A 72,089-nucleotide genomic window follows, 5' to 3' on the forward strand; every position below is an offset into this window, starting at 1 on the left:
GCATGTGAGTATACGGCTGTCTTCCCTACATCTTGCTACAATGGCTATTTATGTTTTCCTTTGCATAAGCTATTGTTCATAATGTCGGCAGTGTATGTGAGTCAGTGCCCATTCTGCCTTTAGGGTGAAGAGAGAGCTAGGATTGTGTTTGGCTATTATAATCTCTCTCATAAGGCCTGATGTTCCTGTATTGTAACTAATAACTGTAATGTGGTTTGTTTAACACAGATTTGTTTATTGTGTCTCACAGATTCTTGTATAAGGTTATTCCTAGCCACCCACAATATCTTTGGGGGAAGATACTGAAACTACATTAGGAAGTATGGGTCTGCCTACAATATTTGTTGTGTCCACCTTTCATTAGGGTGTTTATCGCTATAGGGGTTCATCAGCCACATTTTAGGAGGGGTATCAATTATGCCTGTGGAAATATTTGAGATCAGTGGAGTATTGTCTGAAATACTACTCTTCAAGATTCTGCTCTTTACAGAGAAGAACTGCTAATTCCGAGAGTAAAAATGAATCGATGTGTATGCTTATACGATGTACACATCACAGGAACATATATTCCCTATCCTCATTTTGTGTTGTGTTTTGCAAAAGCAATTAGCAAATACCCTCAAGACCTTGGTCCCTTGTATTACAGGCAGACATCACTTTGCCCACACAATCCATCTCCACTTTATTGGTCTCTGTGGAAGATAGAGGGGTCTCTTGTACCAAGGTGGTGTTGGGGTATTTTGAATCCAAATACGATAGCACCATCTATATTTTATGGAATTGGAAAAGACCATTGCATTATGTGACATAATGAATACTTAATCAGACGTCCAGATAGGACAATCTGTCAATCCATAGAAAGGTGTAAGGCAACAAGACCATGTAAGAATGAGCTCAAAACCCCCTGCTGCTTCCCAACTACTTACTTACAGCGGTGGTCCTTGCTGGTAACAGCAGAAGGGCTGTGGGGTTGTGTAAGGACGATGCAGAGGGAAAATTAAATGAATAATACATTTTCCCTCTGAATCTCCCCTTACACGGCTCCACTACCCCACAGCTGTTACCTCCACGGATCGCGGCTGCTTATATAACCAAGCGCAGAACGCCACAAGATACCTATGAGAGAGACATACCTGACTCAGGAGTTTAGTACTGTGTCCCTAACTAGTCATTCCATTGTAACATCCAATAAGTACGTAATGCATAGCTATTTTGAGAAGAGAAACATAACTAATTAACTAAATAATGAATGTGTGTATGAAGCTGAATAGGAGCATAGGATCTTGAAAATGTATAGCGCTATTTCCTGAGACTGTCACAACATTACTAACAAAAATACCTTATGGACCTTGTTACACTACTAAAAAGAATATAGTAAAAGACTACTTTTGTACAGTGAGGAGTATTTTTACTGCCAGCATACATCAAGGAAGTCACTCACAAATGAGTGGTGTCTAGTGAACTTTGAAAGTAGTGGGGCATAATATCTGCACTGGATAGATTAGAGAGACAACACTGACTTCTTCTAGGGGTTTGGAGAGGATTGAGGAAATTCCCAAAAGACAATATTGAAGAAAAAGGATTGAATGGTGCATTTGACAGCACAGCACAGTTTTCACAAAATAATGTATATGTTCACAGAAAATGCTCATTCTCCAAGTTCTATCCATGGGTAGAGTGGTAAGTATGTCAGCCTTTTACAGACCCAGGGTATCATAGTCCTTTTCACATAGTATGAATGAACTGATTTCTGCCACTCTGTATAGTACACTCATTTGAAATCATCTGAAATCACCTGAAGTCTTTCCACAACTGTAGACCATAGGAGTGGCACATTCCTATCTTGTGATCTGGCATTTGACATTCATGCCATTCCTGGGGTCCATCCCCAAAGAACAGAGAACAAAGGTATGTAGCCTTCCACTCATTGATTCCTATTATCTGCTCACTTTGACAAAGATAGCAACATGCCCTTATAGACAATGCATGTGGAACCCCTGGATTTTTGCTTTTGGTTCCTCTCTTTTAGGCACTACATAGTTTACGGATTCATGCCACATGTGAGTCTCTCTACCCGAGTCTCAGTAAGCCATGTTGAAATGAATTGAGAGTGCCAACCCATAATGCCTGCCTTTTAATATACGATTAGCTGCTATGCAGCTAGAGTAAGAGGTTGTGGGCTGCTTGCACATAAACACATGCACACACATTTGTATCCATCTGGTAAATGCACACAAGTCTATAGCAAAACGGTAACTTCATGCAGTGGTGGCTCGCCAAGGGAGTGCTGCGGGGCGGTGAGGTGGGGAAGGGGTGGGGGGGGCTTAGTGGAGTCCAACATATCACAGAGAGCAGTAAGGTAAGTAATGAAATAAATAAAACTATTTACCTTGCACTCGCTGCATTGCCAACTCGGCGATGCAGAGCGTGCAAGGTAAATTGTGTTATTTATTTAATTACTTACCTTACTCCTGTCCGTCGTATGTTGGACTCCACTACCCCCTACCCTGCCCCTCCCCACCCCGCCACACTGCCCCGCAGCCCTCCCTCAGCGAGCCGCCACTGCCTTCATGGTGTGTCTGTACAAGCCTTACAGTATAAGAGGGCAATAATAATGTGAATATGTACATTTGGAGTGCGTCTCTGAAGTATATGAAGAGCTCTTGTGTTGTGTGCACTATGGGTAAAACCTGCGCCAAACTACAGCTTTACTATTGTTAGGCCTGGAGACTAGTATGACACACTCATCCTATGCTGAAGTAGGATCGCTAAAGCAGATGTGACATACATTTCCACATATCTGAGCTCGTTGTAGCACTGCGAGATTCATAATTTTTCTCTGACTTGGGTCTAATTAGATTAATGGTTTTTCTTCCCCCTGATGGGCCAAGTTAATTCCTCTGCTGGTTCTGGAGGTTCAAAGGCCTCCCTATAGAATAGGGTTTTGCCTGTAACCTAGAACGAAAAAGGAAGGAGTCTGAATCTGCATGCGTTAATTACTTTTCATACTGAATCTGTCCTGGGAAGCCTCAGCCCCAGCGGAAACCTAGAAGGACAGTCAGACCTCTGAAGTGAGTCACAAAAAGGGCTGCCATCTTGCGTTTTGGAGGGGGGGGGCTAGGAATCTGTGGCAGTTGGGGGCAGGGTTTAGGCTCTCACAGAATGTCTTTCAGCAGACCTCCTGACAGCGCTGTTATGGAAATTCCCAAAATCCTGTGCACGATGGTTGGGGCAGCACAAGGAAGAGGCTTTTAGGAGCAGTGGAATAGGTGTAAACAATGCTGTAGGAGTGCCTAGGTGGGAGGGAATTGAGCCTTGAATCCTGTAGAGATGAACCCAAGGCTTTGTTGGACATTAACTGGCAGCCATGGGTTAGGATTTGTTTGTCCAGGACCAGTGGCACTGTCATCCCTACATCTTCTGAAGGAGAGTAAAGAATGAAACTTCTGGATAGGACCTTTTAGGGCATATTTAGATCTTCTATGGACAGGTCCTGGAGGAGTGTGACTCCTCACTACTGATAGAGCGAGGTACAGAAGATTTTGTGTGTACCACATTCAGATTAATCACCCCCATAACAAAGTAAATATATTAATTTTGAGTGCTGTGTATTAACTAAAACACACACATTACATGTGGGAAATGCTTTGCACTAACCGGTTTCATTAACATATTAATTAATGATGTAAAACGCATGTTTAATCTATTTTGTGCATTTAAGTGGTGTAATAGTGCATGTCTATGTTGTAATGTACATTGTGCATTACATGCTGCTTTTCTGCTTCATTTTCAATGGCTTGCAGCGTGATGCTTTTCTGCTAGGTTACAGTTTTAAAGGATAAATATTAGCACTGGTGAGTGGGGGGACAGAAAACACTTATATTCTGTGTATTTACATTTTCTTTTTGTATTTATCGTAGTTTTGGCTGGTTGCCAGTTCCAAAATGGATTCGCTTTTCCCCGTTCTGCGCAGTAGAAAAAGCTTACGTCATCTTGCTGAGAAAAATTCATCCATGCTCTGTGCTTTACTGAAAAACTTTTCAACCTAAGCTGACTATGTTCGAGGCCATTTGATATGAATGCTGGTGAGTGGCTGTGGGCCACAATGATAACCACGAGAACAGCTGAATGTCTGCCAAGGAGAGAAGTCAAATGCCTTCCAAAAAATGACCATGTGGAAACAGCTGAATCACTGCCAATGAACATTTAAATGCCTGATGATAAATGCCGACAGTCGAACTTGTAGTTATCAGTTTGTCAAACAAAGTTATTCACAGACATCCTGAAAGTTGAGAAATGCATGGACAGTCGAATTTGTATATGTCAGCTTTTTAATCAGGAAGCTATTCATGGACATCCTGAAAGTTAAAAAATACATTGTCAATTAATGGACATCCTGAGAGCTAAGAACCGCAATGTCATGACCAATCCGAGAAAGTTCAACGGCAAGAGTTGAAACATTTGAGGGTAGAGAGCCAGCAAATACAATATAAATATCAGACCAAAATTGGGGTCTGTCTGTCTGTCTGTCAGAGAAAAGATGAACGCAGAGATGCTGTTTTTACTGCAGCTGTTTGCAGAGATACTGGGAGCCTGAAACTATGCCAGAAGGCTCACTGATAACCCCTGTAGGTTGGAGATCGTCACGGGACACTACCCTGTGTAAGGGATTGCACCCGAGGAGGCCTGTGTTAGTAAGTATAGTTTGGGTTTTAGTGCTGGGTAGGAAGGTTTTAGTGTAGAAATCTTTAGAATTAAATGCATGTATTAACTATGTTTCTCTGATCTTTTTCATGAAGAATTTCTCTTTCAGTTAATGACCAAGGATGGATTGATCTTTTTACTTAGAGAATAATGGAATTGATGTGAACCTGAATTTTCTCTTCATGTCTTTTATTAAACAGTTTTCTTGATTTATTTCCAGAATAAATGGCAATGCTCAGTGAGAATTAACAATAACAGAATAAATGCAAATTTTCTTTTATGCAAATTAATTACATAAAATCTTTTAAATGATTTCAGGTGTTTGTGATTATTTTAGAGTCAATTAATTATGCAAATCAATGTATTGTTGTTAAGAGGTTAAGCTGGTCTTGACAATCACCATCAACTTACTCAACTAATTGGTCCATCGACCTAATTGGCGGGGTACATTGTTGCATAGGTTAGATTAGTAGAATTATTGAGGAAAGCAAATGTTGGTGTTAAAATCTGTGTTTAAAGGTATCCTGTCATAGGAGAGAGTACACTCAACCTATTATTTTTATAGATATATATATTTGCAAGGGTCTGGGGTAAAGTGTGTGTGACTAGGTGTGTTGTACGTCGGTGTTATGGGCCCCACCGGAGTGGTGACCTGGACCCTGGGTTGGTGATATTTCTGGGTAAGCGCTGCATCAGATTACTTGGTAGCAGAGCAGTGGTTATTATTGACTAGTTTGGTGATTAGTAATGGTTATTTTTACTAGCTTAGTGTATATAAAACCCCTATATTCAAAAGTTAATGTATATAGAGTTTGATGTACAGAATTTATGACTAACATCTGTTGAGTTTGTATTACGTTATATGTAGTCTGGAAAAAGCATCCGGACAGTGTGGGAAGCTGGTCACTCTGTCTGCAGACAGAGGAAGTGTGGCAAGTGAAGTCGCACATCACATAGTCTGTTTCAAAGTGGTGACATTGTCGTATGTTACAAGTTTAGGGACCATTACGTGTAAAAGTGGTGAATGTATAGCAAGGGCAACCTGTGAAATCTTGGGTCTGAGCATAGGGATCATTACGTATTCTGGCTAAAACTCTACCCGGAGAGAGTAATAAAGTTTAACCTAAGCTTGAGAGAAGGGTAAGGTAGAGGGAACTGCTACTTTATCGGCAAAAGCAAAAATTCTGTGGTAGAGAAGAGGTAAGCGCTGTCTACTGGAAATACAGAATACTTGTGTGATTGAGGAAACTATCACTTTGGTTTTAGCGAAACAGACAAATGGAGTTATTTTATGTAGTTACTATCTGATTTTGCTGTATAAAAGTGTAAATACAATGTGGCGATAAATTTTGTAAAGGAGGGGTCAGTCAAAGCTGCAGAAGCCAGAGCAGGCCGGAGGAAGTGTGGCAAGTGAAGTCGCACATCACATAGTCTGTTTCAAAGTGGAGACATTGTCGTATGTTACAAGTTTAGGGACCATTACGTGTAAAAGTGGTGAATGTATAGCAAGGGCAACCTGTGAAATCTTGGGTCTGAGCATAGGGATCATTACGTATTCTGGCTAAAACTCTACCCGGAGAGAGTAATAAAGTTTAACCTAAGCTTGAGAGAAGGGTAAGGTAGAGGGAACTGCTACTTTATCGGCGAAAGCAAAAATTCTGTGGTAGAGAAGAGGTAAGCGCTGTCTACTGGAAATACAGAATACTTGTGTGATTGAGGAAACTATCACTTTGGTTTTAGCTAAACAGACAAATGGAGTTATTTTATGTAGTTACTATCTGATTTTGCTGTATAAAAGTGTAAATACAATGTGGCGATAAATTTTGTAAAGGAGGGGTCAGTCGAAGCTGCAGAAGCCAGAGCAGGCTGACGTCAAAGGTGTCCCGCAGGGATTGGTCCCCGTGACCAACACAGAGTAAGGGCTGATTAGTGCATCAGCGAAAGCAGCGAAATAATTGGTTTAGCACTAATGAAACGTACCATGTTCTAATTGGTGCGTTAGTGTAAACCGCGCTGTGATAGGCTGGTGTTATGAAGCAGTTTGCTGTAGAGTGCACAATCATTTGAAAGGCAGAAAATTAACAGAAAAATGTATTAAATTAGTAAAGAGAAGAAGGTTTCACTGTTTGGAAAGGTAAAAAGACTGTTTGTGAAAGACAAGCCTGTAGTAAAACAGGAGTGGAGATTAGTCTTTTCCCTGGGAACACCTGTATCTCACATGCTAATGAGGTATGGCTATCACACTTACTTGTGGGGCGAGAATTGGGTGCAATACACGAAAGGTGACACGAAAGGTGATGGTGCGTTTGCATTTCCTCCAGAAGGTTCTTTTAACATAGAGGTTTTGCGGCATTTGAGAGAAACAAGGATGAAACTTAAGCCTAAACCTAGACCTACACAATTTGAAGCGTTAATGGATTGGGAAGATGAGGTGTATGAGAAAGAACAACACAGATCAGGGAGAGGTTATGTTTTTGGTTTGGATAAATATCAGAATGAGAATATTGAGGATGAAATATGTAGATAGCAACAGGTAGATGTACTAAATGATTTGTTTCCTGTCAGGAGGATGGGAGGATCTACAGGAGATAAAAAGAAAGAGGAAAAGAAGCATGTTCAAATTTTAGACTGTAGGGACAGTGACACAAAAGATGAATTGCTAGATGATATTCTGGATAACAGATCACCTCCATTTCAAGGGGAGTTTGCGACAGCGGTGCCAAAGGCACTGCCAGCAGAAATTACAAATGTTTTCCGAACTGTTCCAGTCCCTATAGAGAGAAATACAATAAATAGACAAGAACCTGTTCAAATTAATAGTACAGTAACAAAGTCAGAACTCCTTCCAATGAGTAATACGATTATTTGGCAAGAAACACAAGTGATAAATAGGTCAAATAATAAAGAAGAAGAAAGTGAATTAGCAGTCAGGACACGAGAATTGTCTGAAATTTTAAAAGAACTACCTATGAATATGGAAGCTTTAACAGTCCCAATGAATATAGATTCTGAAATTTCTGTTTGCAAAAGTGAGGTAGAGAAAGAGCATTCACTGACCATACCGTTAAATGAGGCAAAACCAGATCTTAGCAGAGAGTTATTATCTGAAAGTGTCATGAATAAACAGCCTAGTGTGTACCAATTAGCTACAACGACAGATCTGACAAAAACTCTGACTTACGCAAAAGGAACTGAGATACTAGCTGAAAAACAGACAAGATGGTTGCAGACAATGGAACCTAGAGAAAGATTAAACAAAGTCTCTTTGGGTCTGAAAAGTGAGGAATTGGGAGAGTGGGTACAAAGTGGCTATAAAAAAGATGCAGAATGCCAACAGATAGATATTGCAGAATTAAAGGTAGACATGGAGGAATTACATTCTGGAAAGTTAAGTATGAACAGATTAAAATGTTACCAGGATGAAGAGATACCCCTATTGAGTAGAAGCAATGCCTTGAAAAATAAGAATTTGCAGGAAAAACTGGAAGAAGTTGCCAGTGAGACAGGAGTGAATATCTCCAAATATAGGGATTTGCAAAAACCATATAGATCAGACTTCACAGAGAAAGGTATAGAAAATGTAAACAAAACTGGAAGAAGAGCTAAAAATAAAGAATTGCTGAGAAAAAGAAAGAAAGTTGAAAAATGGAAAAGCAGGTGGAGAAAGAAGTAAAAACGAACAGTTGATAGGGGATCGTTAGCAGTTCCTGCTGCTCACAAATGTGAAACTGACTACATTTGCAGAGGGAATTGGTTTGCGAATGAATAGGCAAAATATTGCACAAAACCAGATTGTTCTTTGAATCAGACATGGGCGAAGAAAGACACTTTTTCCCAATATCACATGCTAAATAACGCAGTAGAAACATGGGATGAAGTAAGGAAATTGCAGGATCAGGCAAGTGATGAGGAAAAGGAAACATGGGTAAGAGAAGGTTGCACAAAAAAAAAAAGAATGATGTTTGGGTCTACCAAGATGAAAGAGCTGTTATGCCCAATAGTATGTTTGCCCATTTTGCACACATGTATCATGGACAGGCACACATAGATAGGGAAACTCATTTTGCACAATGAAAATAAGATTAGCAAACATGTGTGATTCCACTGACTTGAAATGGCTGGCTGCTTTGCCCTTAGTTCTATTGACCATGAGAAATACAAATGATAGAAGGAGAGATTTTAATCTGTACAAGGTACTAATGGGACAAGCAATGAGAAAAACACATATACCTGATCAACAAGACAGGCCACTGAGAAATACACTGCAGATCTTGGATACATTTTCAGAATCAGGTGCTAAGCAACCAGAAGCTGTTAACACAAGAGAACCAGACGGTAAAACTGGTGATTTAAGACCAACAGACTGCGACAGTGTACAGCATGGTGTAAGAATTAATGATTTTTCACCTGACAACGATTTAACAGGACTAGGACAACAGATACAGAGACCAAATCTGAAGTACAAGTCACTGGAATGGACATACGTGGCACTTCCTGTTATACAAGAGGAAGCGGATAGCCAGGAAAGTCTGAGAGTGACTGTTCGAGAGGTGGTCAAGGAAGAAGAAAATTTGGGAAATACTGGGAGTTATCTTATCTGACACTAGCGGAGGAAAGGATGATCAGGAAAATCCAAACAAAGACTGTAAACCTGTAGATAGGGATGATTCACACATGAATGTAGGAATTACTTGAGGTCACCATAACAGTGTTACAGAAAACACTTCTGGGTTTTAGCACACAAGACAAAGACGATTTTTGATGAACAATTTCTAGGTAGTTAACATAAAAGAAGGGGCACAGGACTGAAAATCATTCAAGTGTGGAAACACCCTTTGTACATACAGTACATATTTAGTAGATTTTATTTATAGGATAACCTAGATACCATAGTAAATATACCATGTTTTGCTTTAGGTATAAGATGTGTTTATGTTGTATCATTTTTCTAATGAGACTAATAACAATGTACCAATAGTTGCCACCAGTAGATAGAATTGCACTTCATAAGGATAAGTAAGTTTCTAATTTAGAACCAAAGACAACATTTTTGTCGAGAATAAGGGAAATGAGAAAGAAATTGCTGAACTAACAAAAATTATTCAGAAGAAGTGTCTGATCAAATAAAATTTAGTGGAATGTATGGATGGTTTTGGGTTTTGGTGATGATTCACAAATCGTTTAAGGTATTCAGGATTTGTGATCATCAAAGGAGGGAATTGATAGAGCGAGGTACAGAAGATTTTGTGTGTACCCCATTCAGATCAATCACCCCCATAACAAAGTCAATATATTTATTTTCATTGCAGTGTATTAACTAAAGCACATAAATTGCATGTGGAAAATACTTTGCACTAACAGGTTTGATTAACATATTAATTAATGATGTAAAACGCATGTTTAATCTTTTTTGTACATTTAAGTAGTGTAATAGTGCTTGTCTATGTTGTAATGTGCATTTTGCATGGCATGATGCTTTTCTGCTTCATTTTTAATGGCTTGCAGCATCATGCTTTTCTGCTAGGTAACAGTTTTAAAGGATAAATATTAGCACTGGTGGGTGGGGGGACAGAAAACACTTATATTCTGTGTATTTATATTTTCTTTTTCTGTTTATCGTAGTTTTGGCTGGTTGCCAGTTCCAAAATGGCTTCGCCTTTCCCGGTTCTGCTCAGTAGAAAAAGCTTACATCATCCTGCTGAGAAAAACTCATCCATGCTCTGTGCTTTACTAAAAAACTTTGCAACCTAAGCTGACTATGTTCAAGGCCATTAGATATGAATGCTGGTGAGTGGCTGTGGGCCAAAATGATAACGACGAGAACAGCTGAATGTCTGCCAAGGAGAAAAGTCAAATGCCTTCCAAAAAATGACCACGTGGAAACAGCTAAATCACTGCCAATGAACATTTAAATGCCTGATGATCAATGCGGACAGTCAGACTTGTATTTATCAGTTTGTCAAACAAAGTTATTCATGGACATCCTGGAAGTTGAGAAATGCATGGACAGTCGAATTTGTATAAGTCAGCTTTTTAATCAGGAAGCTATTCATGGACATCTTGAAAGTTAAAAAATACATTGTCAATTAACGGACATCCTGAGAGCTAAGAACTGCAATGTCATGACTAATCAGACAAAAGTGAAATGGCAAGAGTTGAAACATTTGAAGGGAGAGCCAGTAAATACAGTATAAATATCAGACCAAAATTGGGGTCTGTCTGTCTGTCTGTCAGAGAAAAGCTGAACACAGAGATCCTGTTTGTACTGCAGCTGTTTGCAGAGATGCTGGGAGCCTGAAACTATGCCAGAAGGCTCACTGATAACCCCTGTAGGTTGGAGATCGTCACTGGACACTAGCCTGTGTAAGGGATTCCGCCTGAGGAGGCCTGGGTTAGTAAGTATAGTTTGGGTTTTAGTGCTGAGTAGGAAGGTTTTAGTGTAGAAATCTTTAGAAATAAATAGATGTTTAAACTATGGTTCTCTGATCTTTTTTCATGAAGAATTTCTCTTTCAGTTACATGACCAAGGATTGATTGATCTTTTTATTTAGAGAATAATGCAATTAATGTGAACCTGAATTTTCTCTTCATGTCTTTTATTAAACAGTTTTCTTGATTTATTTCCTGAATAAATAGCAATGCTCAGTGAGAATTAACCATAACAGAATAGATGCAAATTTATTTCATGCAAATTAATTACATAAAATCTTTTAAATGATTTCAGGTGTTTGTGATTATTTTAGAGTCAATTAATTATGCAAATCAATGTATTGTTGTAGTGAGGTTAAGCTGGTCTTGACAATCACCATCATCTTACTCAACTAATTGGTCCATCTACCTAATTGGTGGGGTACATTGATGCATAGATTAGTTTAGTAGAATTATTGAGGAAAACAAATGTTGGTGTTAAAATCTGTGCTTAAAGGCAACCTGTGATAGGAGAGAATTCACACTCAACCAATTATATATATATATATATAGATATATATATATTCGGACACAATCTGACTTTCCTTCGGCAGAAAAACGGCAAGCACGCTGGAAATCCGGTGTAAAGAATTTTATTCTGCAAACCCCCCTCACCCCAGACAAAAAACAAAAAAAAAGAAAAAATATATATATATATATATATATATATATATATATATATATATATATATATATATATATATATATATATATATATATATATATATATATATATATATACATATATATATATATATATATATATATATTTGCAAGGGTCTGGGGTAAAGTGTGTGTGACTAGGTGTGTTGTACTTCTGTGTTATGGGCCCCACCGGCGTGACCTGGTCCCTGGGTTGGTGATATTTTCTGGGTAAGCGCTGCATCACTACTGCTGCCCCGGGTCTTCTGCAAGTGACCAACAAGGAGGTCATGGGACCTGGAGGGTGCAGCATTGAGGACACTGCCTAGGAAACAGGTCCAGCGCCAAGAACAAGAGCAGGAAGAATCAGTTTTGGCAAAAATAGGAACATTTGTTGGGGCCAAGAAGCATGAAGTAAGGTTTCCTGATGGCTCGAGGTCCCCACCAGGATTGAAACACAATTTAGCCTTTGAAAATGGACCAAATGAGGCCAGAGACAACACATTTAGATCAGGCCATTTTTGGTGGGGCTGTTGAGAATTGCTTGCCAGTCTGGGGATATCTCTTTGGGATCAGCCGATCCTCCTGGAAGTTGCATGCATGGCCCCCGCAGCCTGTTAGTCCCAAGGACCCCAGGGTCATTGCATGAAAATAACTGCTTCTGGTATGAGATGTGTGTGGAGCCCCCTCTTCCCTGATTTGAATGTCCCCTGGGTACCCATTCTCCCTGTGAACCGACACCAGAGAACAAAGAGCAAAAAATGGGTGACACTGTTCCAAATTGTCCCTTGGGTTCACCATGGACCGAGGGAGCAAAGCCACAGTTAGCACTACTGCCCCTGGTGAAGTCTAGAGCCCCAAAAGAGGCAACAGATGCTTTCCCTGCCCCCTGTTCATGTGTGTACAGGGGACAGGTGCACCACACAAGAGATACCTCCCTTTACTGACCATAGATGACAGAGCACTCATCCAGCTCGCTCCATTGCAACTGCAAAACAGCTGAGCAATAAGCAGGGAGCTGAATGTGACCACAGGTGCTGTGGGGGTCATATACTGTCCCCAACTAAAAGGTAGTGAGTGTAGTGACTTCTTTTGGTAGGTCCTAAGGCTGCATGGTAGCAGGAATAACAATAGAAGGATTCGTGCACACAGTTTATGTAAAAGTGAAATGCTTTATTGCACTGAATTGATGATGATTTATTAGATGTTTTTGTTGCATGCCTGTGGATTGGAGTACTAGCCCACACCACCTCCCTTGAGTAGGCCTTGGCCTGCATGGTCTCACTATGCTGAGAGAGTCAAGTGTAACAACTTAGTTCCCAGTAGAAAGAAGGTTAAACTGCCATGTCAACCTGGTAAGTGTAAGGTGCCCCTATGGTAGGCCCAAGGAACCCCCATGGTCAGGGTGCAGTGTATGTGAAAGGTAGGACATGTACTGGTGTGTGTGAAAGGTCCTGATAGGGAAATCCTGCCAATTTTTTTTTTTCACGATTGAAAGGCTGTCTTATAGGATAGCATGGGGGACACTTTGTAACATTTTACAAGTATAACTTTCCATTGGGACAAGATAGAGAAATAAAGTGTAGGCTCTCTGAACTGAGAATTTAATAAAAAATCTTTTAGGAATGATGGTTTTTAAATTATGTGTTGGATAATGTCACTTTTAGAAAGTAGGCATTTTCTTGTTTAACCATTCTGTGTGCGTCTGTCAGTTTGTGGATTGACTGCTTTTGGAGTGACAAGGGCTGGGGATGAGCATTCACTTTAGATAGCCACTGAGGGGGTTGAGGTGTACCTGGCCCTTCCTTGATGACTCAAAGATGAGCTGAATGGGGCTCGTCTGGATTTAGAATAGTAGGAGGAGTTTTCCTTGTACCTGAAATGGGCCTGTCTCCGTTACACAATGCTATTTTCACCCCCTGTGGTCCTACTGCGCCACAGAGGACAGAACTGGTTTGGACTGGGCTCAGAGACACTTGCACAAAGGAGAACAAAGACAAAGGAGGTATAAGCAGTGGACCTTAACCCCAGAAGTTTAGATCCCTTCTGGACTCAAGAGAACCCTTTGCCAAGAAGATGAGCTGGAGAGCTCTGAGGAGGAGTACTGCCCCTTTGCTGTGTGCTGTGTGGGGTTTGCCTGCATTTGCTGCTTCTGCCAAGAAAAGAGAAAAAGACTGGAACTTTGCTAAGAAACCTGCCTGAAGAAGAATCTCCACATTGCCTTTGGGATCAGCCTGTCTGACTGCTTGTGCCAAGCTACCAAGGGGGTGAGCAGGGATTATCTAGATTGTGTATCCCCCTTACCCTGACTAGAAGCAAGGGTCCCGTTTTGGACAAAGGTGCATACCACTGCCAACTAGAGAGCCTCATTTATAACGGCCACATTGTCTCTTGTTTAGCATGAAGTATCATTCCATATTAATGTGGCAAGTGAAGGTTTTCTGTAAGGAAATTCTAGAAGGATAGGAGGGTGCTTCTTTGTGTAAAACTGGAAAGCTCAAGAACTTCAAAAAGGTATTGAGTACCCACAGAAGGGTAAACTGCAACACAGGGAGGGCGGATTAATGGTTGTTCTTTTAGCAAAGCAACCTACCAAGAGTTTAATATTTCGCTCTCATGTGCAGGATGTCAGTTTCAGGTGAACAGAATTAGATTAAATATGCCCTTCTGAAGCTTTCTGTAGGTTCTGCTTGGGTTCCCCGCCTTATCCACTTTTCTCCTTGCTCATGAGTGGTATTTGTACAGCAGGCAGTAGCCCTGCCCTTTAAAAAAAATGACTGGCTACTGCTCATTTGACCAACTTCTATTCTTGCCCTTTTACGAATACGTTACTCATTTAACTGCATGTCAGCCTTGAATGTTGCCATATGGCTGACTGGGTCTTCTCTAAGTATCCTCTGTTTTATAGACACTCACAGACCACTCCAGTGCCACTCTAGTTAGGTTGGTCATCTGCAGCTGTCTGTATGTCTCATATAGTTTATGTGGTACTGTTAGGAGGTATACCACAAGACAAGGTAAAAGCACCTCTTTGGGCATTCACGCACAACACCAAAATGTTTCCCACATAGGATCACTACAAAGACAACACTCTGCCAAACATCCACTCCCCCACGGATCAGCCTGGTGCCCATTAGAAAATGCACTGCACCACCCCACAGCAGTGCATGAAGCACTATCCCATTGTAAAAACAATGCAGTACTGAAGAACCGGGTTTTCTTAGAACTCAGTGGTGCCAGGGACACACCCAAAGTCTTTGGGTTCCACCTGTTTTGGCATACAGAGACACGGAATACTTCTAGGTGGCGTCAGAGATCAAATTTATTAGCTGCAGCTAGTAACAGTAAACCAAGCAATACAACACGGTGTACGACTCAGGAGACTGCTCAACTTTCGTAGAGCAAGACATCACCTTATATTCAGATTTTCAATTCATTACGAATGCACACCCACTGCGGCAAATTTTCACGAATCAAATACATTTTACATACATTATTACATTCCAAAAAGCTCACTTTACATTGTACCAACCCACAAGTTAATTATTAGGACTGTCCCAAATTCGATTACCACAAGCCGGACAAACCATAATTGAAAGGACTCCCCATGTAATGAAAAGTCGTAAAGAAAAGAGACAATTCAGATGTTGAGTAGGATAAGATATGTGCAAGAAACTAAAAGTTAACGTTATCCTGAACATTGATTGGGAATTCAGACAACGATCAGCTAGAGAAAACTGGCTTCGAAAATGGTCCGTTTCAGGTGACGGGGTCAGCATCTTTACAGTTCGCTCGCAAATCGAAAAGGGCCTGTTAATATGTACATGAACAACAAGGCCCATGCAACTTCGTTCATTCATTTATCACCTAGGCCTACATGAGGGCAACATAAAATGGCGTCTTCAGATGACGCAAACAAAATGGAGTCCGGTCCCGAAAACCACGGAACCTCAGTACAATTACTACACATATAGATGCATGCACTGTGTGGAGCCCTTCTTGCTCAACTTTAATCCCTGTAATGCATGTCCTGTGTGGGGCAACTGACTTTTGTAACTAGGGGCCAGATGTAGGTGTCAAAATACCGGTCGGAATCAGCCGAAAATACCGATTTTTGGACGTTTCCGACCGGTATTTTGACATTGAGATGTAGGGGCACTGAAAACATACAGATTCGGTAATTTTTCCGAATCGGTAATTTAACCAAATCGGTAAAATTAACGATTGGTAAAATTACCGAATCTGTATTTTCCTATGTAGGTAGCACTTCTAACAGTGCTACAGGGCTTTTAGAATTCGTTATTTACCATGTAATAAAATTACATGGTAAATAACGAATTCTTGTGTACATGCACATCTGTGCATGTACACCTGTGCCATGTGGCACACAGACATGCCCTAAGGGCACGTCTGTGTGCCACATGGCACACAAGCCAGTTACAGGGGTGCAACAGGGTGTCAAAGTGACACCCTGTCCCCTTTGTAAATTCTGTATTTTTACCGATTCGGTAATTACCGAATCGGTAACTGCCATTGAATCCTATGGGCTTCAAGGCCCATAGGAATCAATGGCAAATACCGATTCTGTAATTACAGAATCTGTAAATACCGAATCATACCGATTCGGTATTTGTTACCGAATTTCTACCTACATTTGAATTACCGATTCATGAATACCGAATCGGTAAAATTCGGTATTTATGAATCGGTAATTCACATTTACCTACATCTAGGCCTAGGTCCTGTGAAGTGTGATGTGGTCCGTCGGCTAGACTGTCGACTTTGGTGCTGGAAACCAGGGTTCGGGTTGCGTCCACATCATGTGATTCAGGGCAAATCACTTAATCTCCCCGTGCCTGAATGTGTAATGTAAATATGGAGCTTGTGTAAAGTGCTCCAATACCTTCGGGTCGAGTTTCGCTATATAAATATTCAAAAAAGAAAAGAAAAAAGAGCTACTCTGTAGGGCATTGTTTACTTGTAAACAAAGTACATAGTATTTTGTGTGTGTGTGCGCTTGTGCATGTGTGTGTGCGTAATAAAGCACTTTTACATTTTATAAGCAAGCACTGAATGGATAATGATTTATTAGATGTTTTTCTTGCAGGCCTACGGACTGGGGTATTATCCCACAACACCTCCCTTGAGTACGCCTTTGACTGCAGTGTCTCACTATGCTGGCAGAGTCAAGCATAACAACTTGGTTTCCAGAAGATGGGAGGTTGTGGGATTATTACATAAGAAGGACCCACATCCTTCTCTTCTAATACCTCACTTTCTTACAATGCACTGTGTAGGAGAGTGGAGTCTGCAATCCTATGGTCACCCCAGATTTTTGCTTTTTGCTTCACTGGTTTACGACTTTCCCTGGCTGTGGACCTGCTAATCAGACCCACAGCCTAGCTGTTCTCTCTCTAAATCGACAACCATGTACCTTAGGTGCATTTACCAATTGGTACTGGGCCACCTCATCAGTCTCTGTACAGTGTACCATAGGTACCCAGGGCATAGGTGTACCCAGGGCCTACCAGGGGCTGAAGCAAGTATTATGCCACCCCTGGCTCGCCATCTAAACAGACACAACTGGCTGCACGACAGCTGATGCAAGGTGGTGTAATCACCCTTTGCTTTAGATATAGAGACCTATATCTAAACCTAAAATGGACACATATATTCCTATCAGTCACTCCTATGGAAGGCCTTATCAATCCTGAAGGCAGAGTGCTTGGAATTATGTGAGATGGTGCTCTGGCATGAGCTGAGCCCATTTGCAGCTTGCGGAACCAAGTCCTAATAGCTGTTCCATGATAACGCTATACCATATACTCTAAAGTGCATTATCAACCTCGCGGTTAAATGCTAACTCTGGTATAACATTATCAAAACATGTCGAGTAAGGTGTCATACGAATTGGAATACTACCCCCTCGCCAATTCTGGCGACGGGGGTAGCATTCCTGCTGCTGGGAGTCCTTCAAGCGAGGGCGGCTTGGACAAAGGGTTTCCTGCCTTGGGAGGTGCTAGCACAACCCCAGACAGGACTTTGTGTATTGGGTAGGATAGGCTTGAAAGGAATGAGACATGCCTGGGGCACACAAGGTGCCCTGTGCATACACCGGTTCAAACCAGTTGCTGGGGCATCCCTGCCCCAGCTCTGGCGGGAAACCGGACAAAGGATAGGGGGTGTAACCACCCCACTTCCTGGTCCCACCCAGGGGAGGGACCTAGTCAGTAGTGCTGCCCCCTTTAGCAGGATAAAGGTAGGAGCTGGTCCCATTCCAAATTAGATTAATCCTGAACTACTCTACAAGAAGAAACTCTGGACTTCGACGTTCTGCTCCACAGAAGACTGAAGAAATCTCCCTTGTGGGCAAGGAGTGTCCACCCTGCATCCGCAGGCACCATCAAGCGTCAAGTGGCTACACTTTGTAATCTTCCCTCGAGGATCCAGACTTCAGAGCCCGACGAGACCCGGATTCCCTGACCTCTCCGACCTCAACTCACATCTACAGCAAATCTGAGACCCGTGGGTGCGACGAGACACGTGGGTCCGGCCATCTTGAACGAACCTGCACTTCGCTTCTAGCACGACTCCTGAGGTAAACTCGACCAAGTGCTTTGGGGACTGAGAAGCCCCATCCCCGAGCAGCCCCTGTACCGAAGATCAGCCCTCCAGCATACACGAGATCTGCGTGGGGCCCTTCTGCTTGTTTGCTGCTCGACGCGTTGTCTGGTCACTTGCCGGCTGGCTAGTGGCCTTCTAGATGATGAACCTTTGAATCTTTGCTGCTGGTCTGGTTGCTCCAGACTGGCCCTTGCTCCCTTCCAAAAGAGGGGCACCCCGGACTCTCCTAGTCCGCACCAGACGCTTTCTCCTCTCACCGCGTGGGTTGCCTTTGCCAAGGCCTGTTGACGCCGATTCCGGATCCAACACCGCCGACAGCGAGAGCCTGCATGGGACAGCTCGTGCCTCCATCCTGGTCATCGAAGACACCTCCTGGTCTACGTGGCTGCAGAGTCAAGCATCCACTCTTCACCTGATCGCGACGTCGACATCTGGTTCCTTCCTGGTTCCACTCCAGTCACTGGCTAGTGACTGTGAACATTGTCCCCTCTGCTTTCAGGTCTCCTTCTTCACCAATCCACCCTTGGATTGCACCGGACATCTTCCTTCTGGTCGCCTGCAGCATCTTTTCTTTCAGGCTCCATTGACTTCAACGCGAGAACCCGACGCACTTTGACACCTGTGTACCCGCCGTCCGTGGGTGAGGTAACAAGAGCATTTCGGTGCTCAAGGGTAGTTAACTGTCCTAGTGTCCAGTTCCACAGTCGTTTTAGTCCTATCTAGTCAGGATTGTCTGTACTCACCTTTAACTTGAACTGTACTGTCCATAGACGTTGTTACGCATCTCGCGTGTGAGTTCACACTCTGCACACGCGTCCCGTGGGCCTCCTATTACTTACCTAAGGTGAAGATAGCGTAGTCCTAGCGAACCTCCAGCCTCTGGACAGCTCCATTTCTTTTATCGACTCTCACATTCCACTTACTTAGTATATGGTTTGTCTTGCCTCTAAGGCACCATTGTAATTTTGTGCAACTTGTCGTATTTTTCGTAAGAGATTGTCATGTGCTTAGCCCTCTGACCTCATAAAGAGTTCAGAGGTGTTGTTATTACTAAATATACTGTTTATTTTCATAACAACCTGTGTGGTGTCCTTTCATCTGGTATTCAAGGGGTAATATTGTGGTAAAACAGCTGGCTTCACATGCCAAAAGAGTTTAGCCTAAGACTGTTTTGTCCATGCTACCATTAGGATAGCTGGTCTATAAGGTTGACTTACAACCAATCACCATAAGGGTTGTTTGGACCGATACAAGGTGATCACTAGAACTAGTGAGCATCATATATCAGGCCAACTTCTCACATTGGTGTGCAGCAGTTGGGATTTGAGCTTGCTGTTGTTTTTACCACGTATAATCTTGAAATATCATTTGAAAGATCACATAAGGTACTCTAGGTACATATAACAAGCTTAGAAATACTCTGAGTTCTACTGAACCAGCTGTTGTAGTAGAAAGGGCCTAGCACACCCTGACTACAACTCTTAGCAAGGGATCAGTAGGAAAACCCATAGTGTAGGTAGGTGCATCACTTACACCTCACTAGAAGCATGTCTACCCATGGAGAGTCTTCAGAGACTCCCCTAGTGGTTAGTGACCTTCCACAGTACCTTTCCAGATATGCAGCTCTCAGTTTCCAGGAGATGAGACAATTGTGTACCTCCAGGAAATTGAAACAGGGTTCTAACCCAACCTCTCCTTTTCTGTTAGGTCTCTTTGAGACATATGATGCAAGAAAGGCTGCTAACACAGACCTCTCTAATCCAGATAGGAGCATGCCCCCCTTAGAAGGTACTCTTGGTGATCCAGACCTCCCTGAAACAGAGAATGTAGAAGAGGAGGAGGAGGAGGAGGAGGAAATCTCTGGGGATGAGGCAGACAATAGGCAACCTTTAGTCAGCAGACTTACAAGGGCCAACTTAGACCTACATAGGGAAGGATCTGGGGGACCCCCAGTACTGACCCTAAGCAGGCCTAACTTTGGAGCTAGGAGAGATAGATCTCATTCTAAGGACTCCAATAGATCTGTGCACTCTCATGCCTCTGCTCAAAGGAGAATGACTTCCCCTCAGAGGAGAGAGCATGAAGCAAGGATGAAGCAGGCTAATCTGAGGATCCAGAGGGAAGAATTTGCCCTTGCTAAAGAGAAGCTTGCCTTTGCTAGAGAGCAACAGTTGAGTGGGGTAGTCCCCACTGGTGGCAGCAATATCCCTAAGGATAAAGACAGGAGTTTTGATAATAGACACCCGAGTAAAATAGTGCCCTCCTATAAGACAGGAGATGATATCCACAAGTGGATAACTGCTTTGGAGAGAGCCTGCAAAGTGCAGCAGGTACCCCAGAGTCAGTGGGCAGCTATTTTGTGACTCTCCTTTGAAGGTAAAGGTAGAGACAAGCTCCTCACTGTTAGAGATGAGGATGCTAATAATTACCAAGTCTTGAAAACTGCACTGATTGATGGGTTTGGCTTAACCACTGAACAGTACAGGTTAATGTTCAGGGATACCCAGAAAACTCAGGCTCAAGATTGGACTGACTTTGTTGATTGTGCCACTAAGGCTCTCGAGGGCTGGTTACTGGGAAGTAAAGTTATTGATTACACAGGATTGTATAATCTAATTATGAGAGAGCAAATCTTAAATAATTGTCAGAACCAGTTGTTGCATCAGCACTTGATTGACTCAGATCTGACCTCTCCCCAAGAATTGGGAAAGAAGGCAGACAGATGGGTCAGGACAAGGATCAAGCAGCAGACCCAGAACCAGGGTGGTGGCCAGAAGAAAGCAGACCAGAAGGGTAATGAGAATAAGCAAAATGACCAGAAGTCTTCAACAGGGCCCCAACAACCTAAGGAGGGTGGGTCCCAAACTTCCCAAAAGAAGAAGAATGATGGTCCTAAGAAACCATGGTGCCAATACTGTAAAAGTAAGACTCACTGGTTTAGTGAGTGCACCAAGAAAGGCCAAACTCCTACCACTACTGTCCCTAAGACATCTGCACCCCCTAGTACAGTTAGTAGTGGTAGTGTACCCCCCAAGGCTATAGTTGGGTTAACCCTGGGAACTGAGGTGGGTTCTGACTTAGTTAGAATCCCTACTCAGGCAGTTCTTGTTTGTACTGGGGACATGGATATGACCCCTACTGTAAGTCCTAGTACTCTGGGCAAATACAGACAAACGCCTTTGATAAATGGAAAGATGGCACAGGCCTACAGGGACACATGTGCCAGTGTCACTATGGTGACACCAACATTTGTGGACCCTGACCAGATCATGCTAGGTTCAGACTACCTAGTGACCAATGCTAGCAATGTCACTACCAATCACAGTATGGCAGTTGTTAATTTCTCCTGGGGAGGGGTAACTGGCCTCAAAGGGGTTGTAGTTAGTTAAGACCTCCCAGTAGATTGTCTTTTGGGCAATGATTTGGAATCCTCACTGTGGTCAGATGTGGAGTACGGGACGCATGTAGAAATAATAGGTCTCTCCACACATGTCCTTGCTGTGACTAGGTCACAGGCCAAGAAATGCCCAGCTGAACTAGTGCTGGATCCTGGAAGAATGGACCAGACACTAACCAAGAGAAAGAGCAGTATGGGTAAGGCTGAGCCTTCCCCCCTGCCTCAGGTTGAGGATCATCCCTCTCAGGAGGCTGACCCCAAGACCCCAGAAGGAACTGTCCTAGAAGAGCTTGAACCTGAACAGGTTGAGTTTCTTGGGACAGAGGGACCTTCCAGGGCAGACTTGAGGCAGGCCCAATTAGACTGTTCCTCTCTTGAACCCCTCAGACAGGAGGCTGCTGCTGAGGCTGCAGGGAATGCTACAGGTGCCCATAAGGTATATTGGGAAGATGGACTCCTATACTCTGAGGCAAGAGACCCCAAGCCTGGTGCTACCAGGAGGCTGGTCATCCCCTTGTCTCTTAGAGGTTTCCTTCTCACCTTAGCCCATGAGATTCCCCTTGCAGGTCACTTAGGCCAGAACAAGACTTGGGACAGGCTTGCCCCACACTTTCACTGGCCTCATATGTCTGAAGACACTAAAGAGTTTTGTCGCTCATGTGTCACCTGCCAAGCCAGTGGCAAATCAGGTGGCACCACAAAGGCCCCCCTTATACCACTACTTGTGGTGGGGGTTGACATTGTTGGACCAATGGACCCCCCAACAGCATCTGGGCACAGATTTATACTGGTGGTAGTGGATCATGCCACCAGGTATCCAGAAGCTATTCCCCTTAGGACCACGACAGCTCCTGTTGTGGCCAGGGCCCTGCTTGGAGTTTTCTCCAGAGTGGGGTTTCATAAGGAGGTTGTCTCTGACAGAGGTGCAAACTTCATGTCAGGATACTTGACTGCAATGTGGAAGGAGTGTGGTGTGAACACACCCTATCACCCACAGTGCAATGGGCTTGTTGAGAGATTCAACAAGACCCTAAAAGGGATGATAAAAGGGTTACCTGAAAAGCTTAGGCGAAGATGGGACATCCTTTTACCCTGCCTCCTGTTTGCTTACAGAGAGGTCCCACAGAAGGGGGTTGGCTACAGCCCTTTTGAGCTTCTGTTTGGGAATCCTGTGAGAGGACCCCTATGTCTGGTGAAGGAAGGATGGGAGTTATCTCTCAAAAAGCCTAAACTTGACATAGTGGACTATGTACTTGGTCTCCGCTCCAGGATGGCAGAGTACATGGAGAAGGCATCTAAAAACCTTAAGGCCAGCCAAGAACTTTAAAAAGCTTGGCATGACCAAAAGGCTGTCCTAACTGTGTATCATGCAGGACAGAAGGTGTGGGTGTTGGAGCCAGTGGCCCCAGCAGCTCTCCAAGACAAATGGTCTGGACCCCATACCATCATTGAGCAAAAGGGAGAGGTCACCTACTTGGTGGACATGGGAACTCCCAGGAGCCCCCACAGGGTGCTTCATGTAAACAGGCTCAAATCATTTGTCGACAGGGAGGACATGGGCTTGCTCATGGCCACAGATGAGGGGCAGGAGGAAGAGAGTGACCCTCTCCCAGACCTGCTCACTCAGAACCCTGATGATGGGTCAGTAGATGGTGTAGTCTTTTCTGACAGCCTCTCTGCTCATCAACAAGAGGATTGTAAACAGGTTCTTCAATCCTTCAGGAAAATGTTCTCACTGACCCCCAGTCAGACAAACTGGTGCACCCATAAGGTGGACACTGGTGACAGTCTGCCTGTCAAGAGTAAAATCTACAGGCAACCTGACCACGTCAGGGACTGCATTAAGAAAGAAGTCCAAAAGATGTTGGAATTGGGAGTCATTGAACCCTCAGAGAGCCCTTGGGCTAGTCCTGTAGTTCTAGTGCCTAAACCTCACACCCAGGATGGTAAGAGAGAGATGAGGTTTTGTGTAGACTACAGGGGTCACAATGCTGTCACTAAGACAGATGCCCATCCAATACCTAGGGCAGATGAACTGATGGACAAGTTGGCTTCTGCAACTTTCTTAAGTACATTTGACCTAACAGCTGGTTATTGGCAGATCAGGTTAGCTGAGGATGCCAAGGCCAATACAGCATTTTCTATCCCAGGAGGTCATTACCAATTTGTGGTGATGCCCTTTGGTTTGAAAAATGCACCTGCCACTTTTCAAAGGTTGGTGAACCAAGTTCTCACTGGGTTGGATGACTTCTGTGCAGCATATCTAGATGATATTGCTGTCTTTAGCTCCACCTGGGAGGATCACCTGCTCCACCTGAGGAAAGTTTTGGAGGCCCTGCAAAAGGCAGGCCTCACTATCAAGGCTGCCAAGTGCCAGATAGGGCAGAGTCAGGTTGTGTACCTGGGCCACCTTGTGGGTGGAGGCCAGGTTCAACCATTGGAGAGCAAGATACAGGCCATTAAGGACTGGGCTCCTCCAACCACCCAGACACAGGTCAGAGCTTTCTTGGGCCTGTCTGGTTACTATAGGAAGTTTGTCAAGAATTATGGGTCCATTGTGACACCACTTAATGACCTGACAAGCAAGAAAATGCCAAAGAAAGTTCAGTGGACAGTTAGCTGTCAGAAGGCATTTGATGACCTAAAGCAGGCCATGTGTACTGCACCTATTCGCAAGAGTCCTGACTACTCCAAAACCTTCATTGTCCAAACAGATGCATCTGAGTTGGGTGTGGGAGCTGTTCTTTCTCAACTGAATATTGATGGTCATGACCAGCCCATTGCTTTTATAAGCAGAAGGCTGACCCCTAGAGAGAAACGTTGGTCAGCTATAGAGAGGGAGGCCTTTGCTGTGGTTTGGGCCCTGAAGAAGTTGAGGCCCTACTTGTTTGGAACTCACTTCAAGATTCAGACCGACCATAAGTCCCTCTTATGGCTAAATCAGATGAAGGGTGAAAACCCCAAACTTCTTAGGTGGTCCATTTCCCTACAGGGGATTGACTTTACAGTGGAGCACAGACCAGGGACTGACCATGGCAATGCAGATGGTCTCTCCAGGTATTTCCACTTAGAACAGGAAGACTCACCTGGTCAAGGTTAGTTTAATGTCCCTAAATTTGGGGGGGGGTTATGTAGGAGAGTGGGGTCTGCAATACTATGGTCACCCCAGATTTTTGCTTTTTGCTTCACTGGTTTACGGCTTTCCCTGGCTGTGGGCCTCCTAATCAGACCCACAGCCTAGCTGTTCTCTCTCTAAATTGACAACCATGTACCTTAGGTGCATTTACCAATTGGTACTGGGCCACCTTATCAGTCGCTGTACAGTGTACCATAGGTACCCATGGCATAGGTGTACCCAGGGCCTACCAGGGGCTGAAGCATGTATTATGCCACCCCTGGCTGGCCATCTAAACAGACACAACTGGCTGCACGACAGCTGGGGCAAGGTGGTGTAATCACCCTTTGCTTTAGATATAGTTACCTATATCTAAACCTAAAATGGACACATATATTCCTATCAGTCACTCCTATGGAAGGCCTTATCAATCCTGAAGGCAGAGTGCTTGGAATTATGTGAGATGGTGCTCTGGCATGAGCTGAGCCCGTTTGCAGCTTGCGGAACCAAATCCTAATAGCTGTTCCATGATAACGCTATACCATATACTCTTAAGTGCATTATCAACCTCGCGGTTAAATGCTAACTCTGGTATAACATTATCAAAACATGTCGAGTAAGGTGTCATACGAATTGGAATACTACCCCCTCGCCAATTCTGGCGACGGGGGTAGCATTCCACCCTTCTAGAGGGACACGACATGTATGTAATTGTGAACCCCGGTTAAAGTTAACTCGAGCCTCAGCATCACAAAATGGATGCTGCCACCACAGACACAAGTCTGACCTCCTGCTGCTGGGAGTCCTTCCAGCGAGAGTGGCTTGGACAAAGGGTTTCCTGCCTTGGGAGGTGCTAGCACCACCCCAGACAGGACTTTGTGTATTGGGTAGGATAGGCTTGAAAGGAATGAGACATGCCTGGGGCACACAAGGTGCCCTGTGCATACACCGGTTCAAACCAGTTGCTGGGGCATCCCTGCCCCAGCTCTGGCAGGAAACCGGACAAAGGATAGGGGGTGTAACCACCCCCCTTCCTGGTCCCACCCAGGGGAGGAACCTAGTCAGTAGTGCAGCCCCCTTTAGCAGGATAAAGGTAGGAGCTCGTCCCATTCCAAATTAGATTAATCCTGAACTACTCTACAAGAAGAAACTCTGGACTTCGACGTTCTGCTCCACAGAAGACTGGAAAAATCTCCCTTGTGGGCAAGGAGTGTCCACCCTGCATCCACAGGCACCATCAAGCGTCCAGCGGTTTCAGTTTGTCGTCTTCCCTCGAGGATCTAGACTTCAGAGCCCGACGAGACCCGGATTCCCTGACCTCTCCGACCTCAACTCACATCTACAGCAAATCTGAGACCCGTGGGTGCGACGAGACACGTGGGTCCGGCCATCTTGAACGAACCTGCACTTCGCTTCTAGCACGACTCCTGAGGTAAACTCGACCAAGTGCTTTGGGGACTGAGAAGCCCCATCCCCTAGCAGCCCCTGTACCGAAGATCAGCCCTCCAGCATACACGAGATCTGCGTGGGGCCCTTCTGCTTGTTTGCTGCTCGACGCGTTGTCTGGTCACTTGCCGGCTGGCTAGTGGCCTTCTAGATGATGAACCTTTGAATCTTTGCTGCTGGTCTGGTTGCTCCAGACTGGCCCTTGCTCCCTTCCAAAAGAGGGGCACCCCGGACTCTCCTAGTCCGCACCAGACGCTTTCTCCTCTCACCGCGTGGGTTGCCTTTGCCAAGGCCTGTTGACGCCGATTCCGGATCCAACACCGCCGACAGCGAGAGCCTGCATGGGACAGCTCGTGCCTCCATCCTGGTCATCGAAGACACCTCCTGGTCTACGTGGCTGCAGAGTCAAGCGTCCACTCTTCACCTGATCGCGACGTCGACATCTGGTTCCTTCCTGGTTCCACTCCAGTCACTGGCTAGTGACTGTGAACATTGTCCCCTCTGCTTTCAGGTCTCCTTCTTCACCAATCCACCCTTGGATTGTACTGGACATTGACTTCTGGTCGCCTGCAGCATCTTTTCTTTCAGGCTCCATTGACTTCAACGCGAGAACCCGATGCACTTTGACACCTGTGCACCCGCCGTCTGTGGGTGAGGTAACAAGAGCATTTTGGTGCTCAAGGGTAGTTTAACTGTCCTAGTGTCCAGTTCCACAGTCGTTTTAGTCCTATCTAGTCAGGATTGTCCGTACTCACCTTTAACTTGAACTGTACTGTCCATAGACGTTGTTACGCATCTCGCGTGTGAGTTCACACTCTGCACACGCGTCCCGTGGGCCTCCTATTACTTACCTAAGGTGAAGATAGCGTAGTCCTAGCGAACCTCCAGCCTCTGGACAGCTCCATTTCTTTTATCGACTCTAACATTCCACTTACTTAGTATATGGTTTGTCGTGCCTCTAAGGCACCATTGTAATTTTGTGCAACTTGTCGTATTTTTCGGAAGAGATTGTCATGTGCTTAGCCCTCTGACCTCATAAAGAGTTCAGAGGTGTTGTTATTAATAAATATACTGTTTATTTTCATAACAACCTGTGTGGTGTCCTTTCATCTGGTATTCAAGGGGTTATATTGTGGTAAAACAGCTGGCTTCACATGTCAAAAGAGTTTAGCCTAAGACTGCTTTGTCCATGCTACCATTAGGATAGCTGGTCTATAAGTTTGACTTACAACCAATCACTATAAGGGTTGTTTGGACTGATACAAGGTGATCACTAGAACTAGTGAGCATCATATATCAGGCCAACTTCTCACACACTGTACAAAGCGCTTTACAACCTTTCAACAGCGTCACTTGCCAAACATCCAGACACCCATGGTACAGTATATAATCCCATTGTAAAGGGTTGCCAGAGTTAAGTGCTGCATATATTGACATTTGTTTATGCTAGCAACATTTTTCAGTGCTTTACGGTTCAAAGGAAGAGTAAAGAATGCAATGGTTGGTTTAGTGCAGTAGAAGCACAAAGCCTTTGCCTGCCACAAGGCAACTGCTATGAATTGTAAACCTTACTTTGTATTCAGGTATTGTGGGAATAAAAAAATAATTCTGTAATCCAAAATGTACTCCAAATCTGTCCTGCTTTTTCAAAATATGTTCCTGGTGGCAACAAGAACAGGTTGCGACGGTATCACGACTCTGGACGATTTTAAAGCTACAAGTCACCATTCCAAGCACTAACATTGTTATTCATGTCAACATGTTTCCGAAACAGTAAGTAGAAATATATATATTCTATTTTATGCATTTTGCCACACAGGCTTTTTGCTGCTGCTGTAGAGCCTGAATATGGACCGGAGTGTTTGTTATGCACCTTCAGGAGAGCAACATTGTTGTATAATTAATTTTCTTCATTCTGAAGTGTGATGCACATGCTAATAAATTACAATATCTAGGTCGACTGACTTTGTGAGGACACTGATTTTTGTTACCACACCCATTAATGCATGCACTTTGTGGGGACATAAAGACACTACTTGCACTGAAACACAAGTTCTTCAGTGTCCTAAGCGACCTTCACAGTGTCTGAAATCCCTAGCTCAATACCTGCACTTACACACAGTCGTTTATAGGTTGGGCCACAGGCAGCTTTATCTTTACTGATTATCTTGTACTAGTAATACAAAGATAGGGGCAACAGATCAGCTCACTTCAGTCATTCGTTAGTATATGTGTCATTACCATTCTAATGAGCCCACAGTACAGCCATTAATTGGTGTAACTTTCATTCATGACATCTAGGTCCATATTATATAAAGTGCCCTAAAGGCCAGCGGGCGTGTGCACCCACTTTCTGCACTACAAGAGCACTTTGGTATTAAAGAGGAAGCCATAAACGTTTGCACAGCCTCTTCTATATGACAGAGAGCGCCGGCATACACATAGCACAGATGCAATCCTAATAGTGTTTTTCCCTCATTTGTATGTGAGCGTAGCCCCATGCAAATGAGGAAAATATTTTGCCTCTGCGCACCCGCCATATAATGCCTGTGGGAGCAGAAGCATACAGGACATTAGGAGGTGCACTGACTGGGCGCCACAAACAGGTGGCACACAGTGTGCGCCCCTGAAGGCGATTCCTGCAGGGGCTAAACGGGGTTCAATGGACCCTCAAAATCCCCTTGTAGGTAGTACAATCACTCACTGCACTAGCTTAGATTTCTGCTCCCCTCTGAAGTGCAGGTCACAGGGCACCTGCACTGTGAAAGACAGAGTAGCTGCTTCAAACATCTGCTCTGTTTTTTACTAATGTTGCCCACATGGTACTCACAAGTTCGTGTTTGTCCTTGGGTCATCACATTATCTGTGATAGGGCACATTGTTTTTGTTTGTGCCCAGCACATCTGTTAAAGGGACATCCCAGAACAATCAGGAATAGTGCACGCTCTCTATAATACAACTCCTGGAGCCTTCCCTTTTTATGGGAATATTTTGATGCATTAGTTGCTTGAGCCTGTCTGGCATTGCTTCCACTTCAATGCATAAATAGTCAAGCTTCCAGACACTCAAAAGACAACTGACTGAAGCTTTGACATATGGCTTGTGAATACTTGTCAGCCATACAGTTGAACAACTTGTAAATTCTGCATTAGGTTGGGCGATTCCAAAATCTGATTTGCAGCACTTGCAACGAATCCAACCCACCCCGCAAAAAACATAGTAAGCAATACTATCTGAATTTACCAATGTTTGTTCATTTTAGTGGCATGCTACTTACTGTATATGTATTGTGTGTTTGTGTGTGAGTGTACTGGTGTTTATTCTATCTTTGTTTTAATTAACAGCAATAGCAACAAATTCCCAAAAATCTCAGTTGTTATTATGTTTTCCAACACTATATACAAATCATTGCAACATATATTTTACAGCTCTCAAACTTAATCACAAGCCAACAAGGAATTTAGGAATTTCAAAAGCTTTAATAGCCATAAAAGGCAGACTGTGCAGCATAAACAAATGCAGTACATTGTTCTAAGAGACGTCTGCAACCCTTCTAAAAGATCCAACTCTGGCATTTATAGCACCCCAATCACTAAATCTCCTGTACTCCCCGGGCCGCAGGTAGTACTGGCGGCCTCCGTAGTTTGGCTGATCATAAAAGATCCAGTAGCCATCGAAGACATTGCAGGACTGGATGTCCATGTGGTGAAATATATCACTGACACAAGGGCAGTCGTATGCAGATTCCATCATTTTCCCCCCAAAGTTGTTCCTCTCGTAGAGTCGTATTCTGTACGATCCTCGGTGCTGTAACGACACATCAAACAGAAATTACACCACGCGCTCTATAACATGCAGGAAACCTATATAAGCAGAGATATTATTCACAGGTTAAGAATAAAGTCAATCAATGTTCAGCCTCCTTTTTCTCACCATCACTCAGGGTAAGAAAGTGTGTTATTACTTGAGATGGTTGAAAGTCTCTCTCAAGTGATAAACACAATCCTTGTCAGAGTGACCTGCAAAAGTCACTAAATAAACCTGTACTCAGCCCTCTGGTAGCTGGTCACTAAAGCAGTCTGGCTAAACTTAGAAGCAATGTGTAAAGTATTTATGCAGCGCTTAAACAATAATAAAGAGAAACCACAAGACAAATCCTAAACACCGTCTCACATGCGCATACTTTCACTGACATGCTTACTCATGTTCTCATTCACCGTTTCACTCACGTTCTCTTATTCACACACACGCATCCTCACTCACACTCACTGTCTTGCTCACAGGAAAGCACAATGGCCACTCACACTGTGTCAATCATACTGTCCCATGCACACAGTGTCTCACTCACATGCACTCACTGACATACTCACTGTCTGATTTACATGATCACACACTGTCTTCCACCTGCTGTTTCTCTCACACACTTTCACTCATGCACTGTGTCTCACTCGCATACTTATAGGCTACCTCACTCACATGCCCACTCACTGTTTCACTCACATGCTAACATACTGTCCCTTACTCATTGAATCTCTCATCGTCTCATCCACACTGCCTCACACTCACAGAGTCTCACTCACATGCTCACTCAGGGACTGAAAAAAGGTAAATTACACTGTTGATGGTTAGCTATTCACAAAGGATTTTACGAGTGCACATAAAAACATAGGTCTTTCGATATGCATATCTTTTTTCAGAGATGATGACCAAGCTCCCTACAAACTAGTCGCACATCATCTGGTGCTTTGTTAATCCGTTCTTGAATGTTTAATAATTATATTACACAAAAAGGCAGTGAAGCTGATGTTTAGATATGTGTCGCTGAGAACTTTCTCTGGACTGCGGCCCACCAGCGGAATACTCTGGATGGGGCAACCTGTTGTTAGAAGGGGCAATCTCCGAGGGCCTGGTTGTGCTCACCCAGACACCCCAAGATCCACCTCTCCCACAGAACTTGCCGAGTCTTGATTGTGAGGTCCTCACCGGGGAGGACTTTGGGTCTGGGATCGTACACACTGAGCTCACACCACACTACGAACAGACACTACACCGTTGGATTTTAGGAACAAGTTCTTTATATAAGCAAATAACGAAGGAAGCACTCTTATATACACAGTGGCCACAGGACCACAAAGTCTCTGAGGATTCGGGAAGAGGGAAGCGGGACAGTCTTTTAGTCTCTGGGTCAGTACGAGGCGTACCCTACGCACAGCTCTCAATCCTCGAGCCGGGGGGTACGGGATGGTGGTCGTACGGGTTGCCTCACCTTCGTCGAGTCGGCTCGGTCGTGATGGTGGTCTCGATGGTCCAGCCGGACCAGAGTACTCCTCGAGCCGCGACGAGGTCAGCAGGGCTCGATCGGGAGAGGTTCGTGAGAGCCGCGACAGCGTCAGCAGGGCTCGGATGGTCTTAGAGGTCGAGCCGCGACAGCGTCAGCAGGGCTCCGATGGTCTTAGAGGTCGAGCCGCGACAGCGTCAGCAGGGCTCCGATGGTTGCAAGTTCAGCTCGAGCCGCGACAGCGTCAGCAGGGCTCCGATGGTTACAAATTCAGCTTGAGCCGCGACAGCGTCAGCAGGGCTCAGGTGGTTCAGTTCCTTAAGGAGAAGAAGGAGCCGCGACAGCGTCAGCAGGGCTCAGAGGTTCCAGATGAGTCTTCTTAGGGTCAGCCGCGATCAGATCAGCAGGCTTCCGGTCCAAGATACAACTGCCCGCTAGTTGTCAGGCGGGCCCAGTTATAGTCCTTCTACTCTTTGATCTCCGGACCCTCGTAGGCAGAGGTCTCCGGCCCTGAGGGCTGGTCGTTGGCGAGGTCCGGCGGTTGGCTCTTTGATCCCTTTGAAAGATGGGTCCGGGAATTCCCAGACGCCCAGCGGGTCTGGAGCCAGCCCTCGGGGAGGCCAGAGGGGTGATTGAACCTGGCCCACAGGGGAGGGCCAAAGGTGTGACAGAAACCAGCCCCTCAGGGGAGGCCGGAGGTGCCATCGAAACTCCCTGGCTTATCTCACTCGGGAGCCCTTTACCCCCCAGCCGGGACTGGCGCGCCTTTGGAGTCTGGGCTTCGCTGGGGCCGGGGTCACGCTAGGCCTAGGGAGACAGGGATGTCGGGAAGGGAAGATGGCGTCCGGGCCTTGTGGGGCATGTATGGTTAGGCGCTCGGAGCCGGGCGAGGAGCGGGAAAGGCAGGCCTGGTCAAGGTTCTCGGGGGATCTAGGCGTCACTGGGTAGGACGACCAGGCCCGGGTTGCAGGCTACACTAACGGGGTGGCCGCGCAGGGGACTCGGGGTACAGGCCTACGCTCACAGGGTGTGGAGGGACAGAGGTGAACCATGCCACGAGGCCGGGTCCAACACGCGTCCCCCCAGCTGAAGGCGGGGAGAACTACCCATCCTCTTGGGGGTTCTCTTCACTGAGGCGGAAGAATCGGAACAGGCCGTCAGCGTTGGCGTGGTCAGAGCCCGGCCGGTGTTCGACAGTGAAGTCCATCCCCTGGAGGGAGATGGACCAGCGCAGCAATTTGGGATTCTCCCCTCTCATCTGCATTAGCCACCGGAGAGGTCGGTGGTCGGTCTAGACCCGGAAGTGAGTACCGAACAGGTAGGGCCTCAGCTTCTTCAGGGCCCAAACTACCGCGAAGGCCTCCCGCTCGATGGTGCTCCACCTTTGTTCTCGAGGGAGTAGCCTCCGGCTAATGAATGCCACTGGTTGGTCTAGGCCGTTCTCGTTCACCTGGGACAGGACTGCTCCGATGCCATGCTCGGACGCGTCCGTCTGGACTACAAACTCTCGTGAGTAGTCGGGGGCCTGTAGGATGGGGGCGGTGCACATGGCGTCTTTTAAAGTTTCGAACGCCTCTTGGCAGGCGGAGGTCCAGCTGACTTTCTTCGGCTGGTTTTTGGAGGTTAACTCCGTGAGGGGGGCTACGATGCTGCCGTAACTCTTGATGAACCGGCGGTAGTATCCCGTGAGCCCTAGAAACGCCCGCACTTCCGTCTGGGTCGTGGGGGCCTCCCAGGCCACGATGGCATCGATCTTGGGCTGGAGGGGGGCTACGAGGCCGCTTCCGACCTGGTGCCCGAGGTAGATTACGGACCCTTGTCCGATCTGGCACTTGCTTGCCTTAATGGTGAGACCGGCCCTTCTCAGGGCCGTCAGCACCGCCCAGAGGTGCTGGAGGTGCTCGGGCCAGTGGGAACTGTACACAGCGATATCGTCCAGATACGCAGCGCTGAACTCCTCCAATCCAGCCAGTACCTGGTTCACCAGCCTCTGGAAGGTGGCGGGGGCGTTCTTCATCCCGAAGGGCATCACCCGGAAATGGTAGTGACCATCCGGGGTGGAAAAAGCGGACCTTTCCGTAGCTCCCTCGGTGAGGGCGATCTGCCAGTATCCACTGGTCAGGTCGAACGTGCTAAGGAAGCGAGCAGCCCCGAGGCGATCGATAAGCTCGTCGGCTCGGGGGATGGGATGAGCATCGGTTCTGGTGACTGCGTTGAGCCCGCGGTAGTCAACGCAGAACCTCAGCTCGGGAACAGCACCGGGGGCGGCTGCCTTCGGAACCAGGACCACGGAACTAGCCCCTGGGCTGTCAGAGGCTTCGACCACCCCGAGAGCTAGCATCTTTGATACCTCGGCCTTGATACAGGCCCGGTCAGGGACGCGGTAGGCTCTGTGCCGGACCGGTGGGCTGTCCCCGGTGTCCACGTCGTGGACGCACCAGTTGGTGATGCCGGGGGTGAGGGAGAAGAGGTCTGAGAACTGTCCCAACAACTGGCAACAGTCCTCGCGCTGCTCGGGAGAGAGGGAGGAGGAGAGACTCACCCCCTCTACGGAGCCATCTTTTTCTTTCACGCACAGGAGATCGGGGAGAGGCTCCGTTTCTTCTTCTTCCCCATCGTCCGTGGCTAGGAGCAAGCTCAACTCGGACCGGGCGAAGTGGGGCTTGAGGCGGTTCACGTGAAGGACCCGCAAGGGGTTCCTGGGGGACTCTACATCGATGAGGTAGGTCACCTGACTCTTGCGCTCTACCACCTTGAAGGGCCCTGTCCACTTGTCTTGCAGGGCACAGGGCTCTACGGGGGCCATAACCCAGACCTGCTGTCCGGGCTGAAACTCGACCAGAGTGGCATTTTGGTCATACCACCGTTTCATTTCTTCTTGGCTGGCTTCGAGGTTTGCCTCGGCCAGCTCTCGGAACTTCCTCGTCTGGTTCCGGAGGGCCAGAATGTATCGAAACACATCGGGAGGGGGCTCTGGGGCCGCCGTCTCCCACCCTTCCTTGACCAGGGTGAGGGGTCCCCGGACGGGGTGCCCGTAGAGCAGCTCGAAGGGGCTGAACCCCAGGGATTTCTGGGGGACTTCGCGGTACGCGAAGAGGAGACAGGGAAGGAGGACGTCCCACTTACGCCTCAGGGGCGCTTCGAGTCCCATGATCATTCCCTTGAGGGTCCGGTTGAAGCGTTCCACCAGACCGTTACCCTGGGGGTGGTATGGGGTAGTGAACTTGTACGTCACTCCACATTGTTGCCAAAGGGACTTCATGTATTTCGAGATAAAGTTGGTCCCTCGGTCACTGACGACTTCTCGAGGGAATCCTACCCGGGAGAAGATGGCCATGAGGGCCCGCCCCACTACGGGGCGGTCACCGTTCGGAGGGGAACGGCTTCGGGGTATCGGGTGGCATGGTCTACCAGCACCAAGATAAAGCGGTGCCCCAAGGAGGTCCGGGGGTCGAGGGGGCCCACAATGTCGATTCCCACCCTCTCAAAGGGGGTACTGACCACGGGGAAGGGTTGGAGAGGAGCCTTGCGCTTCCCTCCGCTCTTTCCGCTGGACTGACAAGTGGGGCAGGACTTACAGTGGGCCTCCACATCGGAGCGCATGCCCGGCCAGTAGAAGTGGGTGACCAGGCGCTGGTACGTTTTGTCTTGTCCCAAGTGTCCCGCCAGGGGCACGTCATGGGCCAGGTTCAGGAGAAAGCCGCGGAAGCGTAGGGGGACCACCAGCACTCGGCCGGACCCTAGCTCGGCGGACTTTTGCTCGCTGTATAATAGGCCGTTTTCCCAATAGATAAAGTGGGAGCCGGACTGGTCACCGGCGGCCTGGGCGGCGGCCTGCTGCCGCGGCCCCACCAGGGATGGACAGGATGTCTGCTCTAGGCAGAACTCTTCTCGGGATGGTCCCCCTTCCTGGCGCCATTGGGCCAGCTCAGGAAGGTCGTCCAAGCTCGGGGTCGGTTCGACGTCGGGGCCGCGGGGCCCTGCGTCGGGGGGGAAGCTCTCCCCGGGGAATAGCTCAGGGGTCTCAAAGGGTTCAGGGACCTCGGGGTCCTCGGGGGTCACCGGTGCTGCCTCTAAGGTCGCCTCTTCGGGGGTGGCCCTTCGGGCGGTCATCGACCGGGTATTCACACCGGCCCACTCGGGTAGCCCCACCATCTCTAAGTGGGTCCTTTTCTCAACCTGCTGCCATGGGGAGCTCTCTAGATCGTTGCCGAGCAGGCAGTCCACAGGCATGTCGGAGCGGACCGCCAATCGTAACTCTCCAGAGACGCCCCCCCACTCGAACGGGACTTGAGCTATCCGGCAGGTGCGGACGGAGTTATCGGCCGCGATCACCCTGCAGGAGATGTGGGGAACAATCTGGGCTTCGGTGACGAGGTGCCATTTGACGGCGGTGATACTGGCCCCAGTGTCTCGGAGCGCCCCTATGTGATGGCCATTGACAGTCACCTGCTGCCGGTACTTCTCTGTGTTGTCGGGTAGGGGAGCTCCGGGGACCATCTCCCTATCACCCAGGGAGACTAACATCATAGCTGCGGGTTCAGCTCCCTCGAACTCTTCCTCCCCCTCCTCTTCTAGGGCTACTGAGGTGATGTGGCGCACTGAGGGTCCTGCAGCGGCAGGCTTCTGGAACAAAGGGCAGCGGGGGTCATTGGCATAGTGCCCGGGTTTCTGGCAATGGTAGCAGGCTTGGTTGACCCGGGGCCCTGGCTTAGCTGGGGAAAACCCTGCTCGCGCTGTGGGAGGTGAGGTACCTGGCTGGTTTCTGGGGGGACTGCGCGGGGACCCTACCTGGGAACCCCTCGGTCTATTCTGACCCCCTCCTCCCCTCGGGCGGGATGGTCCTTGTTCGTTTCGGCCAGTGTCCCCCCCGGGCCCCCGGGGTACTCTGGTGCTCACCCAGCGATTGGCCTCGACGGCCAGCTTCCGGGGGTCGGCCAACTTGCTGTCCAGGAGGTGCTGTCGGAGTTCCACAAAGCAATTCAGGGACAAGTGCTCATACACAATGAGGTCGATGAGCCCCTCGAAGGTGGATACTTTGCTGCCCTTGATCCACCCTTCCAGGGCCCGACTGTAGAAATTGACATATTCTACCCACGTGGTGCCGGGGATCTTCTTGCATTCTTGGAAGCGTTGGCGGTACATTTCTGGGGTGAGCCCGTACCTTGTGAGGAGGGCCTCTTTCATGTGGCTGTAGGAGGTCTGTTCGGCAGACGGTAGGTCGAGTAGGGTGTCTCTCCCCTCACTCAGGAATCGACCCCACAGCCCGGCTCCCCAATCTTTCTGCGGAACTCGGTGTGAGGTCATAGCTACCTCGTAGGCCTTGAACCATTGCTGGATGTCATCCTTTTTATAATATTCTTTGACCACATCCTTGGGGATGTGGACCTTGGGTTCCACTGGGGGAACAGACTCTCGGGTCGCTGCTGTTTTGTTGCCTTCGTTCCGGGCCTTTAGTTCGATTTCCAATATGCTGCGCTCGTGCTCCAGCTGGAGCTTCTTTCCATCATGTTCTCGCTGGAGTTTCTTCTCCTCCAGTTCTCCTTGCAGCCGCAGCTGCTCGATGGCTAGCTTCTTCTCGGCCAGCTTGAGTTCTCCTTCCATTTTCAACCGGGCTAGTTCTAGCTCGTGGTTTCGGTTGCGTTCTCGGTCGGTCATCTCTTCCCGAGACAGACCTCTCTCGGGGCTGTAAGTCCGCGTCGGGGACTCTGCTCTTTCTTGCTCTGGGGCGTGGGTTCCGATCAGGGGTGCTCCCCCTCCATCAGCTTCCGTCGGTGCTGGAGGTTGGGCTCCGGTCTCCACCCAGGCTGTTAGAGCTTGTTGGAAGTCCTCTTTGGTGTTTAATCCCGTTGACGGGATATGGAGATCTTTGCAGAATTGCTTGAGCTCACGGTGTGAATAGTCTCCCAGAAGCTCCATCTGGAAGGTGGTCTTGTCGGTCGTGACGCTCATGGCTGCTCTTTGTTCGGGTAGTGTGTCAGTACCGTACGATCCAAAGACGTAGGTTCTTATCGCGACGCTGCCACCAATGTTAGAAGGGGCAATCTCCGAGGGCCAGGTTGTGCTCACCCAGACACCCCAAGATCCACCTCTCCCACAGAACTTGCCGAGTCTTGATTGTGAGGTCCTCACCGGGGAGGACTTTGGGTCTGGGATCGTACACACTGAGCTCACACCACACTACGAACAGACACTACACCGTTGGATTTTAGGAACAAGTTCTTTATATAAGCAAATAACGAAGGAAGCACTCTTATATACACAGTGGCCACAGGACCACAAAGTCTCTGAGGATTCGGGAAGAGGGAAGCGGGGCAGTCTTTTAGTCTCTGGGTCAGTACGAGGCGTACCCTACGCACAGCTCTCAATCCTCGAGCCGGGGGGTACGGGATGGTGGTCGTACTGGTTGCCTCACCTTCGTCGAGTCGGCTCGGTCGTGATGGTGGTCTCGATGGTCCAGCCGGACCAGAGTACTCCTCGAGCCGCGACGAGGTCAGCAGGGCTCGATCGGGAGAGGTTTGTGAGAGCCGCGACAGCGTCAGCAGGGCTCGGATGGTCTTAGAGGTCGAGCCGCGACAGCGTCAGCAGGGCTCCGATGGTCTTAGAGGTCGAGCCGCGACAGCGTCAGCAGGGCTCCGATGGTTGCAAGTTCAGCTCGAGCCGCGACAGCGTCAGCAGGGCTCCGATGGTTACAAGTTCAGCTTGAGCCGCGACAGCGTCAGCAGGGCTCAGGTGGTTCAGTTCCTTAAGGCGAAGAAGGAGCCGCGACAGCGTCAGCAGGGCTCAGAGGTTCCAGATGAGTCTTCTTAGGGTCAGCCGCGATCAGATCAGCAGGCTTCCGGTCCAAGATACAACTGCCCGCTAGTTGTCAGGCGGGCCCAGTTATAGTCCTTCTACTCTTTGATCTCCGGACCCTCGCAGGCAGAGGTCTCCGGCCCTGGGGGCTGGTCGTTGGCGAGGTCCGGCGGTTGGCTCTTTGATCCCTTTGAAAGATGGGTCCGGGAATTCCCAGACGCCCAGCGGGTCTGGAGCCAGCCCTCGGGGAGGCCAGAGGGGTGATTGAACCTGGCCCACAGGGGAGGGCCAAAGGTGTGACAGAAACCAGCCCCTAAGGGGAGGCCGGAGGTGCCATCGAAACTCCCTGGCTTATCTCACTCGGGAGCCCTTTACCCCCCAGCCGGGACTGGCGCGCCTTTGGAGTCTGGGCTTCGCTGGGGCCGGGGTCACGCTAGGCCTAGGGAGACAGGGATGTCGGGAAGGGAAGATGGCGTCCGGGCCTTGTGGGGCATGTATGGTTAGGCGCTCGGAGCCGGGCGAGGAGCGGAAAAGGCAGGCCTGGTCAAGGTTCTCGGGGGATCTAGGCGTCACTGGGTAGGACGACCAGGCTCGGGTTGCAGGCTACACTAACGGGGTGGCCGCGCAGGGGACTCGGGGTACAGGCCTACGCTCACAGGGTGTGGAGGGACAGAGGTGAACCACGCCACGAGGCCGGGTCCAACACGTGTCCTCTGCGATCTTAATCTTTTCATACTGTTGGAATATATCTTGATGTAAACTTAAGCTTTCAAACACAGTTGGATAAAGTCATAGTCTTTTTTGTTTCAACTTACTATTTTGTGGATAGTTTTCCTGATTTTATTCAAAAATCAATTACGTCTCATTCATTTCAATCTTCTTCTGCTTTTATTACGAATTCCCCAAATTAAGGATAATGGGAAGATAATGAGAGCCAGAATCTATCTCTGATTCTGACAGGCATCCCTGCACCTAAATTCGGGGGTCATGAGTTATGTCCCTAGGAAGGGAGAACACCACATTGGCTTGAGATTATCTTGTCCAAATCTGCCATGTTCCCCTTCCAGGAGTGAGTGCCATGCACAAATCTGCTACCATTGCCACATGTATGGAGTAGTTGAAGAAGGAGTGGGGGGAGGGCAGAGCGGGGCAGAGCAGCTACCCAGGGCCCCCTGAGCACTGCACACAGGTCTGCATTTGGTGTACCCATGTCTAGAATTACAGGGTCTGGAGTTTGAGGACCTGGGATTACTATATCTGTTTTTTTGCAAACTTGGTAGTTCTGGGCGCAGTCACACTGGATTGATGGTTCTACTCACCGGTATTATTATTGTCATTATTATATTTTGCCAATTCTAGTTCAGTTACTCTGGCTTGCAGTTACAACTGATACGTCACAAATAGATGTAACACTGCATTTTAAATGTCCTAGTGGCTGTGAAATTCAGGCAAAGATGACGGATATCCCTTCCACGTATTACAACTGCATTATATCCTATAGCACTTTTAATACAACAGTTTGCGATGGAGTAGCCCGTCGGCTGAATGCAAAATCAGGCCCTAAATCATAAGGGAAAATCTTTGACCGGGACAAACTTGCTTGGTTTATCTGACCCACCCTCTGTCGCGGTCATCCTGGAATTGTTCCATAGACTATTGTTGGCAGAGAGAGCTTTTTGTCTCTATTTTTATTTAAAGCATTAACATTCATATCTGCGTTTCCCTTTATAACATTTTTGTCATTTTAGTGTCATGTTGCATATTAAAATTTGTTATATTTTTTCCAATTCGGTTTGGGGTGTTTATTGTTTGCTATTTTTAATGTATTACTATTTTGGTACGGCACAAATAATTTTCACATTGCTCTAAGCGAAACCTGCATGCTCTGTGCCGTAATTACCAAGGGGTTGAGCTCAGGCAAATTTAGTGACTTTATGGGGTTGGGCACTGTGTTATATTTCCTTGAGGTGGGCGACTGTACTCCCCAAATAATAATTCACTTTTCTTTTTTACATCAGACTTTGACTCAGATCAAGAAAGACACGCAAAAAAGGGATAAAGGAGGAAAAGAAGATAGGAAAACAGCAACACAGAGACAAAGCAAGGATGAAAAAGATCCAAAAAGAGAGAGAGATACAGAGCCTGGAAGTGCAGGTTAGTGGAAGAGGTATGAGACAGAATCACAATTATGCAACCCTAGTAATCCATGGCAGACCTGGGGAGCTCCTAACGAACACTTGACAAACTTGACCCCTTACACAGTTATGGCCATACGTCACTTATTCTGTAAGATCAATACTAAGAACTTTACTGAATCTAAAAGGTGTAAAGTAACAGTTGGTCATCTAATCTAGGTATCTAATCGAAGTAGATTGTCTAATTTAGATTATCTAGTTTAGTTAAGTAATCTAAAGGGAATAAACTAACAAAACTTTGGAGAACGTAGATATTCTTCATTAGTGTGAACACTGAGAAAGTGCAAGCTATTTACGCATCTAACAAAATATTATTTTTCGTATTTCATAGAAAAGTGCAAATTAACCCAACACCAACAGTTTACCACAACAGTCTACAAACAAGTTGATTGTACACAACTGTAATAGACCCTGCTTAGAACACAAATTAAACCAATCTTACTTGTGGAATCATGAGGCAAGACATGATAGAGCTGTTGTTCCCCATCCAGTAATTGAAGTCAGGATAGTCCCCCTTCTGAAGGAAGTACTGCCGCCCCATGTAGGCAGGGAGTTCATAGAGCATCCAGCAACCGCTGAGAACTTGAATGGAGTTGCAGCAACTGAAGTGATAGTTCAAGTCAGAACAGTCAGAGCTGCACTCATAAGAGTGGCCCTGAAAGTCACAGTCATCATAGAAGATAATTCTCATCTGCAAAATATAAACATAACATTAAGGAGTACAAGAATGTTACATGTGAGTTGCATGCTTGTTTTTATACTATAAAACAATCAGTGCGTGTCAGATTCCTGTTTGCATAAGTGGCCTGTGTTTTATTTCACATGTGCCTACGTAATGAAATGTATCCCCAAATGCCTAGCTAAGGCCAATTCAGGGGCTGATTACGATGTTGGCCAGAAAGGCTCCGAATGGCAGTCGGATTCCCCTAAAACATGTTGGAACCTATGTTTCTGACTCAGTGTACGATGTTCTTGGTTAGAAAGCAAGTAATTCAGTCAAGTTTGAATTGCTTCAGACCGGCATTTGGAAACTCCAAGTAGGTCGAAGATGAATTGTATAGCTCTACAGACCGCGTTTCCGACCAACGAATTACGATGTCGAGTTTGGATAGCCTTTCAGAATCAGTCTGTCCGACACAAAAAGGCTGTCGGAAACTGACTTTGGGGGCCTACAAGGCCCCACTTCATTCTCAGGCCTCCGGTTGGGGGCCAGGAAGGTACCCATTAGAACCCCCTTTAAAACCATGCACAGTGTTCCAGGCACCATGGGGTGCCTGCCACAGGGTGCAAGGTTTTCCGCAACCATTCCTTTTTTCTATTGGAGCCTGTATTATTGGTCAGAACACAGTCTGCCATTAAAGTCAATGGTAGACTTTCACAACGGTGATCGAAAGCATTGTGATCGGTCATTCGGACTCACTTGACGCGAGTCGGTCGGAACTGATTCTGACAAGGAGTCAGTTGGTTTGCTTTCCGTCCAACATTTTATTGACCCCCTTAGTATTTTACCATTCAGCTTATGTCCAACATCCATACAATTAATATTTTAGATCAGAGTTACTCCTCAGTTGCACTTTTGGCCAATGAGGTTAATGGGTCTGCCTTCACTCCTTCTCTACAATGTGAGCCTAACTTAATATCAGGCATCCAGCATCCAAATGATTTCCCATTTGCCATACTCATTCCCATGCCTGATTCTCCATTTGCTACTCGTAGCACATATTGACTTCCCTTAAACACAACTGTACCACAAGTCAGATTTGCTTTTACCTGCTCTTGGCCACTGCTAGATTTGATATTCTTATGCTCTGACATTTTACCAGTAGACTGTTCACTTTCTGCTACAGAAAAAACTGTTAAATTGATTGACATCAATCTTGGCAAGAATCTAGAACTTTACACACAGGTGTCCCTTTGCTTAATTTGGTGTGCATCCAGTCAGTAGATTTTGAGAAGTTTGCGCTACACAAAGGTGTTGAGCGGGCTTTGAAGGGTTCAAAAAGAGGGACTTGTAAACTTTGATCATTGAATAGGGGACCCTTCAATAATCCAGATCCTCAAATACATTTGAAAAATGAACGCAAATCCAATTGGAGATTTTTTTCCTTTAATTTGATGTCCACAGCACCTCAGAGGATTTGATGAACCAGACGATCTGATTGTCTAGCAACCACGGAAAGCTTTTGTTGTGGCAGCCATAAAACGATGCCTGTATTCTAAAAAAGTGACATAAACGTTAGAAGGGGGATCACAGAGCATCCCCTGATCCTAGGAAGGATGTATAGCAGGGACATCACAGAGGAACAGATGCTGCCCCTAAAAGTAAAACGTTTGGAATGTAATTTCATGTCCATTTATCTACAAGTTTGCAGTAGATTAAACCCAGATCAGTTGACTGGGGGTGAGTGTTTCATTTGCTCAAACGCTCCATCCATCATCCCCTTTTGTATCACTTTGCTCGCCCTAAGTGTGGCAGGGTATGCTCAGACGTGAGTCCCTTGCTCACTTGGCCATTGGATTCAAGATAGCCTGGCTGATGAGGATTATGAATCCGAAACCGGTCCCAGGATGCTTGTTTCCGGTCCATGGAAGACATGGCTTGGCAGTTCGGGCTGGACTGTTCCCATAAGGCACAGGGTCAGACTGATTTGCATATAGCCATGTCTGAAATGGGGTGACTGAGTGGGCTAAAGAATGGTGATGGATTAAACCCAGATCAGTTGACTGGGGTGGAGTGTTTGATTTGCTCAAACGCTCCGTCCATCATTCCCTTTTGTATCGCTTTGCTCGCCCTAAGTGTGGCAGGGTATGCTCAGACGTGAGTCCCTTGCTCACTTGGCCACTGGATTCAAGATAGCCTGGCTGATGAGGATTATGAATCCGAAACCGGTCCCAGGATGCTTGTTTCCGGTCCATGGAAGACATGGCTTGGCAGTGCGGGCTGGACTGTTCCCATAAGGCACAGGGTCAGACTGATTTGCATATAGCCATGTCTGAAATGGGGTGGCTGAGTGGGCTAAAGAATGGTGATGGATTAAACCCAGATCAGTTGACTGGGGGTGAGTGTTTGATTTGCTCAAACGCTCCGTCCATCATCCCCTTTTGTATCGCTTTGCTCGCCCTAAGTGTGGCAGGGTATGCTCAGACGTGAGTCCCTTGCTCACTTGGCCACTGGATTCAAGATAGCCTGGCTGATAAGGATTATGAATCGGAAACCGGTCCCAGGATGCTTGTTTCCGGTCCATGGAAGACATGGCTTGGTAGTTCGGGCTGGACTGTTCCCATAAGGCACAGGGTCAGACTGATTTGCATATAGCCATGTCTGAAATGGGGTGGCTGAGTGGGCTAAAGAATGGTGATGGATTAAACCCAGATCAGTTGACTGGGGGTGAGTGTTTGATTTGCTCAAACGCTCCGTCCATCATCCCCTTTTGTATCGCTTGGCTCTTTTATACACGGCACCCAGGCTTCATGCTTTGAGGCAAGTTCTTCAAGGTGAGTGTTTCCAAAGTCTGTAGACCACAAAGGAAAAAAGCTGTCTCTCATATATCTAAATACTAACTAAATAGACAGGTTCAAATTGAGAGCAGGTAGACTGGTGACCACAAAGGCAGAAAACTGACTCTCCTACTTCTGCAGACAAACTAAAGAGACAGGGTATTAAGAGAGACCAGGCAGGCTCCCCCAAAAGACCTCTTAAAGCAGTCATGAATTCTTCTTCAGGAAAACAATTCCTGCTTCTTGATCTCCAGCAATCTCCTGTAATAACAGTGGCTCCAGCATGGCTTCACTATGCCAGCATTGTTGCAAAGTCATCCTGTGCCCTCGGCACCCCCCAACATTTTGCTGACTGGTACTGATGCCCAGGGCCAGTGATATGCTGAAAACACTTATAATACAGTCAAAACACCTACATACACTAGGGTACACTATGGGTTGAGGTACCCCTGTGAGTGGCATGACCTACCCTATAAGCCCCTAGTACATAATAGGGCAGGGGGATTGAAACTACCTATCAGTTCCTAGTACGTAGCAGGGCATGGCAGTTTAGAGGCCAGCAGCTTTTTATGTACTTGCATGTGTGCACTGCTGAAGCCTGAGGTCAGTTTAAATGCAGCCCTGAGTTCCAAGACTGCTTTTAAAAAGTAAAATGTGCCCAAACTCGAACTTTATGTTTGTGGCACCTACAAATGGATAACCTACAATGTTTTGGCATATTATGAACCCACAGGGTCTCCCTTAGGTGTCCCAGGGGTGGGGGTCAGGTATTTATAAGGTGAACCCTTATAAAATATGTTTTATGTGCCCTGGGTTAGGTGGAATTTCAAATTTCTCTCCCCACATTGTGATAAAGTGCTGTCTGAATTTGACTTTGATGCTAGGAGCTCTGTGGAGGGGGTATCTGTAATATTTCTACAGGTTCAGGGCCCCTAAAGTCACCCCTAGTTGTCCCATGGGGTGGGGGTCCTGTATAAAAAACCAAAGTACTTATAAAAAATATTTTTGTAAGTCCTGGTGCTGGAAAAATGCGCTGGAAAAATGGCCCAAGTAATTTTTCCCATTGCAAATCCCATGCCACATAGGTTAACATGACAAGAGGTTATCAACTAATAACTCCTGATAGGAAAATTATATAACTGCCATTCAAAGACTTCCCAAGAATGGTAGTGATAAATCCAACAATATGATATTGTTGAATTTCTCCCAAAATGCACAGATAAGAAGTTATATGACTTTCTTGTTTGTAAGTCTAGATTCAGCCTTCCAGTGGGTTGTCCTGATTGATCATAGCTAAGTGGATTTGCCTGACTGCTTTGAAGAGGTGATAAAGAGCCCCTGGGGTTAACCAGCTCTTCTGGGAGGGCAGCGTACTGTTCCACAGGAATGCCAGGGCAGGAGGAGGAGTCGTAAACCGTGTTCTTCAAAGAGGAGGGAAGAAACCAGTGTCATTTACAACTCTAAACTTTTCACCTCAGCCAGAGCTAGACTTACGGAAGTATTGCACAGATCCAAAGGGCAGAGTCTATGGAAAGGAGCCATCCTTGGGGTGTGTTTAGCCAGTTCTTACCTCCCTGCTGAAAATTGAGCCATTATGAATTTCGAGGATTTGGTGCACTGTGGGACAAAATAATGCCACACTCTACAGGATGTGGTCATATCCTTGGGGAGTTGCCCTGCTCCCATTGGTCAGGAGTGACCTCCTCCTTGACCCAGAGAACTTGGAATAAGTATCTGAGAGGGGCAGAGTCTCTCAGATCTGCTGCTTGAAACTTAAGAAAGCAAGACGTTGCAATGCTGAGAAGTTGGGGTGCAAAATTCTAAGGCCTGCCTTCTGAAGACTGCACCAGCTGAAACTACAGCCCTGTGGATTACCTTGCTGTAAAGGAACTAAAGAGTGGACTCCCTGCAAACTACAGGTTAACAGAGCTCACCTGGAAGATCACCACCAAGGATCCTCAATCTGGAGAATGACCAGTGGATTTGTAAGGGTTTTGTCCAATTGGATTGTGGGAACTGAAATCCTCAACTTTCAAGAAAAATCTTGGAGCTTCAGGCCCCTTGGAATGAGTCTGAGACACTTTGGGACCCCTCAGGGAACTTCACAAAGAAGTTCCAGAAGTTTGGAGAACTTTGGAGCAACTTTGAAAAAAATCTCCATTGGGGGACCAACTCAACCTGGCCAGCCAAGCCGCCTGCCTTCAACCGTGAGCTGGCCAAGCCATCCAGGTTCGTCCCACTAAAAGCTCCGTAGGTCCGCCTTCCAGAGTTTGACAGGGAGTAGAAGAAATCCGAGGCCAGTGGATCCTCACCGAATCCGGCCTGGTGAAGAGCATCAAAGGACCCCGCGAGAAAAAGCCCCAGAAAAGTTTCTAAGTCCGAAGGTAAAAACTGTGACTGGGACCTACTGAGAGTGGTAGCCGCTCAGGGCTCCATCACGGTCGGCCTGAAACTTTGACTTTGAGCCGGTCTATCGCGACCAGATGTCCCAATAGGGTGCTATAAGTTTCTAAGTGCTATAAAGTGATACATCTTTAAAAAATCATATCTCTGGTTCCCTACATTGGATTTTTGTCGTTATGGTGTCATTTTAAAGTTAAAAATATTTCCTATTTTTATATTTTGGTGCTAGATTTCTATTATACGTCGTGTCTTAATTATTTACTGAATTGGTGTTTTTAAATTCTTGACATACCTGTCTTTGAAGTTAAGCCTGTCTGCTCGCAGCCACGTTACCAAGGGTTGAGCATGGGGATAATTTTCTGCAACCTCTTCTGAGCCCTATACTGTGTTAGTGGCCTTATTGCCAGTGGCAGACCTACATTTTCCCGTACCAATAATCCCCTTTCCAACAACCATACATTCCTAAGACTGTATGAAATCAATACTGCTCTGGGAAGATGTTTTGGGGAAAAGAATATTTCTCAGGGCCCCTTGAGTTAAACATAGTAGTTTGTGGTACATTGACCCATCCATGAGGAACTTTTCTCTTCTTCACACCTCAACCATTTTCCCGCCCCACTGCTCCTTTGAACTACAAAGGCAAATCACTCCCCCAGATAAGAGTTGTTCAGAGCCATTCCCCCATGACAGAGTGATTGCAGAGTCTATTATGATATGGGGAAGGTTGTCACAGACCCTATTCGTATTGTTTTCCAGACAGGCCCAGAGCAGCCCCTCACTTTCCTTCTTTGTGTTCAGACCCTTCATACTCTGAGCTACAGAGATGCGTAATTATCAGACCTGAAACATGAGGACTCCAGCTATGGGGCAGTCAAAGATTGCGGACGCTTGGCTGCATCGCTACACTCCAACCCACACATGAATCCTGATGGATCGGAGTTGGGGCCCCATCCGACCCCCAAGAACTACTGCAGGCCTCTTCCCTGTCCTGCCTGGTGTTTTGGGCCAATCCAGGATAGAGCAGATTGCCATTCTGGGCTCTTTTAGAGTACTCGTTTGTAGGCTGGGAAGTATGCTAGACTGGGGCAGGGACCCTGCAGCGAGGGGTGGCTTGGTGAGGCTGCCGAGAGCCACTGCTGTGCGGAGGTGCCCAGAGACCAAAAAGAGCAGAGGACCTGGTGAGCAAGGGCTAAGACGGTGACTTCCAGCAGCGAAGTGCCCCGGCTGGGTCATTAGCATGGCCCAGCAGGCAGAGTTGTGTTCGATGGTAGTTCCCACAACAGAGGTGAGGCCGGCCTCCCACCCCCTCTCTCTGAACACTGCAGGCAGACCGGAGGTGATGCGCTGGCTCCGGGGTGAGGAGGCAAAGCCTCTGGCCCTGCCTCAGGCTCCTATGGCTCCTGTCCTTGGAAAAAAATGAATGTACCTTCTTTTTCTTCACCGCAGCACATCTCTCCTCAGTCTTGGGCTTGGCATGTGCTTAACTGGGCTGTGAAACACAGCCCTGTGGAGAACATAGTAAGTTTGCATGACTGTTTGGCCGGCCCCAGAGGGCCAGCCAAGCCGTCATGCACACTACGGGAGAGAGTGCAAACCATGCCTGCTTCCTCTGACAGCCGGGAGCCCAGCCCTGCCCCCCACCAACCTGGCTGGAGTCGCAAAGACAAAGAAAATGATAATAACTTCTTGTTATTATCATTTTATTTTTATTTTCCACTGCTTAAGGAGCAGTGGGGCAATGCTCCTCCACTTTAGCGGGGGGCCGTCGTCCACACCAAAGTCACATTACAACAAGGCATCAGCGCTGACTCGGTGGATCTGAGCCTGCTGAAGGCTGACTACAACAAATCAGCAGACAGAGTGAAAGAAGTAAATTTGGGGCTTATGGAGATGCGCCCAGCACAGCTTTATCTGGCTCAGCTGGTCGCAACACTGTCAGACAAGGTGCACACACTGGAACACCGTGCAGAGGATGTCGAGGGCTTTAGCAGATGGAGCAATGTGCGAGTGGTGGGCCTCCCAGAGGGCACAGAGTAGGAGGACATAATGACCTACCTAGAGACCTGGCTGAGAACTGCTGTGGCACCGAACCATCTGATGCCCTTCTTTGCTCTAGAGCATGCACAGAGTCCTGACCCTACCACAGGCCCCTCGTAGACCACCGTGCCCGGGTTTGGCCAAGCTCCTCCAGTTTCAAGATTGGGATATCCTAAAGCAAAGATCTAGGACTGAGGGTCCATACCAAGTTGGAAATAGAAGGATGACCCTGTTTCCTGATTACACTCTTGCAGTGCAAACTTAGAGGGCATTGTATATGGAAGTGAAGAGGGTGCTGAAAGAGGAGGGACTGCAAAACTACTGGCCAAGCTGAAGATCATACTGGATGGGAACACCCATTTCTGTGAGGAACCAAAGGAGGCATGGAACTGGCTAGAGGCATAAACAGCTGGATCATCTCTGGTGGGCACCCGTCGAGAGCCTCGGCTCAACACAATCAAGTGCAAATAGTGACTTCACCAGTCCAGGAGCCAGGGCAATACTGTGAAAACCTACGAAATCTCAGACAGAGCTTGAGTGGGCTAAGGCGCTGCAAGTGGCGGTAGACATTGCCAGGAAGATGGGCAAAAATCTGGATGCGACTCCCCATCTTTGAGTCAGGCCACGGACTTAGATCAAGAAAGCTCACTGATGGACGGTGACGGTCTTCCCGTGGTGACACTGCAGTTAGTTGAAGACCTGGTTTGACCTGTTGAGGATATGAGCTGAGAACCGCGGAACCCGAAGGCTACGGGCCCATCCTGGGAGATTGACACATGGCTAACCTTGGTCACCAACCTTGCCCCTTACTGAACTGTGAAGGCTCCTCGTTACAGACCTGAGGGGGGTGCTGGAGATGGAATAGGCTCTATTTCCTGGTGTTGACATTCTACAGCAGGTTCCTGTGGACTGGTTGGGGGAGGCCCTCTACTCTCCTTGGAAGCACCTTTTGTTGGGGGGGAGAAGTCACTGCATCATGGGAAGCTAAACTGGGACATGATATTCAGATAAAGAATAGGAGAGGGAAATAGCATACCCAAGAATGTCTCATGCAATACCAAGTTAAAATATATACAGTTTAACTACCTGCAGATGACTTACCTCAACACACATATGATACAGATTATACATGGGGAGAACCCCAAAGCTGTCCCCGCTGTCAACCGTTTGAAGCAGACTTCTGCCATATGACTTGGGGATGCCAAGTGTTGCAGACATTCTGGACTGCGATATTGCAGCGGCTTCAGAACACACTGGGGCGCACCCTTTCCTGTACGATACAGATCTATCTCTTGGGAGCTTTCCCAGACCGAAAGTGCTCAGAGTGGGCTCTAGATTCATTGACTTGGTTCTGGCCTTAGCGCTCCGCAGAATAGCAATGGTGTGGAAATCTGACAGAGGGCCAAAACTAGAGACCTGGGAGAGGGTCGTCACGACTTGCACAGACAGAGATGGCGATGGGGATAATACACTGGAGAATGAGTAACTAGGGCCCAGGGCATACGCCACTCTGAATTACTGATATTGCAAACTCCCACCAGCCATACATACGGTGCAGCCACTTCTAATCCCTACCCACCCCCTTGGATCTGGACTTGCCAGACACTGCCACCATAAGACTTGAGTAAACTGACAGCTGTTAAGGTTCAGCCGTTATGGTTTCTCAAGTTTCCCCTATCCCCCTTTGGCTTACACTTATACTGTTTGAAACACACAAAACACGGAATCACCAAGAAACTATCAGATAACACATCTGGATAAGCCGGCTATTTGGTGAGGGGAAGACACTTACAAATTCAACACTGTTGGTCTGCTGCTTCTTGGGGTGCACTGGAACTATACATAAATGATTTAAACCTATGCTGATACTTACTACATTGACTCATTATTACAGCCTGGCTTCCACATAATGTATGGTGCGTTCCATGCGGGGGCTTAATGATTAGATGGCATGTATTCTGAAATTCTGTATGCAACTGGGATGCAAAGGAAAATAACTTAAATGCCAATAAACGTCTTTTTTTTTTTTAAAGCTTGAGGACTGCAGCTAGGCATGTGTATTCTCCTTACATTCACAGTGGTAAGTCCTGGCAGTTATATCCAGTAATCACTAGTTGCTTGCAAATGTAAATGTAAATGTCGGAATTTGTAAAGCGCACAGCTACCTCCACCAGAGGTGTCCCGGCACTGCACTGTCCGTATACCGCTTAGGAACCCTTCCTGGCTTTCCTGGGAAATGTCCACTCCTAGGCACCCCCCAGGTGCAGCCAGGCATCCCAGTGCTTTTGGGGCCGTTGTGGAGACTATGCAAGCTATTGCCCAGAGTTGCAGCGTGGGACCCATGATCAGAACAGGTACTGAGGCGAGAATATCCAGTCAGGGGAATTAATGAGTCAGAGACCCACCGAGGCGGGAATCGAACCCTGGTCCCTGGCCAGAGCTCTGCATCAAGGTCTGCCTGCTCTAACCATTGAGCCACACTTCTCCACACAGCACAGTATCTAGAATGTAAGACGTTTGTTCAGTCGCATGGAGACTGATGCAAAGCATGGCTATCAGCCAGGCCCTACCCCAAGCATCAAATACTCACAGCTTACTTAGTAACAGAGTGGTCAGGACCTCTGATAAAGGCTTACAGCAGTCCCTGCCTTTCCTTGTACCTGGCCCCTGCTCCAGCTACCTGCATCTACCAATGCTTCGAACCTAGTCCTGGGACTGAAAACTATGGTGCAGAGGGGAGGACCCTTGAATGATGACTGCTTTACTTGGCAACTATCCATGATTGGCCTTTGCCCTGTCATCTGACTGTTATTTCCCCTACTTGTTGATCCGGTTCTCATTTCCCGAATTTTAATGAATAATCCCTTTGAGTTTATTGTTCTATTTCGGAAAACAGTTTAGCTTAGCGATGGTTCCATTTAGGTTATTTAGGCAGCTGTACAATATTTATAATAATAGGCAGTGTGATTTTTTTACACCCAGGGTTGACAGTGGTATTGTGGTATATTAAGAATTAACATCTACAGAGGATATTTGTAGGATACTGACACTAATTCCAGCACGGGCCTGCTTTAGTGAAGTCAGTCTCTTGCAGTATTCAGTGCTGTTGGTAGACAGGGAATCATATTCCTTCTTTCTTTGATGGTGGACACAAAATACCCCAAGTTTGTTCCCTCAAACAGCCATAGTGTGTTCACCTCAATGTGTCTATTGTCAGACTGGTGGTAGAGAGAGTGCGTGAATGCAAACAGCATTTGTGCATCTTGTTGTATGCGTTAGCAGAATAAAACCAGACCTGTTGGTCTTGCCAGTGTTTGTTTTGCTTTCCATATATGCTCCCTGCAACATGATTTGGCAGTTCTTACCGACTTGCTGTTCTCTGGTGGAGAAACATCCAAACCTCTGCAGCGATTCTAACGAGGTACAAACAGCCAGGTTGAAAGGAGTGTGTCTTCCCAGGACAGCACCAGAAGGTAGAAGCAGATAATGACATGTTCAGGGAGAGCCTGAATGGTATGTCAAACTTGTATTAAAATGCCCAGGTAGCTTGAAAGTGGCCTCTTGGTACTTATAGGCATATGTACAACAAAATGACAGCGAGTGGAGATGCGCCAAATTTGCCAGCGCTCCTCTCAATCATTTTCAAAACACAGTGAGACGCCGTATTTATTACTATATGGCGCACCCCTGTGTTTTCCCTACCTCTGGTACTGAAGGTAGCTGCCTAGCGTCAAAGCAGTCACCCTTGCACCATGGTGAAAGGGTGCTTGTGCTGCAGGGAATGATTGTTTATGTGCAGGTGTCCCTTCATGCACATAAACAATCCTTCATATCTATGTGTTACTGCTGTATCCTGCATTACGCAGCACATATAGAAGTAGCAAATCATCATTATTTAATGATTATTTATGTACAAGGAAGTGACACCTTCCTGCACATAAATAATCATTAATGGGTTTTTGCTTTTCAATGTTATAAAAAAAAGCAAAAACAAGGAGAAGTAAAAGCATTTCTTCTGGCCCGCCATTCTAACATCTGCTCTTGCATGGCGTTAGTTTTTGGGGCTGCCACAGATTTACACCTCCTTGTAAATCAGGGGCAGTATCAAAAAGCAATGGGTTTGAGGTGGAATGCCCGCAGCAACACCCATTGCACGCCCCTTTCACGCAGATACCTGCATGAAAGGGTTGCATATTTACAAAGTGGCGGTATGCCACAAAAAGTGGCTTAACACCACTTTGTGTATATGATGCAGGGCATACCGCATCAAAGCGTCAAAAAATGGACAATCCAGTGGTGATAGGGGCTTATACAGATGCCCCTTAGTGCACTGAATCCAAATTTCGATAAAGGATGACCTGATGCTAGTGGCTGGTGTATGTCCAAATGTTGATAGCAAATGTTTCATCTAACTGAAATATCGTGTCCTAAACATCTTTTACAAAAGTATGACCCAATAAGGTGTACATCTTCTATAAATAACTGTAATGAGGTGATATTTTTGTAATCGACCTTTAGTATACAATATTTTGGTTACGATATTCTGGTACCATACTCCTAGGATCGTAACAGCCCACTCTTAGTGGGGACAATAAACACAAGGTGATTTTCTGTTTGCTTGCCATGAGGAACGCACTGCTTAATTTGAGCCAGTGGTGTCCGGTGCTCAGCACCAGCACTTAATGGGTGCTGGGCACCGGCACTTAAATGTCAACACAGCACTTATGACCGCCTGCCACATGGCATTCATCCCAGGCACTGCGCCCCGAACAGACGGACATTGTGCCGCTCCGGACCCCCAAGCTCGTAGCACCACGCGGTATTTTCCGCCTGTAGCCGGATTAGCCCACCAACTCCCTCATGTCTGCCTCCACTAATGCCGGAACAGACTCCATGCTAACTGCTAACTAGCAACGCCGAATAAAGTATTTATTCAAGCCCCACAACCTTCCCCGCGGAATACTCCAGTCCTCCTGCGCGTTAGCAACCCACGACTATTGCGTCATCGAGATGTATGTCTTTCAGGCAATTATTTAAGTTTGTCCTGATGATGATACAATTATGTGTCTAGCAAGGATCGAAATGTCGTCGACTTTTTAAACTGTGTGTACAAACTTATTCATATCTAATTTGTAACGTTTTTTGGGTTGTTCATTACGCTTGTTTAACCTCGATTATTTACCAACAATCCTTTTTTTTTTGTTTTGTTGTTTTGTTTTGCCTGATTGTCCTTTTATGTCTAATATTCCATGTAGGATACAGGACTGTGTCCCACTTTATTCAGGTGTGCTGCAATTTTTTTTAACGTATTTACTGATTAAATCTCACTGTCCGGATGGACACTGACTATATAGAAGAGATTGCATACTATATTCATTTCTACCTATACCGAGCCTTATCAAGGACCATTGTTTTTGTAAAAAAAACTGCCACATGGTGGCGCTGCTCATCTAATTTAGAGATGAGCAGAACAAGGGTTGTGTTTGAATACAATATTCATTAAAAACTACTAATGCTTACCTCCCCCGCCAGCGTTTGTCCCCTTTAGCTGTAGCGACCTGCAATAATTTGAACTGTTGCACTTACAGGCGAGAGAGATGGTTAGTAGTTGTTTTGGCAGCAATGACAGGGGTGATGGATAGTGCAAGCTGCAGTGGCATCCTGGTCAGGGCCCTGGCACGTATTAATTTTCAAATTAAGCACTGGATGAAGGCCAAGAATTCTAGCGTTTGATACGAAATGCTTCTCTAACTCCCTTTTCTCTGCCCCCTGTCCTGACGTTGTCATATGCTGCAACCCAGTTAATGTTCACTGCCACTCTTTGTGTGCCCTGGGTAGAATGACTTCGGAGTCTGTTTACTAGCCTGCCGTACATTTGCTTTTGCCACACTATTTAGTGAAGGGCATTGACTTCCTGTCCATCTACAGATGGACCTCCCTGAGCAGTCTGTCTTCCCGTCTTGCTCAGGTTCCCTCTTACCCACTTATGTGAGAATGTCATGGTTTTTGAGCAACGTAAATTCTACGATTTGGTGTGGAGGTCAAATGGATGGTGTGTGAAGAGTACAAGCCACAAAGTACCCGAGTTTAGGCACCTTACCCTGCCCATGAGTAAACTGATCTGTAGGATGTCACTGTTCAACTGCAATATCAATGTTTGTCCTGAATAATGGCCACACATTAGTAAGAAGACGAGTAGTGAGAGTGTAGTGCACCTCGATAGGGAACTCTAGACATTCACCTGTTGGGGTCTACAGACCGTGAAGCAGAAAAGAAAGATTCTCCATAACACGGTTGTATACATCTTATAGCGTTTAATACCACACTCTACTGTTACTAAGCACTTTGGATGACAAGTGCTGTTGTTGCTGCTCAATCTGATGTTGCTCGGTTTTCCCATCTTGTGGGAATAGAGGATTGGGTTAGCCTTGCTGAGTTTTAAGCTCGTAAAGTGAATTTGAGGTCACCGCATATGTGAACAGCGAGCTCTCAGTTCACTCAGCCTTATGTTCCTGGCAGTATGCATGTGCTATACTCTGACGCATTTGCCACCACGCCGGCGCTTCCTAAAGCCTCAAAAGCAAGTTTAAACACATGAATTCTTTCTCTTTCACGCTATCGGCGCATTCCACCATTACAATATTTTGGCATGCCATTTTAGAACTGCCTGCACATTGCCACATGCAGCAGACGAGCGCTCACTTACCTCTGCTCTGTTTCTGCAGCCTGGTACGTACAACACAACGCAGTGTGCACCGGCTCAAAGCGTCCCTTATATATAGGTCCCTCGAAGCAGACAAAAGGCCTCCATTTCACCCGACCGGGTGAATGGACAGTTATTTCTATCTACAATGCGGTCAGCAGCAGCAGTCTTTGTTTCCAGGGCACGGTGGATGTTTCTCTTTGGGACGCAGGTTGACTGTGTATTGTTAGCGCTCAGAAGATTCAGGTGACGCGGTGTCACACTGTCTTTCACCTATGAAATGAAACCTGTCTGTAAGAGTCGCACAGAAAGTGCGAGCACTGTGCCTTAGTATACATTTCACTCAGGGAGTGTCCTGTGTTTGTTATTCCCTGCTCCAGCCGGCTGCAGTGCGCAGGGACGGTAGGCCGACTCTGGATAGCTTTGTGCTAATCCAGGCATTCTAAAGCCCCACGTGAAACTCGTCTCCATGCGGGGCCACGAGTGACATCAGCTGTGTATGTTATCAACGTGACTACAGACAAAAGAGGGCGCGTGCGTCAAAGGATCTTTAGAATGTGCATGGATTTGGCCATATAAAAGTTGCGGTCTCCTACTGACATAAAAACCCGGACATTTCTATAAAGTGTAATGCCATTATTAGCAATAGTGCTGCATAGGACTTCACTGTTAGCTGCAGAACGTAGACGCTTGAGCTCCAATCGCAGCTTTCCCATGTGTAAACGTAATGGCCTCTATCAAAATGTCGATTTGGGTGGAAACAGGAGCTTTCACCCAAATTGACGTTCTGAGTCATACCTTCGCTTGAGGAAGGAACATTATCTTCAGGGTTATTCCGGAGACACCGTCGACCCGGCTGAATATGTCAAAGCCGAAAGGGACTGCATCCCGGAATGACGTACTAACCAGTGCATTAACACCAATGTCCCACGTTAGTCCTCATTTCTTAGGGAACGATTTAGAATTAACAAGTAATTTATGAACGGAGATTTACCAATTCCAGTGATATACTAAATTCTGGGGTGAAGCCAATAGCATCTGTAACTATGGGATGTGGCCCTATGTGATCCCTGCCAAATCCCTTTACTTCCTTATGCCTTAGTTGTCTTGGTTGCCAATATGGATAGGCCCATATTTATCATAGTAGCCTTTTAAAATGCGTCCCAGGACTGCCACTGTAGCTTAAATGCAATTTTAAACTACCATTTCGACCTAGCAAAACAAACCTTTTGCCAGGCTTAGCCCTTCCTTTTTAATACATATGCCACCACAAAGATATGCCCTTAAGGCTGTATTGTAAATAAAAAGTAGGGCAAGTGTAATTAAGTCTTACATATCCTAGCAGTGAAAACTTCTAAAGTCCTTTTTCACTGTTGTTAGGCCTATCCCAGTTACTTATTACATTTAATAATTGCTACGTTTGGATTGAGAACAGACATAGATATGTTGTTTACACTCAAACGAATAGTAATTTAAAATCCTCTTTTACTATAATGTCAGATTTTAAGTCCTGATTCTAAAATGAATTTTTGGGAAAGTGCCCATTGTTTTGTCCCAACCTTGACTGTGAATGACTCTTCTGGGTTATGAATTGTTTCCACACAGTAACAGAAAAGGGGCTTAGTTGTGGACAAGATGGGCCATCCTGGCAGAGTCCCTGAATCCCAAGAGGTGTCTCCCCATGTGCTAGACCCTTGGCTGGCATCAGAGAATGCTTCTTCTCAAGAAAAGTTGAAAATCCTGAAATCTGGGCTCGTTGCATCCACAAACAGTCTGTTCATGTTAAGACTCTGCTGCCAGTGACATCGGCCAATGGGAAGTCTCTTTGAAATCTGCTACTGACTCTACATCGACCAGAAGCGATGACCAGCAATGCGAGAGCAGCTCTTCGCACTACAGCAACAATAGTCCATAGTGACTGCCAACACAAAGCTACAGCAACGACCATCCATGATCCCGAAACGACTCTTCATGCTAGAGTACCCACAGCCCATGCTCTTCACGCTGCAGTAACAGGCATCCCCGACACTCTACCTGCTCCTCATGACTTCCTCTGCCACAAACAGATCTCTTTGCGCTGGGCTGTAAAGGTAACTTTTCTGCAGGACTAATCTGATCCCTGTATCCGACCTACAGTTCATTGTGGTTGCTCTGAACTTGTGACTTTCTCCAGTCGAGTGCAACCAGATGACCACTAGTCGTGCTTTGAGGTGCTATTTTCTCTAAAAACTAAACTCTATAAAACTCTAAAACTGAGTATCTCCAGTTCTACTGATTACATCTTTGTCAATTCTGGTATCATTTTAGTTATTAAAATGTTCTCTACCTTCTAAATAGGTTTGGGATTTTACTTCTGTTGTGTTTTGACTTTATTACTCTGTGGGGAGGAGGAGCAGGAGACCCCATACGAGACGGAGGAAACACGGACTTCCTGGTTGCCATCACTAACGAATCGGGAAGTGAGTGGTGGCGCTCTAGCGTTCAAGCGGCTGGAAGGAGAGGAGTCGCGTCGGAAAGCGGAAGAGAGACGAGCAAAGGCGGCGATAAGAGGCGGAGGTGGAGAACGGATGGTGTGCAGTGAACGCGAGGAGAAAGCGGAGCACCTGGCGGAGACCGGAGCGGGAAGGCGAGTTGAGTACGGAGTGGAGGAGGTACGAAGAGTGGAGAGCGAGGATGGAGTGGAGGAGGTCCGAAGAGTGGAGAGCGAGGACGGAGTGGAAGAGGTCTGAAGAGTGGAGAGTGAGGACGGAGTGGAGGAGGTCCGAAGAGTGGAGAGCGAAGAGGTCGGAGCAGAGAGACGACGCGAGAAGGAGCGGGAAGACGTAAGGACGGAGGAAAAGCAGAGGGCGACCCAAGACAGTGTTCTATATACCGCTTCCATACCCGGTGGGCTGAAGGAGGGAGAAGACAACATGGGTCCCTACACTGCGGTCCGAGAGGCGGGCCGTAGCCCAAGGCAAGTTCCGTTACAGGGGGCATTCTGGTGGGCTGTGTGGGGAGAGGGGAGGTAGAGCTGTATTGGGAGGCGGGAGGACGGGCACGTCAGGAGGTGCCGGGGATAAAAGAAATCACACAAACCCCCCCCTTTCACACATATTGGTGATGGGAGCACAACTCATAAAACAGAGCATATAGTAATTCCGGTTCCCATCTTATTATCTTTCCTTCTGAGGCTCAGAGACTCCAGGATCCATAAGAGAGGCGAGACAGAAGCCCCAATTAATCCTGGATTCGTGGACCAGACAGGACACGGCTACGCCCTGCAGCACAAGACCTTGTTTTGATTTCTGTCTATATCAAATAAAGTAGTCCTACAAGACAATACACCGTGGCCTTGTGCTCTGTACCCCACAACCCCTCACAAATTTGGTGTTAGAAGTGGGATTTTACAGTGACGACATGTCACAGCCCGGGCCTATCCTGGTTGAAAACGTCATCACCCAGCTAGTGGAGGGTCAAAGGCACCTTCAGATTGTTTTCGAGCAACAGCTGCAAACAGCCAAAACAGAGAGGGAGGCCCTACAGGACGCACTAAAAGGGCAGGCCACCCTCCTTACCACGAGCCAACAGATACAGGACACAGCCATTCTGCATCTTACTGATGCCATAGCCAACACTAGAATCCATCCCAATGTACCTAGTTCGGTGTTACAAAAATTCCAAGAAGACGAAGACCCGGATTATTTTTTTACCAACTTTGAATGGGTCGCGACTACGGCTACCTGGCCCAGAGAAAGATGGAGCCAATACATAGCTCCCCTCCTTTCTGGCGAGTTACAGGCCGCCTATCAGGCTGCAAATCCTGCTGGTAGAACACCCTACGATGAAATAAAAAAAGCCATACTCAAGAGACTTGGTTGCGATCAAGAGTATTACAGGGCCAAGTTCAGGAAAGAATGGTGGAACCCTGCGGACAACCCCCGGGCTTTGTACTATCGGATTCGGGATCTAGGCACCCGGTGGCTAGCTCCCCATGAGACCACCATAGATGACCTGACCGCTAAGGTCTATCTAGAGCAGTTTTTGGATGCCTTACCACCCACCACTGGCTCCTGGATCAAACAACATCCCAACCTCAACCCCACTGTAGCAGTAGACTTGGCCGGCGCTTATCATACAGCACCCGAATTTTGAGCTGATATAACCAGAACACCTGTACCCATACCCAGACCAGCAAGTCCCAGGCCACAGAGTAGACCCGAACCCCGGGCCCTCTTTCTTCCCCGTGTTTCTTTTAGGCCAATACCGCCAGTACCTGGTCCAAGCACACAAGGAGCCCAATGTTATCACTGCTCCGAATGGGGTCATATAGCCCGACAGTGCCCACATAGACCGCCGCCAGGAGAACCAATGGAGATAGGGTATACTAAGGGGCGTGTATATGTAACGGGCAAAGGACATCGTCAGTATAAAAGAGAGGTGCTTCTAAACGGAAAGAAACAGCAGGCATTATTGGACTCAGGTTATCATGTGTCCGTCGTTGTCAAAACCTTAGTTACCCCACAACAACTACAAGAGAATGAGACAGTGTATGTAACCTGTGTTCATGGTAACACCATAGGGTATCCGATAGCGCAAGTGTTACTGGATGTTTCTAATGACCCTCAGTTGCGAAGAGTAGGTGTAATCCCCTCTTTACCAGAGACTGTAATTATAGGGACGGATCACCCCCGATTTGATCAATATATTGACGAAGCCAAGAAAGGCACAACAACCTGGTGGAGGGAAGCCCCTTTCAGAGACGGTGAGGTGGATGAGATAGTGGGGAAGGACCGAAAAAGTAAGAATAAGAAGCGGAGAGCCAAAACCCTGTTTTCACAAACAACACAACAGTTACGTGTTTTTCCTGTGACCCTTGCAGACGCGGTGGAACCTGCCCCTAACTTCCGGTTAGCCCAGATGGATGACAATACCTTACTCCATGCATGGGAACAAGCACAAGAACAGGACAATGATAAGGTAGGACCCTATTTTTTTTGTACAACGAGGGTTGCTGTATAGAGCCACAAAAAAGGGGGACACAATAACTACCCAGCTCCTAGTACCCCTGTCCTTTTGTAGCCATGTATTGGAACTAGCCCATAATTATACCGGAGAAGGGCATTATGGGAAAGAACAAACCCTCACATACTTGTTGAATAGATTCTATTGGCCAGGCATCTACAAAGATGTTGCAAAATATTGTGCGGCATGTGCACGATGCCAGTACACTAATCCTGCTGGAATAAAAAAGGCCCCCTTATATCCCCTTCCCATAATTGATGTGCCATTTAAGCATGTGGGCATGGACCTAGTGGGCCCCCTCGCTCCCTCAGCTAGAGGCCATAAATATTTGTTGGTGGTTGTCGACTATGCCAGTAGATACCCTGAAGCGTTTCCCCTTTCCTCCATGAATACTCCTCTGATAGCTAGAGCCATGATCACCTTGTTTTCACGAGTAGGATTATCAGAGGAAATCCTCACTGATCAGGGGACCCCATTTATGTCTCGCTTGATGGCACAAATATGCGAGATCCTGGGTATTAGACAAATACGAACATCTGTCTATCATCCCCAAACAGATGGCCTTGTGGAGCAATATAATAAGATCATAAAGAACATGCTCCGTAAGGTCATCTCAGACACAGGAAGGAACTGGGATCAGCAGCTGCCCCTCATTCTGTTTGCCATAAGAACCCATGAGAAGAAATCCACCGGATACTCCCCGTTTGAGATCCTCTTCAGTAGAAAACCCCAAACCCTGCTGGATATGGCAGCAGAACAGTGGGAGGAGGAAGAGGAGGAGGGTAAACCTCTCCCACAATATGAGGCAGATTTAAAAAACGCCATTTCCCACATATGGGGTATGGTCCATGACCATATGGAAACGTCCGAAAGCGCTCAAAAAAGACTTTATGACCGAAACTGTCAGATTAGAATGTTCCAGCCCGGGGACAAAGTGCTTTTGCTCCTCCCCTCCTCTGACAACAAGATGTTGTCAAAATGGCAAGGGCCCTACGTTATAGAAAAAATGGTGTCCCCTGTCACCTATAGCGTACTTCAACCCCTGCATCCAGGGGGAAAACAAATGTATCATGTCAACCATCTTAAAAAATGGATAGAACTCCCCGAGTCTAAGGGAGAGGGTCAATCTTCCCTTCTGGTCAATACACAAAAGCCCTTGAGCATTCCCACGATCCCCACTGAGGCATCACAAAAAGAGGAAGCCCCATGGGGGATGTGATTACACCCTCCCAACGAGCCCAGTTAAAGGCCACCCTCGCCCAGTTTCCTGGTCTCTTTTCCTCTACTCCTGGATTGACTTCGATAGTACAGCACGATATCGTGGTCTTAAACAACACCATCATCAAGCAGAAACCGTATCGCATACCTGAGACCAGGAGGGAGGCCGTAGAAAAAGAGGTATCCACCATGTTACAAGCTAACATTATAGAACCCTCTACCAACAACTGGTGCTCGCCCATAGTGATCGTGCCGAAACCAGACGGAAGCCTACGCTTCTGTATTGACTTTAGGCATGTAAATAATATTACCCAGTTTGACTCCTACCCGATGCCACGGGTCGATGAGCTACTAGAGAAACTAGAGGCTGCCACCTACATGACAACCCTAGACCTGACAAAAGGTTACTGGCAGATCCACTTATCACCTCAGGCAAAAGAAAAAACGGCCTTTCAACATCCTCGGGCCTCTACCATTTCTGCGTATTGCTCTTTGGCCTGCACGGGGCCCCCGCAACATTTCAGAGGCTCATGGACCGACTCTTCCAGCCTCACCAGGAATATGCCGCAGCTTATATCGACGATATCGTGGTATTTAGCACCACCTGGGAAGACCATTTAAGACATCTCTTTGAGGTGTTTTTAGCAATCTAAAACGCAGGGCTGAGAATCAATCCAAAAAAATCATTGCTGGTGACAGACTTCATACATTACTTAGGATACACTATTCAGGGAGGCCACATAAAACCCCAGATGAGTAAAATAGAGGCAGTGAATGCAATCCCTAGTCCTAAAACAAAAAGAGAGGTCAGATCCTTCCTAGGGTTCATAGGCTATTACAGGCGCTTCATCCCACATTTCTCCACTCTGGCAGGCCCTCTTACCGACCTTCTAGCTAATACCCAACTAACTCAAATTAAAACATGGGGACGACAGCATGAAGAGAGCTTTCAAACCCTCAAGACCGTGATCTGCTCAACCCCCATCCTACGTTTCCCAAACTTTCAAAAACCCTTTGTCCTACAGACCGACGCTTCGGGAATAGGTCTAGGTGCCGTCCTTCAACAACCCAACCCAAGCGGGCAGTTGATACCCATACTATTTATAAGCAGAAAACTGTTTCCCAGGGAGATCCATTACTCCACAATTGAAAAAGAATGCCTAGCGATCAAATGGGCTATCGAAGCCCTACAGTACTACCTCTTAGGGCGTTCGTTCACTTTATTGACGGACCATGCACCCCAGAAATGGCTAGCACGAAACAAGGGCACCAACCAGCGTATCCTTCGATGGTTCATGTCCCTGCAACCTTTTTCGTTTCAGACACTGCATGTTCCCGGTTCCAAACAGATCTGTGCAGACTATTTGTCCCGGCATCCCCACCCTGAGTGGCCACCCCGTCCGTTCTTATGGGGGGAGATGTGTGGGGAGGTGGAGCAGGAGACCCCATACGAGACGGAGCAAACACTGACTTCCTGGTTGCCACCACTAACGAATCCGGAAGTGAGTGGAGGCGTTCTAGCGTTCAAGCGGCTGGAAGGGGAGGAGTCACGTCGGAAAGCGGAAGAGAGAGGAGCAAAGGCAGAGATAAGAGGCGGAGGTGGAGAATGGACGGTGTGCAGTGAACGCGAGGAGAAAGCGGAGCACCTGGAGGAGACCGGAGCGGGAAGGCGAGTTGAGGACGGAGTGGAGGAGGTACGAAAAGTGGAGAGCGAGGACGGAGTGGAGGAGGTCCGAAGAGTGGAGAGCGAAGAGGTCGGAGCAGAGAGACGATGCGAGAAGGAGCGGGAAGGCGTAAGGACAGAGGAAAAGCAGAGGGCGAGCCAAGACAGTGTTCTATATACCGCTTCCATACCCGGTGGGCTGAAGGAGGGAGAAGACGCCACGGGTCCCTACACTGCGGTCCGAGAGGCAGGCCGTAGCCCATGGTAAGTTCTGGTGGGGTGTGTGGGGAGGAGGGAGGTAGAGCTGTATTGGGAGGCAGGAGGACGGGCATGTCAGGAGGTTATGTTATGTTATGTTATGTTATGTTACGTTTCTTTTGTATAGCGCGCAGTGACTCAAAAAGAGTATCCTGGCGCTTTCACGGCGAGACCTACAGAGAATAACACAACACAACAATAAAAACAGAGAGGGGATAAAATAAACGGAGAAGAAAAGCCTATAAAGTAAACAACCAAGTCTTAAGACCTTTCCTGAAAGCCAGCAGGCTAGTGGCGCCACGAAGTGTCAGCGGCAGGGCGTTCCACAGCTGGGGGGCACGCAACCCAAAGGGGCGACCCCCAATGCGGACTTTTTGGACGCGCGGCACAACAGCCAAAAACTGTGACTCTGATCTAAGCGCCAGGGCCGGATGATAAAAAGACAGTCTCCTTTGGAGATACTTTGCGCCTCCAGAGTGCAGGGCCTTATAGGTCAAAGTCAGCGTCTTAAAAATAATACGCTTGCGAATAGGCAGCCAGTGCAGGGCCTGCAAGAGGCCCGACACCCTAGCTCGCCTATTTAAGCCGTAAATGGCTCTTGCCGCCGCGTTCTGCGTCACCTGGAGGCGCTGTAGCAGATACTCCGGCAGGCCCAGGTAGAGGACGTTGGCATAGTCCAGCCTGGACCCGATCAGAGCCTGCACAGTCAGTTTCCGATGTTCTTCCGACAACAGGGGTAGAAACTTTCTTAGTACCTTCAGGAGACCGAAGCAGGTGCCCGTCACTCCCAGAATCTGGGCTCTCATCGACAAGCCCTTGTCCATCTTAACCCCCAGATTCTTGGCAACTAAGGATGGGGAAGAAGGTGGAAACATGTTAATAGGCCACCAGCCATGCCAGTCAGGGTCAGACGCACACCCAAAGAAGAGCACCTCAGACTTCTCGGGATTGCACTTGAGGCCACTCAAATGAAACCATCTGAAAACAGCCCCAAGGCAATCCCGGATGCTCTCCCCATTAAAATCTCCTCCCCTCTCACAGGAGAAGAGGAGCTGAGTGTCGTCTGCATAGGACACGATCCGGGCCCCGAAAGACTCCGCCAGTGCCGCCAAAGGGGTCATAAAGATGTTAAAGAGGGTCGGGCTCAAAATAGAGCCCTGAGGGACCCCAACACCCAGTGGCGGCATCACAGCAGAATCCGGCGGGGTCCAGACCGTTTGTCGGCGGTCGGCTAGAAATGAAGAAAACCAGCTGAGCACCGTCCCCCTGAGGCCTATCTCGAAAAGTCTCGAGAGCAGGCGATCATGGGGGACGGTGTCAAACGCCGCCGACAGGTCCAACATGACCAGCATGGCCCTGCCTCCAGAGTCCAGAACTCCTTTGATGTCTTCCGACACCTCCAGGAGTGCTGTCTCAGTACTGAGATTAGGGCGGAAGCCTGATTGGGAGGCATGCAAAAGCTCATGCACTTCCAAAAAATTGGAGAGCACCATTTGAATGTGCTTCTCCAAAATTTTCATCAAGGCAGGCAAGAGGGAAATTGGTCTATAATTGACCAAGGCCTCCGGGTCAAGGCCAGGCTTTTTCAGCAGGGGGATCACCATAGCCTGTTTCCAGGCTAATGGGACCAGGCCCTGGCTCAGTGAAGAATTAAGTAGAGGGTTGACCAAGGGATTTAAGACTTCCGCCATTCTAGAAAGAAACTTTGCCGGGCAGGGGTCCAGAGGCGAGCCGGACTTGAGTGCGCCCATGAGTCCTAGCGACTCAGCGGCCGACAGGAGAGGGAAAGCTGCCAGCAACGGGCCAGATGTAACAGCCAGGTGGGGGTCCTCCCTTATACAGGTTACACCCGCAGGCACCACCAGATGGAGAGAGTCCTGGATAAGCTTAATCTTGTCAGTAAAGAACTTGGCAAGGTCCGCGGCCCAGGACTTTAAGGGCATATCGTGGGCGACATTCGAGCGGGGAGCTGTAAATTCCTTCACAATGGAAAAGATTTCCTTGCAGGAGTTAGAGGCCGCCTCTATTCTCCCAGCAAGGTAGACCCTTTTCCCAGAACGAATGTCCCGTTGATAGGCCTTCACCGCAGATTTATAAAGCAGTTTAGCCTCAGGATCGTATTGGGCACGCCAAGCTCTTTCCGCCACCCTGCAAGACTGCTGGGCAGTCGCCAGTGTCGCCGTGAACCACGGGGCCGAGACCCGTTTCAAAGTAGAACGGGGGGCCATCACTGGGGCGAGATCGTTAAGTCTGTCCAATAGCCAGCCCTGCAGAGCTTCCAAGTCCTTCTCAAGATCGCCTGTAAAAGGGCACGGGTGATCAAGAGCTGCCTGCGCGAGCATTGCCGGTGTTACAGAATGATAAGCCCGGTGGGCGCGTCGCTGTTGCTGAGACCCCATGTTAACAGGTCTCATCGCGCCTTTGACCAAAAATTTGGCCAGCCAGTGATCAGACCACAGCACCGGAATTATCTCCTTCACCTCAAGGGGAATGGTAGAAAAAACCTGATCCAGGGTATGCCCCTTCACATGGGTGGGTCCCACGAGAAACGGTGTTAAGCCCAAGGGGGCAGTAGCCTCCAAGAGTTTGATGATATCCGAGTCTGATGGAATATCCATGTGGAGGTTGAAGTCTCCAGCGACAATGCACTGAGCCGCTTTCAGAGCCAGCCCAGAAAGGACAGACTCAAAGTCTTCAAAAAAAGTGCCCAAAGGGCCAGGTGGTCTATACACCAACAAACCCTTGAAGGATTGGTGAGGTGCCAGGGTGATGGAAAAAGCAAGGGAGGTGCCGGAGATAAAAGAAATCACACAACCCCCCCCCCCTTTCACACATATTGGTGATGGTAGCACAACTCATATAAACGGAGCATTTAGTAATTCCGGTTCCCATCTTATTATCTTCCCTTCTGAGGTTCAGAGACTCCGGGATCCATAAGAGAGGCGAGACTGAAGCCCCAATTAATCCTGGATTCGTGGACCAGACAGGACACGGCTACGCCCTGCAGCACCTGACCTTGTTCTGACTTCTGTCTATATCAAATAAAGTAGTCCTACAAGACAATACACCGTGGTCTTGTGCTCTGTACCCCACAACCCCTCAAAAACTGATTCAATGCTGCGTAAATATTTTACACATTGCTTCTAAGTTAAGCCTGACTGCTTTTTTGCCATGCTATCAGAGGGTTGAGTACACATTAATTTAGTTAATTTTTGTGGTTCACCCTGACAAGGATTGTGGTTGATGCCTGAGTGGGGCTTTCACCCTCCTTCAAGCAATTACCAACCTTATTACAATGGGCAAGTATAAGTTTCCCTGTTAATGTGGGGAATTCCATGCATATTTTTGTGCATTCAGCAGAACACAGCAAGTCATGGTATACTTTGTGCTTTCTCTCTCTTTAAATATCAGCAGGTTTAACCTGTCGATAGCTACCTGAGAAAGATACAGGCAGAAGTTTGAATATTGTTTGACCTGATAAGTTCTGATGAGGTAAACACATAAGTGCCACACCCATAAAATAAGGGCTTGCGCAGGTGTCATGATTCACTGAGGCCCAAGCGTCGGTATGAACAGAGCACATAATTAGGCAACATTCCAACATCACCCCCAAAACAGATTTGTTGTTAATTCCATGGGTGTAAGAAATTGGAATAGTAGTTAAAGAGGCTGAGACATCACAACAAATAATAATCACAATCACAATCCCAGTCATGGTGAAACACTGAAGTCACTAGATGAACCTTTTCCTAACACTTTGGTAGTTTGGTACAAAGCAGTTAGACTTAACTTAAAGGCAATGTGTAAAGTGTTTATGCAGCACTCAAGCACAAAACAAAAAAATCCCAAACCTACTTAGGAAAACAAAGAATATTTTAATGAATAAAATTACACAAAAATGACCAAAATCTATAAGTAGAACCAGATATATAAACATTTTTATTTTAGTTAAAAATACCACCAAAAAGCACCAAGCACCAACGGCGGTTATCTGAAAGTTAAGGATGTCCGCAATGGATCGCTGGTCAGATACAGGGACCAGGTTCATTCTGGTGGAAAGTTCACTACTGACTTAGAAAGTTTTATGGAGATAGAAGGTCTTCTGTGGGGTCAGATAGTTAACGGGGTTTGAGGAAGGGTTTGATGATGACGTGGAACCACAACTTGAGGGCTCCCCATCGATCGGAGGTTGCTTGGCATTGGGCTCAGTGTCACTGTTGTGTGTTTGGCATAAAGTACCATAAAGTACCAGTGAAGCTGTCGATCAAGTGCTTCTCTACGTCAAGTCCTAGGAAGCAGTCAAGGAATGTTGCCCGCACTGATTATTGACATTGAATCTGGTGAAGTGTTTAGTTAGGCAGGGAGGAGTAAACTCAGACCACAACCAAGGGTCTAGGACTTTTGGGACAGTACTTGAGGATCAGGATTCAATCCCACAGAGGCCAGCTGAGGCAATCAGGTCAGGTCCAGTTTGAGCTGGTCATATGGAAAGGAGGGAAAGGCTTCTGGAAGCTTTTTGTAACCCAGCAGCCCAGAGAGGAGGCCATACAGCTGATTCCTGGAGTAACGTCTGGAGTCCTGGGTTCAAGGCAAGCAGGTACTGTCTTCCTTCAGGTTATTCAGAAAGCAGGGCATTCCTTCTTCTGAATGGCATACTAAGGAGAACTCCGAGATGCCAATTTTATGCACAGTGCCAGACTGCGAGTGGGTGGCAATCTTTTATCCATCCTCTAAATGAGATCTGGACACCTCCGCACCTCCAACTGGGTTTGGTGGCCAGCCTGAGTAGAAAGACATAAGGGAGGCAGGCCTAGGTGTGAGCTTCATCTGCCATTAACAGGCTAGGTATCCTTTGCAGCTTAGGAAGGGCTGCACAGAGCCCCAGCCCATCCTTTCAAGGAGGGAAACTCCATTACCACTCCCAGTGCCCTTTGTCCACTGACTCACCATAGGGGAGACATCCATATTCAGGCTACAGTTCGGCTGTTTTCACTGCAAGCAAATATAAAACATTTATTTCTACATGTCCTGCTTTTAAATATTGTGCACTCTGTCTTATTGAGCAACAAGTCCTACCTCAAGGGTTGAGTTATAGACATTAAAAATGATGGTTTAGGCCTGTTAAAAGAGTCATTTTGACAGGTCGAAATGGAAGTTTAGAACTGCACACTGTTTGTAAGGTTAAGGGCCTTCGGTTATGTTATGTTATGATTTGTTTTGTTATGTTATGTCATGTTATGTTACTTTATGTTATGTTATATGTTATGTTATTTGTATTTGTACAGAGCACAACTCACACAGGACGTTACGCTGGTGCAGAAGCAGGAACTGCAGGGGCCGAGCCAGGTTGCGCGTTTGATTCCAACATAGACTGTGTTTCTGTAGTCTAGCTTGCAGGTAATGAGGGCTTGGGTGATAGTTCTGCATATGTTGAAAGCATCCATTTGAAAAGTTGGTTCTCATTCATCTGGCATCATCAATAATGCAAGTGGGGACATTGGTTCAAGTGTTTGGCATTTTGTCAGAGAGGAAGTGTATAAGCTGGAAGTCATCAGTACAGGATATGATGTACATTTTGTGGGTGAGGATGATGCTGGCTATTGAGGTCATCTATCTGTTAAACAGAGTGGAGATGAGTGAGGATCCTTGTGGAACTTTGCAGATGGGGTTGATGGCATTGTAAATAAAGAAAGCCTGTCTGTCCAACTAGATGTGGCCTTTCAGTTAAGAGCAAACACAGCAAAGTGTGGGACCTTGGATTCCAGCTTTGTGCAGTTATTAAATAAGGATGGGGTGGGAGGAGGTGTCGAAAGGTGAGGAACGTTCCAGTACGATGAGGGCCATGGTGTTACCTCTGTCTATAATCATCCAGATCACTTCTGAGTTGGAGATTTATTTGTGTCTGTAGTATGATTATGGATTGAGTGGTGTAAAGGACGTGTCAAGGAAGTGGTTGTCGGTGAGATGAGTGCACAGGCATTATTTATCATCTTTTCCATTACTCTGGCTAAGTAGGGTACCAGGGAGATAGGCTACCGTCTTTGAGTCTGCTGAGGTTTTTTTAGGAGAGGGAGTACTGTGGTGTCATTTCAGGATTGGAGTGAGGGATATGCTGATGGGATCAGTTCTTTGATGAAGATGTGGTGAAGGTAGGATAGGGGAGTGCAAGACTTGAAACTGCATGTTTTTTGTGGTTTCTTGAATGGCGATGGCAGCCAAGTGGGCAAGGTGGTGCCCTGGCTGTTAATAGAGAAGGGCTGGAGGGATGTAAGGGTAGAAGGGTTCATTTGGAGCTGTACATTTTTGTAGATGCTAGTGATCTTTTTGCTATAGAATAGGGACAGCTGGTTGCAGAGGTCCTGAGAGGGGTTTACGCTGGTGGAGCTTGATGGCGGACATGTTAAGTCTGTCACTATGGCAAAGATTTCACTGTTGATGCTGCTTTTTAATGCAGTTGTTGAGCGAGAAGCATTTTTAGCTCTGATTTGCTGAAGGTAGCACCTGAGGGTGGATTTGATGGTGCTCTTGCTGCTTTCATTCTGACTTTGTCTCCATCCCTGTTCAAGTTGCTTGCAGTGGCATTTGGTGAGCCTGAGATCTTCTGTGTCGCAGCTTGCGTTTTGTCTGGTTCTCGTGACTGTGAGTGGAGCCAGGGTATCCGTGCAGGCTGTGCTCCAGGCATTGAAGTTGGAGATGGATTTAGAGAGGTTGTTGTTGTGTCACTGCTGGTGGTATAGGACTTTGGAAGAATAGGTTGTTCTAGTCCTGATGAGTATACTGAAGTTTACAAGGGTGTGATCAGACCTGATGATCACTTTTGACTTGTCTACTGTGATGCAGCTAAAGCTGAAGGTGGTAGGTGTCTGATGGGGTGTATGAGGGCCTTCCACTCACTGTATGAGTCCAAGGTTGGCAGTTCCTTGGAAAGGTTGGTCGTGTTGGGATCAGTGAGGTCCTCCAAGTAGTAGTTGAGGTCACCGAGGGGGATGAAGACTCTGAAGTCAAGTATGAGAGGGGCAAAGAAGTCTAGGATGGTGCTGCCAAACTTGGACCGTAGTCTGGCGTGAGGTAGAAGAGGGTGCTGGTCAGGGTGTAGTTAGTGGTGATGAGGAGTTTGAGGCAAGTGTTCCTTGTTACTGGTGGTGTTTTCCAAGCTGGTGGAGTATTGAATGGATTCTTTCAATATGATAGCGATTCTGCCTCCAGGTCTGTTTCTCCAGTTCTGTCCTATCTTGGCCATTTTGTATTTAGGGAGAAGATAGCTGTGGTAATGGCAGGGGCCAACAAAGAAGTTAGCCAGGGTTTGCCCAGGAAGATCAGGTAAAGTGAGAGGTTGTATAGCAGAAGGAGTGATTGTTGAGCAGTATCCAAGACAGGGAGGGTTGTCGTGTGCAGTGGGAGTCGGGTGTGTGGTCATGTGTATTGAGTGTATTGTAAGTTTGAGGTGCATGAGAATATGAAGTGGATGCTGGAGAGTGCATGTGAAATGGCAGGTGGTGTAGGAGAACAGTGTCCTGGTGATGGGCATGGGCATGGGCAGGGCACAGACAGCTTGCCTTTGGTGCACTTTTGACTTTTTTAATATGTGAGGACAGTTTTGGTGGAAAACCATCTGCAGATGGATGATGGGAAGTCCAGTGATGTAAATTCCTCTGCAGAAGGAAGATAGAAAAGTGAAAACAGAGGGCAAGTGAGAGTTGCAGTTTTTATTTGTTATAGTGCGATGACTGAGCACTGTGACACTGACATTCAGTGTGTGTAGCCTGTCCCTGAAACAGCACTTTTAAATTGGCTCCAGCCAAATTGTTTATTTAATTTATCAATAAGGCAAATCATTAGGTGGTGCAAGAAGTGTACTAGTGCCTAGAGGTTAAATGCATATTAGTCTCTATTCTGTAACTTCACCTGTTAAAAAAAGATTTTTAATAAGTTTAGTGTGAAAGTAACTTTGTAAGAGTGTACTTTATGCTGCTTTAACTAAACTGGTTTGTAACAATTTTTTCTCAAATACATTTATAGAGCTGTTAATAGTAGTTGTGTGTGGAGTTCACATAATTTGCTTTGGTGGTGCAATCATAGATTCCTGATGATCTTGCTCGGTGCAGGCCTGCAGATGGGGAGAGACTGGCCCCCATCGCCGACACCGGCATAAACCAAAATGGACCATTACACCAGACCTCTCTCTGTGCCTTGAAACCACAGAGGCACCTCTCCACATGGGTGCTACTGCACTACACATATACCTTGACATCATCCTCAAAATAATTCAGGACTCTAGAAAAGCAGTTGAAATCAAGGTAGGGGAGGTCAGCCTGGACATATCCCTACTGCACCAGGAACTCCATAATGTGGTTGGCAGGGTGATGGAGGCCAACACCAGGAATAAAATGGATGACGATGTGACAACCCTTAAGCTCCAAGTCTCTATGCTGCTGTCCACAATGGCGTCCCTGGAGGAGCCGGTTGAAGATGCAAAGAACCAATCATACAGAAATAACCTGCAAATCATGGGCTTTCCAGGGGGGGTTGAGATGTCTGCCACCAACTGACTCATGGAGGAGTGGCTCCAGTGCTGGATCTGTCTGATAAATTAGTCCACTGCTTAGTGGTTGAAATAGAGCACCGGTCCCTGGCCAGGCAC

General features: G+C 47.0%; 1 protein-coding gene across 1 annotated transcript; it reads right to left on the minus strand.

Annotated features, from left to right (window-relative positions):
- Window positions 1-29,855: 29,855 nt before the first annotated feature.
- LOC144824624 (gamma-crystallin M2-like) lies at window positions 29,856-55,473 on the minus strand. The gene is made up of 3 exons (XM_078683680.1): window positions 55,309-55,473; window positions 41,107-41,355; window positions 29,856-30,203 (listed from the first exon to the last, which is right to left on the minus strand). Exons 2-3 carry the CDS (start codon window positions 41,353-41,355, stop codon window positions 29,928-29,930), a joined length of 525 nt encoding a protein of 174 aa, XP_078539806.1. The 5' UTR covers window positions 55,309-55,473; the 3' UTR covers window positions 29,856-29,927.
- Window positions 55,474-72,089: the final 16,616 nt, after the last annotated feature.

The sequence above is a fragment of the Lissotriton helveticus genome, chromosome 3_1, assembly GCF_964261635.1.
Source record: "Lissotriton helveticus chromosome 3_1, aLisHel1.1, whole genome shotgun sequence".
NCBI lineage: Eukaryota > Metazoa > Chordata > Amphibia > Caudata > Salamandridae > Lissotriton > Lissotriton helveticus.

What these genes read in the sequence shown, in the direction of transcription:
- LOC144824624 (XM_078683680.1), bottom strand. Translation starts at nt 41,355, where the DNA reads ATGAGAATTATCTTCTATGATGACTGTGACTTTCAGGGCCACTCTTAT. An exon ending in CTTGCCTCATGATTCCACAA is followed by an intron (nt 30,204 to 41,106) that starts GTAAGATTGGTT and finishes GTGTCGTTACAG; the next exon opens with CACCGAGGATCGTACAGAAT.